Consider the following 72089-nt stretch of genomic DNA (forward strand, 5'->3'; position numbering starts at 1 on the left):
CGATCATCTTGAGCACTTGTTGCTTATTCCGTTTCGGAAGTACAATCTCCTTGATGGCTACAGCTGACCCAGCCCAATGACCAAGATAAACTGTTCCGAAAGTCCCCTTTCCTAGCGGAATTGACCGCTCGATATTGAGGTCCTTCACTTCGACTTGTGGCACAGCAAAACTGTCGGAAGGTGCATGGTCGCGGTCCGAGATGTCGGGGATAGTGGGGACAGCACACCTGTCAGCTGATGTACTAGTAGAACTTGAATCATCACGAACGTTAGATGTTGCAGGCGATAAACCGGTATCATGAGTGTTAGGTCCGGGTACAGCAACACTGTTATCTATTGCATGATCAATTTTGATTCCACGCGAAATTTCTGTGTCATTTCCGTCGGTAACTTGACAATGATAAACACCGGGATCCTTTACTATAAGTAGACAATACTTCTCTCCGCTACGAATCACGACACCATCCTTACACCAATCGAACCTGGTCCTCTCTTTGTCATGGTAACTGGTGACAACACCGATAAGGAAATCCCGACCGTCGTACCCATAAATTTCATCTGGATGATGAAGGATGAAGCCCGATGTATTCTCGAGACCAGACGGAAATTTGAACGTTGCTTTCTCATCCTTTCCTTTGAACTCAACGTCCAAAAATTATTACCGCAAATAAAGACAAACCAAAGCAAAGACACTTGTGTAGCATATCAAGGACACGTAGATTGATACTCCTGGGCGGTTATTACCGCAAATAAAGACAAACCAAAGCAAAGACACCTGTGTAGCATATCAAGGACACGTAGATTGATACTCCTATGTGTGCCACATCAAAGACATCTGGACCATACACCACATCAAAGATAACGATGCGAAGTCAACAGGCGGCGCCACCGTCTTGGGACAAGTAAAAACGATTTCGACAACTATAGGTTTTTGTTGATATAAGCGACTATTTTTATTTTTATAAGCATTTTTTTCTCGCAGTGAAATTTTTATTAATTGATTCAACTTCAATAAGTTAAATGAGAAGAAAAATAAATATCTCGACTTGAAAAAAAAATTTAATGTCAAATTTTTTTTCTTGACTTGAAAAAAAATATCTTGACTAGAAAAAAATCATTTCGACTAGAAAAAAAATCATTTCGACTTTTTGAAGCAAACGGCTTGCCATAGGAGAGAGGTGGCAAATAACAACAACGTCAACAGGCAGCGTACGGCCGCCAGCAATCTACAGTGGCGCCGCCTGTTGACTTCGCATCGTTATCTTTGACGTGGTGTATGGTCCAGATGTCTTTGATGTGGCACACATAGGAGTATCAATCTACGTGTCCTTGATATGCTACACAAGTGTCTTTGCTTTGGTTTGTCTTTATTTGCGGTAATAACCGCCCAGGAGTATCAATCTACGTGTCCTTGATATGCTACACAAGTGTCTTTGCTTTGGTTTGTCTTTATTTGCGGTAATAACCGCCCATAATGCCTCAGGGAACGGCTGCCCTGAAAATGTAAAGATGATCATTTTTGAGATTGCTGTTGCTTTTATTTTTGTGTCGCCACCACCGTACCGACGACCGTATGAGCAGATGAGGCACCTACAATAGAACCAAGCACCATGGCATAATGACACCTGGCACTGGCACACTGGCACTGGCACTGGCACTGGCCCAAGGATGCATCCCAAAATGGTCTGCATGCAGTCCACTGCAATTCATATGAAGTCAGACTGCTTGAAGGCAATTTGTTCGTATGTATTAGGCCTAGCCCCATTCACTTCAAACTTGTGTACCATCAAAAAATAAGTTTTCTCCACTAATGATGATTTTACCTGTTTTCCTCATCAATAGTGTTCATGATGTGTGCTATCATGATATGGGCCTTGCATTGTCTATTGTTTAGTATTATGTAGCCATCCTATGCCTTGACCCACTTACTGCATACTGCAGCCTAATGTGGAGGCATGTAGGCATGTAGTTGACATGATCGAATATAAGTTAGTGCAGCAGACAAGACTGACCAGCACTAGGTGTAGGCTGCAGCCCACTGGCTGTGGTGAGACTGTATTATATATTTTTCTATGTTTTGTTTTTTAAACTATGAATTGATTTAACTTAATGCTGACCATCAGATGTACTCTTGAACAAGAGGCCCAAGGGCCTGGCGCTCAGCTGAGTTAATATCATTAATATCTTCCCGGTGTTTAGTTCATTATGCATGAAAATGGCATGCTCCATGGTATTTGATATCCTTTTGCGTTCACTACGGTACCAATGTTTTTGGTTGACATAATTATGCCACTGTTCATTCCTCAATCCTGACCATAATTCGGGTGAAATCATCGTATGAAAATATTTACCGAAACATGAAGTTTATGCCATGAATGAGGATACTCATTGTCATAGCCTCGTTTACAAGTACGAAGTATTTTCCCGCGAATATTCAAAACTGCTTGGCTCCTTGCCAGTTAAATAACATGTGACTATACACAAAATAGAAAACTTTGATGGAAATTGTAAATCATTTTTTTATCTATCAGGGGAAACAAGCTGATGATGATCAAATAAATCATTCATGAGAAATCGTTTTGTTGCTGAAGCTTGCATGACGAAGTTAATGCTAAACCTTTTCTTGTGCTCTACTGTGCCACCGTAGTTTTCTATTTAGACCAGCGATGACGTCATTTCTGGTGATTCCCTACGTTGTCCAATGAGCGCTTTTTAAAATGTGCCATTTGGTATTGTACAGTATGCAATGTATTTTTTCAGCGCTGCCAGTTGCCGAACAGAATGCCGTAGCTCCCTCAATTTCCAATCAATTTTTATGGGAGTGACATTATTGTATTGCTTAGAATGTCTACTTTTTACTCATGAAAGAATCGTAGAACTAAAACTTAATAGGCGAACAGAATCATGCCGATTCTCCACTTCAAAATACATCGGCGATGTCATCGCGAACAGAGCATGCACTTCCGATATCGTTTTCACAAAAATGTGGCCAAATTTTCAAGAACTAATTTCTGAAAGTAGTCCCTAAAGACCTTATGACTACCACTGAAACGAACTAGTGATAATATCGCCTACCAGACTACTTTTTAGGCAGAAAATTGGGTACTTGAGTGTGATTGAGCTCCAAGATTATTGCACATAGCGTAAATATGGCATGTTTTTTGTAGCAAAATTCGATTTGAGCAACATTGCAATTAAAATATGATTTTTGTGCCTATCTATTCGATTTTAATCAACTTTGTTCGATTCTTCCCTCAATCATTTGATTTTTTTGCATATTCATTCGATTTTTTTCAAACATTTATCAACAAAAAATACTGTTCTTGTTGTATATCAAATCAAAGACTATAAATTCATAATCGAATATAACTTAGAAAAAATCAAAAGGTGAAAGAAATAGATCAAAATCAGATTCAAATATATCGCATTAACTGGTCAAAAAACGAAGCATTTTCGATTTTAATTACACCAAATCTTTCAATTTAATCAAAGTATATTCAATTTCAGAATCAAATAAGAAGTATATACGATTTTGAAATCGAATACTCATTCGATTTAAATCGAATAGGTCATTCGATTTAAAATCGAATAGACCATTCGATTTAAAATTGAATATGTCATTCGATTTTTGTAGATTTCTATTCGATTTTGATTGGTCAATCGTAGTCACGTGACAAACTAGCAACCAATTAGAATCGAATGGAATAGGAGCAGAATCGAATAGACCATTCGATTTAAAATTGAATATGTCATTCGATTTTTGTAGATTTCTATTCGATTTTGATTGGTCAATCATAGTCACGTGACAAACTAGCAACCAATTAGAATCGAATGGAATAGGAGCAGAATCGAATGAGACCATTTGATTTAGAAATCGAATACTCATTCGATTTAAATCGAATAGGTCATTCGATTTAAATCAAATAGACCATTTGATTTTTAAATCGAATATTGCTTTTCATTTGATATGGAATCGAATGAACATTCATTCTTAAAATCAAATTATCATTCAATTTTTTGTAAGAACTATTTGATTATATCGAAATGTACTTTAATCTATATGACGAATTATGCGATTAATATTGAATAGGTGATTTGTAAGAATCGAATGAGATTGTTTGATCTCGGTCTTGATATTTTAAACTCTTTCCCATACATTTTTGATAAAACAACCTATCATTCGATTCGATTGACAATTTATTTGATTTATTTTTCACTAAAGAAACTATTCATTCGATTTCTGACTGAAATATTGAATGAATCAGTGAATCGCATAGTGCTACACATAACAGGCCATACGTAAACAACATGCCGCCATTTTGTCTCCGCTTCGGTATTTCGTAGGCCGCTTATAATGCACCTTCTCAATTAAAACCAACATAATAAGGCCTTACATCGTTGATTGAATAGGAACACCACACAAAACACAATAAAGTGGGGGTACAATCGATTACGAAGCTGAAGTGAACAGTGATTTATTCCTGGAGCTACTGCTTTTGTTGTGTAGCTGCCATGTTTTGAGAACTGGCAAATAGGAGACTTCATTGATGGCTGACGTCATCGGGCGGGAATTTGAATCGGCAGAAATAATTAAAAGGCAGGTAGCGCCCTCTCCGGTTAAAATTTTGAACTTTTTCTCAATAAAATAGATTTTCAAGAATTTTATCTTAATATTAGAGCATATTTCGACTAATTCTGCTGCTCCTAGGCCGATATAGGCCAGTTTCCTTCATGCACTCTCGCTCGCAGGAAGTAGGTCGAATGGCGACAAATTTTGTTTTGAAAGTAGAGTTTGACCAGAAGTATCCAGAAATGCAAAATTGAAGTCTCTAGGTCTTACGGTTACAAAATGCCCAATTTTGTCCACAGAGGATGGACAGACACCAAACGAATAGCTATTAGAAAAGCTCTGCTGACTTTGTCAGCTGAGCTAAAAATTTATTCATGTTCCTGAAACACTTTATTTGCATTTTCTGGCAAAAATATATGTCCGTACGAGTGCCAGTGCCAGTGCCAGTGCCAGTGCCAGCGTGCCAGGTATTGAACCAACCCAAGTTATTGAGCAACTTGGCAATGTATTTAGCCAAACAACAATAGAACCTCTGGTGACATAAACTGATCTTGTGAATTTGCCAGTGAGTGTTTTCTATACTTTTAAGGACTCTTTAGAAATGGCTTTCTTTTATCTCCTAATTATGAGATAACTCTTTTTTCTTTAACCACAATCTAGAGTTCGGTCTTGTGTATCCATCAATATATACTTGCGCTCTAGAATAACTATAAATACCCTAAATAAATTTTAGTAATCAAGAGCCTCTGAACACAAAGCCTTTCAGTAACTATAGGCTTTTTCAGAATTAAATGACACTGACCTTTTGGGTTGCTGTGGAAAAACTACTGGACCTATTTCTTCAAAGATAGGTTTTTCTTAAATCTAATTTTGGGACCCAACAAAATTTCCAGGTTAGAGATTTGCAAATCAAGCAAATAAAAGTCTCTTCATTGGAGCCCTTTGACGATTTGGGGTGGGGGGGGGGGGGGGGGGGCTGGGCAGGTGCCGATTTTTCTAATGTGGATATTTTTGAATAAAAGTTGGCACATTTGAAGATATACATGAAAAAAAAAACCTGACGATTTCATCAAAATTCGTCAAGAAATGAGCAGTACAGAGCAGAAAATGGCGAATATCAATGCACTACGCCAATGTATACGGATTCATACAAAAAAATTATTTCGTAACCATGGTTACTGAAATGTAAAAATCCTGTTGGGTCCCAAAATTAGATTTAAGAAAAACCAAACTTTGAAGAAATCGGCCAAGTAGTTTTCGCACAGTGGCCCATAATGATGGTGTCTTTTACTTCTGAAAAGGACTATAGGCACGGCCAACCGGTTCATTGCAACCCATGCCAAAGGCTTAGTGATTATCAGCACTATCACAGCACTTCTACTACGTTCTTCATGTACGACCTATTTTTTAGTATGCGAAAGTCAGGTAACACCTTGGACTGCTGGATGAGGAGAACACATCATACACTACAAACTACAGTTAACAGTAGGCCTACACAGTACAAGTGGAATTGGTGCACCCCAGGTCGACTCAATCACATCATGTATCTAAGTATAGCATTACGTGTACTTGACGGGCCTATTTTTGAGTCCCGGTGTAATGTTTTTGAGTGTTTCTGTTTTTGAGTGTTTCCCCTCATTGTTTGGGAACGCTCAAAAATAGATTGACAAGTTTTCTGTGTATCCCCCCTATTGAAAAGTCGTGGTCTCTCTAGCTGCCTATTGTTTGGAAACACTGACACATGGGAAACAACCACAGATGTTACACCGGCATATAATGTAAAACTTACGTAATTGGTCCAAGGAAAACTGTCCGTTTTGGACGAAAAATACAAAAGATCGCCCGTTGTCATCTTCAACTCTAACATGTCCAACTTTGTTCGCCATGTTGGTCATATTTGTGACAGCACGATGCTACGCCCGATTTAATTGGCTAATGCGTCGACGTCTACTAACGTCGCCGCTGATTGGATATTTCAGATATCGGATCTCGGATTTCGGATTTCGGATTTCAGATCTCGGATGATCCTTCTCGGCTTTCGTAATTTCCCTATGTCCAAACCTGAGGTAGTTTATTTCGATCAAACAAAACGTAAACGAATGTTACAGCGACAGACTACCTCAAATTTCGTAACTTTGACTTGAGGATTTCCCATGGATTTCCATTTTACCTTAACGACCGACATTGAGGCAATCAGCCTGTAAATAAATGCGCATAAAAGCAAGTATCGAAATTGGGGTCTACATGTCACATGTGTAAGGGGCGTGCAACTACACACACGTAGGTCACTCCACTTCATAACTATACGAAGGCTAATGTCACAGCCGCAAGTTACCTCTGATTTGGTTTTGGTGGCGACTTTAGGATATTCGATTACCTTGATAATGGCCGTTTGATTTTAAGATCATTGATTGCCTATTTGACCTTTTTTATAAGCGCTTCATTGAACTTGAAACTAGTAAGATAAAGGCATTGGTGCCGGCAGACTCGGGTGTGACTACAATCTTGGATATTCTATCTGTGACTGAACGGTTTCGAAGAAGTAACCAGGCCAGTCCTGGTTTTTAAAGAGAGCCACTTCAAACAGCATTGCCATCACGTTTTCAAGCAGTAGTCTGATGTAGCAGTTGCACACCAATTGGTAAAGAAAATAAATACACACCCTTTTAGGACACCGGTTTCATGAAGAATACATTAAGACTGGTCTTATTCACATTCTTTTAGTCTGGGCTTTAGAATGGCTTCTCCCCAAGCAAGTAAAAATTGTACAAGTTGGCTATAGAAACTACTAACTGTCGATAACAGTTTATATTTAATTCCGGATTATCTATGATATGAGACATTTGTCGGGATATAAACCAATATGCAAGCCCTTAAAGGCCTAATGTATCAATTTGGAATAAGTGTTGGAGTTTATTGCTTTGAATATACTTTTCGAATAAAATCTGAAGGGGTTTGATATTTCCCGAGGTGCCTGGCCTTTAAATGCGTCGGTGCCATATCTGGAATGGTTGATATAGATTACATGTATGACTTATAGAGAGAGGTTTTTTGGCACGACACTTAGTGACATGTCTTGTCACATGAACGCGCACTATCTGGTAATATCATAGACTGCGATAGCGAGATAAGTGTCTCGTTATGTAACCCCAAGGTTTTGCTCTTTGACTTTGTACTGACCACTTTCTCCAAAACTCCCACCATGACGAAGTTCTGTATGTTCGTTTTAGCGGCGTGCCTGGCTTACGTAAACGCCCAGATTCCAAAGCCGTGTGGTGATCTATTGATTCCTGTTTTAGTGTAATAGTTAGAACCCATACCGAGTAGTTCCTCCACCAGAAACCAATCTACGTTGAGGAAGCGAACCTTGGGGGTTGCCTTTATCGGCTGACATTGTGGTGATTGCATTCAATCTAGGATAACTTACTAAATTCTACAAAGAATGAGGGTAAACGTGAATCTACCCCCCCCCCCCCCACCCCACACGCACATACACGCGCGCATACAACTTTTCCCTAAGTTCTTATAATTCACTGCATAATACACTCGCTTGTATTTCATTTGCAGCTACTCCAAAGGAATGGGAAGCACGGATAGCAGAGGTACGTATTTGATGCATTGTAGCTGTCGAATCCCTCCCATCCGGTCGTGATGTTTGATTATGTTTCCGCAATTCCCCCATGCTTTTCTATTACGTAAATTGACTGATATATGAAATCCCGACCTCCCAGACCATCCCATGGACTCCATAATGGAAACATGGCGACAACGTAAATGATTATCAAAAGCCCTAACACGAGGGAAAGAGTATAAGGGCATTAGACCATGAGACACAGGATGGGATACATTGTTAGAATAATTTCAAGCCAATTCGATCGGGTGGGGTCGTACGGCTTCTTCAGACGACCAAAAACTGGTAAAACTAGCATAATGAAATAAGATTATATAATGCACATGGAAAACCCAATAGAACATGATATGCTTACATCTTTCACTTCAACTTTCTTTGCATTCTTCTTCCATAATTCCATTTGCAGTACGACCCAGCAAAAAAATTTGACCGCCATGGAAAAGTGTCGTACGATTATGCTAATCTTCGCGTGAGGCTTATTGAAGACGAGACCGTTGAAGGCAAGGAGCAATTTGAAGATGTCCTTTACCTTCATGATGCAGTAAGTTTTATCTCGGGGCCTACAGTTATCCACATTCTGTTAGCAGGGAGAAACACAGCTTTTCTAGTGGGGAATTGGGACTAGAATGAGGAACTTGCACAACAAAACCTGCCAATAGGGGGCCTTGCAGGCAAGTGGACCATCACTATTATAATTGACGAGTTGCACTTAGCGTTGAACACCTTAATAAGCCTGGTTTTTACCTCTACTGTCATCCATTATCAACTGACATGATGTAGTTTTACACAAGGGAGGTTAATAGGTATGTTTGAGTACTTTGAATAAAGTCATTGCGACAATATCATGCATTTTGTAGTCCAGTTTTCATGATCACATCATGTACAGTAGTTGGTAGTTGCAGTAGTTGTTTGTTGTTGTTGTTAGAAGTATAAGTAAGTAGGGGATTCCAGTAAGGCCGCATCATAGTTTACTGTTAGCAACAACAACAACACTGGAGACATTTTACACAGAAAAACAGTGGAAATTTTATGACTCTGAGTAACATATCATCTATCAATATCAATATACCACTGTCGCCATTGACGTAAATATAGATAAAGCCCGGAGATTTTACTCACAAACCAGCACCCCATTTACACCAAACCCACAACATACCAGCACCCACACAATCCGATTTTTATACCTCGAACAGCCCGCGCCACGGGTATATGCTAGTGGTTGTAATGAGAAAGGCATTTCCTTGGTCATTGATTATTGAATATGTCATCCCTTAATTACTCTACATGGGGAAATAGTACCAAAAATGTTGTTTTATTGGTCCTTAATTCTATTTTGATGGGTTTTAGGGAGAGAATCAACAAAACTTAATTTAAATGGATAATGCACTGAAAGTGTAAATTTTAGTATTGGTGCTGCCATCTGAATATTTAGTTCTGCCGGTTCCTCATTGTGTGTGACAAAGGTGTGTTTTGAGTTCACATTGAGAAATCATATTTGAGAATAACACAAAATGCATTTCTTTGCAGGGTGTTGAATACAGGCTTGACATAAAGACCAGAAAATGTGAAAGGAGGCCCATTTCGCGGCCATTCCCCGCCCTGCATGTGCCAAGCAATGCTACATGGTATGGCGAGTACTACATCGGAACGTCTTCCAATCACGGAGCTGGTGTCCTCGTGGATGTCTGGGGTGGTCACTTCGAAGATGGAAGTAAGTAGTCCGTGCAACGGTAATCATATTGAAGCTTAAGGTCCGTCCTTCACGTCACAATTTGACAAACTTCAGGCAGGTTGGCAACTCATCTGTTATTCATTTTCAAACATTGCGGCTCATCTCCGTGCATACGCGTTGTCAAAATCGAAATATATCCAACTGCATGCTATTTTCATGCAGCTTTGCATGCTATTTTCATGCAGGATTTCGAATCCAAATCGACTAGTATATCATCAAAACAAAATGTAAAGTCGTGTGGAAGAAATTCTGCTTTAGATTACTCATCATTTTGAACCACAACAGATTGAGATGATGGCGTAGATTGTCACACGTCTCTCATTGCGCGCCCCACGGCAAGAGGTTGATACCGTTTCTTGACGAGACCTCCGTATATGTACCCAGGCCTTGAGTGTTGATGATTTAGGTGGCGGTGATTGAAATCCCAGGCTCTCATGATACATTTACAAGCACGTTATTGCCAAGCAAGTCATGTATCAAACGCTCTTATTCCAGGCAGGGCGAATGGAGAATGGACCCAGAGGGACTGCCTACCAATCTCCTTCACAAGTTACAAACCTAATGAAGGATATTTCATCTGGAAGTACGTTGAATTACTTACTTGATTATGTTTGGACATACATCAGTATTCACTTTTGTTGCTAGGTGGTCGTCAGATTGCGGCTGAATTCATCAAGCGGGGCAATTTGGAGCTGTCTTTCAATTCTACATAATTAAACCATTTGCATTTTTTGATATGATTGAAATGTGATCATAATCATGATATGGGTCTAGACCTCGAAAAATTTCCTGGGGAAATGATAAACCCCTGATGGTTTTTGACCTTCTGGCTGAAAAAAATAACTTTAAAAGTGCATCGTGTAGACTGCTTAAAAACTCAAGAACCTTTATTTTTGAGATTGTATAATAGAACACTATGCTTCTTTCAGGCACTACGACTACACCCTCGGAATCTCAGATCCCATGGTGTTCATCCCTCCAAAGGAATGTCTGTCGCTGTGATCACATTAAGGGTGGAATATAGAAAATGGAAAATGCCAACTGGTGATGCTATTTATAGGATAGAAATACATTTGTCTGGTGTCTTCGAAACTGCTCATATTTGTGGCTGAGCTTTTTAAAAAGCTCACGAGTCATTGAAAGTTCGTTGTCGATACAGCTCCCAACAGTACAAAGTGTTTTTCATATCGATCTGGCCAAAGTTTGAATGTACTCAGTTGAACTCAGGAATGTGATCAGAATTTCCCAAAATAATCAAGTAACACTATTACAGTCAAGTGACAAGCAGCTAAATACCTACCAAGACCAGATCTATCTGAAAAACTCCTTGAAATAGATATGCCACCCGATTATGCACGAAGAACATTTCATAATCTACCAGATTAGAATACTATCACTCGTTTATCGTCCTGTTATTATATCAAACCTATTGAAGAACATGATACGTCTACCGATCAGTCAATGTCAGTGCAACCAAGGAGAAAGCATTCTTCTCCTTGGTGGAGCCGAGGGCCTTGGCACCTCTCGCTTGAAACACAGGTTATAACTTCAAACAAACCACTATTACTACATACAATACTCACATATACTGTAATTTCTTTCCTCAGATTAACAGTCCGGAATAAGGCCGCCAAGAATATTTTTGACCAGTAATGCCCAATGATCGTTATTTCCATTGAATAGGCCCGTCTTTGATATCACATGGTGTGGTTTGGAGTCGGGTCAGTTCTGAATGTGTTTCAAACGTAATTATGATGTCATCCCATAGGCTTTGAGTTATGAGTGGAAATGAGCACGGAAATTGATGATGTATATGGGGTATGTGTGACCCCTCCTACATACATGAATAGATAATAATCCTGATGTACGAACTGTTAATTTCAGGAAAGAAAGAACAGTATATTTGATGATAGCAGCAATGTTAATGCTTAATCGTTTAAAGCTACCTTCCAAAATATGCTAATAACATCAGTAAAAAGGTCACAGAGCATGCTCCGCACAAAACTGTCTCCATTTTCCACTTACACAGTAGACAGTTCACATTTGGCCAGATGCTTTCGCCGTCTATTATCCGCTTCTTGAACTAACTATGAGTGGGCCCATACGTGAGACGAAAAGTTACCAGATTGTGACTCGTGGCTGGGAATGATGGGACCCCGACCCCTGATCACTGCCAAACTTTATATGTGAGACAAAAAGTTACCTGATTGTGACTTACAGCTGGGAATGATGGGACCCCGACCCATGCCCAACTGCCAAACTTCATACGTGAGACAAAAAGTTAACAGATTGTGACTCGTGGCTGGGAATGATAGGACCCCGAAAGTTACCAGATTGTGTCTCGTGGCTGTGAATGATAGGACCCCGACCCATGATCACTGCCAAACTTCATACGTGAGACAAAAAGTTACCAGATTGTGACTCGTGGCTGGGAATGATAGGACCCCGACCCATGAGCATCGCCAAAATTCATACTTGAGACAAAAATTTACCAGACTGTGACTGGCAGCTGGGAATGAGAGGACCTAACCGCCCCAACCCCTCATACTCCTGGCACATAGGGGAAAAAGGTCTCTTATTGTGACATGTAGCCGCCCATCCTCACTGCTAAAATGAAATAAAAGAGTCAAAATTTCAAATTCAAATTGATTTATTGATTTATTATATATTCGGCTACAGTCAAAAACTATATATATAGCACAAATTAAAAACACGTGGTCATTCATCAATATTCCAGAATATTCAATGGTATTCTTCGTTGCGCAGAGAATGTGCGCAAAAGCAAACACACAGTAGAATGTTCACTGTTTAATGCGATATCGACGACAGTGAAATGCTCTACTGTGGTATAGTAGAGAGTACGTTGCAGGTCAAGAGGATGTTGCAGATGTAACATTTTTAAGTGTCCCGAAGTAGAATGCCCTGGTGACAAATCTTTCTATTATGTATCTATAATATCGGAAGTACTGAATCTTTGAGTCTTTGAGGATCCATAACTTAATCGTCACCATGCAATTGGGATTTCTTATGTTGAAACAGTCGCCAATATTTTGCACTTAAACTCTTCAATCTCTGACTCAGATATAGCGCCATCTAGTATCGTCAGGCCAGCCAGCTTTCCTTTGAATGGCGAGAACGAATGGTCTGATCCTCTGTTCCCTATAAGAAAATGGATAACGATAGTAATGTGAATAAAAGAAGAAGTTAGTTTACCATTCTAAAATACCTTGGTACCGTAAAGTCAACTTTTAAATGGAAAATGCATAAGCCTCGTTCTGAGAGCGGAGTGTTTTGGACACGCAACCAAGATGCTCTACCAAAGTTCCCTCGGGTTGCACTAAAATGTGGAAACCATGCACACGTCAGGTCAATGGAATTTCAGCTCACTTCAGAAGTTTGAGGCTCTCAAAACACTGCTTCAAACACAAATCAGTCAAGGAAGCATCAGACACCCTAAGTTTTTTAATGAGCACTACACATATTTGCCGAGAAAAACCCTCCAAATAGCCCATTTGCGCGGATTTTAGCATCACTTGAGCGAGCCGATGCGGACTTCCTATGCGCGCTGTACAAAATGTACATGTCTCATTTTCTGTAACGTTGCCGTAACATAATGTAAACAACGGCGCTACCGGCGCTCCGGCCGGGCCGGCGATGGATGGAATTTGCCAAATTCGCACATATTGGCTCACTGTCTATAGTGACTAATATTATCAGTGCAGTGCCCTAGTAAGCGCGCAGCGCCTTTAGCTTTAGGTTGGGGGGAAACCCCCCAAACCCCCTGGTTGGGACCCTGCTATAGTTCCTTCCGCCAATTTTTTGTTTTGATACATATTTTTCTCCGTGTATCGCATTAGCAGTAACTCAACTCCATCGTCATAATAGCCGGCAAAGAAATGGAAAATGTCCCCCCCCCGAAAGGTGTCCAGTCTGGGACTCTGGCAGATTCTAATGTAAAGTGCAAGCTCTATTGAACTCGCGCAACTGTCGCCATGGAGAGCCCCTCCCCCCCAACCCCCGTCCTTCTGACATGTTTTAGCCAGTGCATTGGGGGGAAGGCCCCTCAAACCCGCTATTGGCCTCTCAATAAGTCCTTTCGAGCTGCTTACCCTGGGACGCTCGAGTGGAACCCCCAAACATTCATGATGGTGCAGTCCTTTGACACGTTTAACCCAGAGCGAGGAAGAGGTACTCCTTTGATGGTACCCTAACTGCAACCCTCAACCATCATTACCCTTCCTTTTCACTGACATGATATTGGCAAGACTCCCAAGAGGTCGTACTGGTGGCTTCCTTGAGACAATTGCTTGTGGTCGTACCTGGGCAACCAATTCAAGGGGTCAGGGATCAGGTTTTTCCCCCACCAACATGTTGCCGAATGGTTAATGCATAAAAAATTGGTTGGAAAGGGTTTTTGCAGGCCAAGAGACTGGAAGACACTTGATTCTTGAGGAACACCAGACTGATGAACAAAGAACCTGAAGAACATAGAACCCGCTTCATACCTGGGAGCATAAAAAGCCTGCTAGCGAATATTGATTATTCTTTAGAAAAAACCAGAAGATCTGCAAAACCAATGGTACCCCATAAAAACATACATTCCTCCTTAAGATGTCTTCGGATTCCACCACGGCCCATGTGGAATTCGTTCAAAAGGTTTATTGAAATCTCAAAATAATTTTTTTTTTCTCGAACGCCTGCCCGTCTTTTGCTTCATTATTTCGGGATTATATCCATTTTAAGCATCTTTTTGATATTATCACTAAAGTATCAAAAATCAAAACACATATGTCGGGGGGCAAAACCCCCAGAAATTGAAGTTTGATTAAAAAACAGTGAGAATAATCGTGTGGTTCTCTCTCGGAGCTCAGAATAGTCGAGTTGCTTCATTCGCGCGTTTATCTATTCTGGCGGCCATTTTAAGTCAAATTTAAGCCATTTGAAACGAATCCATGGACTTGAGAAACATTGTTTACATTGGATACGTCGTATGCACGTTAACCATAGTAGCGCTTCGCAGAAAAGCCTTCGGCTTCGGCAGAAGGACGGGGGTTGGGGGGGGGGGGGGGGCTCTCCATGGCGACAGTTGCGCGAGTTCTATAGAACCATAGTAGCGCTTCGCAGAAAAGCCTTCGGCTTTTCTGCTGCGCGCTTTTTAAAGTTGCATGGGTTTTTTAACCTCATTTTGCGATAACCTCGTTTGTCCATTAGGGCTGACCGATTTGGGCGCAATCGGCATCATTGGCTGTGTTTGGCATCATAGGTGTGTCTCGTGAAGTGATTTTGGACAACAAACCATCGTATATATCTGTTTTTTTTCGTTTTTCCATGTAATTTTGCCACGCCCCTTTTCCAGGGTGTTATTCATAAGCGCGCAGCAGAAGCGCTACTATGGTTAACGTGCATACGACGTATCCAATGTAAACAATGTTTCTCAAGTCCATGGATTCGTTTCAAATGGCTTAAATTTGACTTAAAATGGCCGCCAGAAGAGATAAACGCGCGAATGAAGCAACTCGACTATTCTGAGCTCCAAGAGAGAACCACATGAATATTCACACTGTTTTTTAATCAAACTTCAATTTCAGGGGGGTTTGGGGGTTTACCCCCCCCCCCCCCCGACATATGTGTTTTGATTTTTAAGACTATAGTAATAATATCCAAAAGATGCTTAAAATGGATATAATCCCGAATTAATGAAGCAAAAGACGGGCAGGCGTTTCGAGAAAAAAAATTTTTATTTTGAGATTTCAATAAACCTTTTGAACGAATTCCACATGGGCCGTGGTGGGATCCGAAGACACCTTAAGGAGGAATGTATGTTTTTATGGGGTACCATTGGTTTTGCAGATCTTCTGTTTTTTTCTAAAGAATAATCAATATTCGCTAGCAGGCTTTTTATGCTCCCAGGTATGAAGAGGGTTCTATGTTCCTCAGGTTCTTTGTTCATCAGTCTGGTGTTCCTCAAGAGTCAAGTGTCTTCAAGTCTCTTGGCCTGCAAAAACCCTTTCCAACCAATTTTTTATGCATTTACCATTCGGCAACATGTTGGTGGGGGAAAAACCTGATCCCTGACCCCTTGAATTGGTTGCCCAGGTACGACCACACGCAATTGTCTCAAGGAAGCCACCAGTACGACCTCTTGGTAGTCTTGCCAATATCATGCCAGTGAAAAGGAAGGGTAATGATGGTTGAGGGTTGGAGTTAGGGTACCATCAAAGGAGTACCTCTTCCTCGCTCTGGGTTAAACGTGTCAAAGGACTGCACCATCATGAAGGTTTGGGGGTTTCACTCGAGCGCCCCAGGGTAAGCAGCTCGGAAGGACTTATTGAGAGGCCAATAGGGGGTTGGAGGGGCCTTCCCCCCAATGCACTGGCTAAAACATGTCAGAAGGACGGGGGTTGGGGGGGGGGGGGGGGCTCTCCATGGCGACAGTTGCGCGAGTTCTATAGAGCTTGCACTTTACATTAGAATCTGCCAGAGTCCCAGACTACGATAGTCCGGACACCTTTCGGGGGGGGGGGACATTTTCCATTTCTTTGCCGGCTATTATGATGATGGAGTTGAGTTACTGCTAAAGCGATACACGGAGAAAACTGTCTATCAAAACAAAAAATTGGCATAAAGGAACTATAGTAGGTTCCCAACCAGGGGGTTTGGGGGGTTTCCACCCCAACCTAAAGGCGCTGCGCGCTTACTAGGGCACTGAACTGATAATATTATTGATTTATTATGGTCATATGTACGTACATTCGTACAAGGGGACGAGCTTACTATGTTCCAACAAATCGAGTACATTCGCAAAATGTTGATTTTTTGGAAGCGTGTGAGTAGTGCAAATCGGCCACAAACAATTTATTCCATTTGATTCCATTTGATTCCATTTGATTCCATTGACAAATATTTAAATAAAAGAACGAATATCGTGCCAGTTCGATAGTTTCAGGTTTGATTAGTAAGGTTTGATCCGGGGGTGTGATAATGATATGCTACATTAGCCGATAATCAACCTGGGATCGATGAAGTATTGCAGGTGTATGACTGTATGCAACTAAGCTTATGGTGAGCATTCGGAACGAGGTAATCACCGTAATTACCGTCATCCATTAATGATTACATCGTTCACTGCTTGCTTTCCGTACAAAATCAGTAAGTTTTCAGATGTCGAGGTGATGGAAATACTCATCGAAGTGTCAATTAGTTGTCTGTGAATCGCTGGCAGCATTGGTATGACCTGGTTTGGGTGACACTGACTGACAGAGTTGCACTTGCAGCCTGATGCGGATGGCCGGTGAATTCTGAAGTCAACGTATACGTATAGGCCGGACATCCTAAACAACGTCCACCAGCGTCCACCAGCGTCCACCAGGTTTCAAAGTTATCAAAATTATATTTTCTTGACATAAATCAATAATATTATCAGTGCAGTGCCCTAGTAAGCGCGCAGCGCCTTTAGGTTGGGGGGAAACCCCAAAAACCCCCTGGTTGGGAACCTGCTATAGTTCCTTCCGCCAATTTTTTGGTTTTGATAGACAGTTTTCTCGGTGTATCTCTTTAGCAGTAACTCAACTCCATCATCATTAATAGCCGGCAAAGAAATGGAAAATGTCCCCCCCCCCGAAAGGTGTCCGGACTAGATAGTCTGGCACTCTGGCAGATTCTAATGTAAAGTGCAAGCTCTATTCAACTCACACAACTGTCGACATGGAGAGCCCCCAAACCCCCCCCCCCCCACCCCCGTCCTTCTGACATGTTTTAGCTAGTGCATTGGGGGGAAGGCCCCTCAACCCCCCTATTGGCCTCTCAATATGTCCTTCTGAGCTGCTTATATACCCTGGGGCGCTTGAGTGGATGGAACCTCCAAACCTTCATGATGGTGCAGTCCTTTGACACGTTTACCCCAGAGCGAGGAAGAGGTACTCCTTCGATGGTACCCTAACTGCAACCCTCAACCATCATTACCCTTCCTTTTCACTGGCATGATATTGGCAAGACTACCAAGAGGTCGTACTGGTGGCTTCCTTGAGACAATTGCTTGTGGACGTACCTGGGCAACCAATCCAAGGGGTCAGGGATCAGGTTTTTCCCCCACCAACATGTTGCCGAATGGTAAATGCATAAAAAATTGGTTGGAAAGGGTTTTTGCAGGCCAAGAGACTGGAAGACACTTGACTCTTGAGAAACACCAGACTGATGAACAAAGAACCTGAGGAACATAGAACCCTCTTCATACCTGGGAGCATAAAAAGCCTGCTAGCGAATATTGATTATTCTTTAGAAAAAACCAGAAGATCTGCAAAACCAATGGTACCCCATAAAAACATACATTCCTCCTTAAGGTGTCTTCGGATCCCACCACGGCCCATGTGGAATTCGTTCAAAAGGTTTATTGAAATCTCAAAATAAATTTTTTTTTCTCGAACGCCTGCCCGTCTTTTGCTTCATTATTTCGGGATTATATCCATTTTAAGCATCTTTTGAATATTATTACTAAAGTATCAAAAATCAAAACACATATGTCGGGGGGTAAACCCCCAGAAATTGAAGTTTGATTAAAAAACAGTGAGAATAATCGTGTGGTTCTCTCTCGGAGCTCAGAATAGTCGAGTTGCTTCATTCGCGCGTTTATCTCTTCTGGCGGCCATTTTAAGTCAAATTTAAGCCATTTGAAACGAATCCATGGACTTGAGAAACATTGTTTACATTGGATACGTCGTATGCACGTTAACCATTGTAGCGCTTCGCAGAAAAACCTTCGGCAGAAAGCCTTCGGCTTTTCTGCTGCGCGCTTAAAATAGGTTATTTAAAGCATATTTTGCAAGTTTTATTGCAATATATTGAAAAATAAGTGAATTATCTGTGCTAGAAGGCTGTAGGAAAAACCCGGAGGAAAGACTGGCGGTATGTTTCTTCTGGATTAGGCCTACCCACAAGTATGTCTGTGAATAATTTAACAATCTGTAATGAAAAAGGTGAATTCACTGATGACGGCTCATCCAAGGCAACCAATTTGGCCCCAGGCTTTGGCCAGGCTTATTTGCCTTCTCTTCCCAACAGCGATGGATATGAAAACTCCCTGCACTCCTTCGTGTACGTGGTGAAGTCTTTTCAATGTATTTCACTATTTTTAAACAAAGATTAGATTGCTTATGTAAACTCATTCTTATCATGTACATGTATTTTGCAATTAACGTAGCGAGAAGTCACCACTATAACAGATAAAACTTACATCAATACGCCTGCATATTTCACTGGTGGAGTAACCTGGCCCACTAGCACTGGCTCCACCATGTCCACTTGCACTGGAACGACTACAACAATCGTTCGTGCCAACCAACAAAAAAATGTCCGAAAACGAAGACCATCTAATCCGCCGACATTTTTCTAACAAGCCGGCAGTTTCATAACCCTGGTATGCAAAAGTTATATGGCTCTTCAACGAACTCCCCAACGCCTCATTATCCACGTACTTCAAAATTGATGCGGAAAAAATTGCAGTACGCTTCTCATTCTCCGACACTCCCGCCATTTTGGTTTTTTTCTTCCATAACCTCGGCGGACTAATTCCACATCGCCCGCGGAATGCCGAAGACATTAAAACCTGCACACCAAACGTCGTCGGCTAACTGTACACATTACGACTTTGCCTCCAGACGTAATATTATAGTAGGAGGAGTACACAGCTTCACACCACAAGTTTGTTGTGGCAATCTACATCATGTCTTTAGTGGCCGCATCAGGGACACCATGCTAAGTCACATAAAGTGTGTCGTGGAGGTGTGTCCGCCAGACTACCGCGTGATTGGTTGACCTAGTTGATATCTGTGTCAATTCGTTGTTTTTGCGACGACCAATAATGACGAATCATCAGCAAGAGTATTGACTTGTCGTAGTGGCCGGTAAGGGCGATGGGACGAGGCCTTATCACTAAGTCCGTAGTGTAACTAGTTGTAACAACCCTTCTTGGTTTATGCACATTTTGCAGTATTTATACCCTTAAAGAAGCAAATGCTTTCAACACATATAATCTGTGCCTCTTAATGATTCAGCGATATCTAGAAATCATCACTTGCGTGTTTCCAGGGAATGTGAAGATTTTTTTTCATATTTTTGCATTTTTCTCCAAATATCGGGTTTAAAATGTGCCTTAGCCTGATTATACTTCTAAGCTCTTCAATTAGTACTCGCATTTTAGTCTGGTGGTCCGCCATCTTGGATTCAGTTAGTGAACCAATTGGTCCAGTCCCTGTACACATTGACAACATTATAGCAATCATTTCTCACAGTGAGCCATTATCGCCGAAGGGCTTGTTCAAGTTATTTTCGTGGCCTATCTTTTTAAGTTTGAGGTATTTTAGAATAGAAATTGAACCCAAGGCGGAGGACCTTGGTTGAGTTACCAAGACACTCGAGGGTGGAGCTAAAATACAGTCCAAACCCGAGCCGACAGGCGAGGGTTTGGACGAAATTTTAGCTGCACCCGATTCAATTCCTTATTTAGAACCTTTCTATGACAAACGTCGGGGTCCTTACATGTACTGTGGGGATTTCTTGTTTACGGAGGTCACATGCGAGGAAAATCACCGAATATCGGACGAAATGATAATTGCCATCACTACCACTAGCGGACATCAGTGTTAGCCACGAGACATTGAATTAGGTTCATTCATAAAACTCTCTTAATATTACAGTAGGAAAACATCAGCTTCCCTTCTCTTTCATATCCTACCTATAAAGACATCTCCACTGCACTTGGCACGCCTGCCTGGTCCAAAATCCCTGACGTTCGTCGTATTGTCTTTCCACATCAATTGCCTCCCCGACCTGTGGCTATAACTCGCCCCGATGAAGTGCCAGCTATCCGTAGGCACGGCCTCGCGGAAGTGAGAGCTTGTTGCGCCAAGATTTACGAAAGGAACATGAAACCAGATCCAGAAATGGGCCCCATATCGCGCATTATCTGGCCCCCTCCATTCCAGGATTGCACCATTTGTGATCTAAAACAAACACATGGATAACTGTTATGAGAAAGCAACCGCTAAAGCAATATTCTCAGTCAAGAAAATGTTTCATTTATGATATACCAGCCGCAGGTTGCAGTGATATAAAACGCTCGTTTGCGGGGCGCTAAAAAAGGGGAGGGTTATGCCATGTTTGGATTGCTTCCATAATACGCGCACGAGCCTTTGTTGTTTGTGTAAAGACAGCCACTGGATACCCGAGCATTAGCACATTTTTGAAGATAAGCCAAAGTTACCTAACCACGGCTTTTACAAAATAGCCACCAACCTGGTGCTGATAGATGAAGGTTCCTATCGTGAAGTCCACTAGGTCTAAATGGCCTCTGTTAGTTACCCTGACGTATGATCTGGAATTTCCCTTAAAGTTCCATGCGGCGATTCCGTTTGGTCCATCCCTAGATGTGTCTACCCCAACGACGTCGAGTGAAAGGCCGTTTAGGTGCGTATTGATTTTATTTTGGCCTAGAATATTCCACCAGTTAAACCCGAAGTATGTGCCTGCAATGTGCATATATATCGTAAATTTCATTTGACTGCAACAACAAAGGCGAAAAGTACGGAAAATGGATTATTTCACACTTTTTGCATAAAACCAAAAGCTTAATAGCGTTGCCATAACAACAATGTGCTTGATACGTGAGAAAATGTGCATCTGACTCTCTTGGAAGGAAAATACTGACAAGGCCGGTTAGGTGTTGCTAGATATATAATTCCTTTAGTACGGGAGTCACTTGTATTGTTTTATATGAGTGTTTAGAAAGTCAATTTAAGTTATGGCTAATAGCATGCAATCTTAGAATTAAAGGTTTTGAGTTTTTGAAAAACATTTAAAGGTTGTTCGGCCAACACAAATATGATATTTTACGGAGAAATGAAAGTGGTTTTCGAGATACTCAAAACCTTCAAGGGTTTTTTTCCCTGAAAACCTCAAAACTAATGTGCGTATTGGCCTTCATTTCTATGAGTGTGGGCATGTCGGCATTGATATTCATTGAAGAAATACGGAATCTTAATCGTATTGTCTCACTCAATGACTTTTTACTTGTGATCGCTTACTCAAACTCTGGAAGCCATTGCATGTGTACGTTTTGTGATTAGCCTGCTGCGTTGAGACAGTTGGGTCTGGTTCAAGTTGGCATCTCTCAAAGCTTTTGTCAGCAGCTGGGTCCCATGCTATCGGATATGACCCTGCAATATAATACTTTATACATTAAGAAGACCGTCTTCAACTGCAATAATGTCGGTTTTGTGCAGCCTCACCTTGATGTTGTTTATAAGATTCCAACTACGGTAAGGTTATTTCGTCACAATACCTTTGTTTCGGTCATGTTGAAGTGATCTGCGTAAACTCAAGTGGATGAGTCCTTGGGCACAACTGTTTGCTTTGCTGTCACCACGATAACCAAGCCAGAACATAAAGTCGCCGTTTTGATTCCATAAATAATGACAGACACAACTATTTGTTTCTGATACTGGATGGACACACAATGACCAACTCATCAAGAGGAATATATCTGTTTACCTTTTGAAGCCAATGCAACAATAAGACACTTAAACAGCTTTATTTCAGACGCGTTAATGGCACCGTTCAGTACTGTCAGTCCAGCTAGACTGCCCTTGAATGGTTCAAACCACCTTGCCGAACCACGGTTACCAATGTAGATATTGCCACGGGAGTCCGGGGTACGTCTACCGACATTCTGCTGGAAGACATTACCATTGACCTAGAAACAAACAAGTAGAAGTAGAGGTAGAGAAGTTCAATTGCCAGCAAAGTTGAATAAACTTGAAGATTGTTCTGGATGGCCAACAACAGACGTAGGGGAAAACCATAGGGTTACCGGGACTGATACCAAAACTCCCTTATTTGGGTGCCTTTGTTTATCACACGTCAGCCTCGTTAATGTTGACCCAAAGTCTCTAACATCGCAACTCTCGGATGCTTATTCGAAGGATTGTGAAAGATCAGCCACAGTTTTAAAAAGATTAACTTTTTAGCCCGACGGTGTTCTGTACTGTTGTGAGGACAAATATAAATATTGCCAGAAGTAATGACCCTCCCAAGATTTCTTACCCACATGGTTAGACTTCCTGTATCATGATCGAAGGTGGCGCCGACGAAGCTCCACTTCCTGGGTTCCACTGCAGTATGGAAGTGCTCGCTCCTGCCACCGAATCGAGGTGCCAGATTCAAGAAAAGGGTCCTGTGCCAGATCCACAAATGGGTTCCCCATCCATTCCGTTTGCCTCGCCATTCTAGGATGGGTCCATTTTTTGTCTCATTTTGATAGATAAAAGTCCCGACTGTAAAGCTCATATCGAAATTTAAATGTCCATTGTGTGGGTTGTTGATTTTTATGTATGATTGTATTGTGCCTTTGAACTCCCATGGTGTGAGTCCGAAAGGACCAGAACCAGTTGTCGTAACGCCGTGGACTTGTAATTGGAGGCCGTTCAGTGTTTGACTCTGTTCATCTTGTCCTAAAATGATCCACCAGTCGTTGCCAAGAAGTCGAGATTGGGGAACGGCTAAAAAATGGACATCATGATCATTAAGTTAAAAAGTATTTGGATATATAATGTGAAGACTACAATAATAAGCATACTTGGTAACAATGTAGATTCTGTTATTAAGCAACAGAGTCCGAAAACAACTAAAAATTAATGAGTTATCATAGCACTACGTTTACAAATTAAAAATACGATTAGTTGAAGTGCTCTATCATTTGTAAATATACATGTTGATAATTCATCTTGGACAATATTTCGTTACCTGGTGTTCTACTTGGCGCTGGGATACCTAAAGCGACATTCAACAATATCTTGCACTTAAAGTCGTCAATCTGGTCTAGTTCAATGTCTCCATTAAGTACGGTCATTCCGGCTAGTTTTCCTTTAAACGGGACAAAATTGTGATTCGATCCACGGTTCCCAATGTACACATCACCGAATGCAGAAGCAGATCCACTAACGTATTGCCCATAAGAATTCGAAGCGTCATCGATCCACATTATGAAGTGACTCCTCTCTCGGCTGAAGCTCATTCCTGAATATAAAAGTAACCCTTTTTCAGACTTTTTTTGCAAGTTGAAATTACAGCGTAGCCAGGTCAACGGTCATGTGAACACCCAGTCGCACTAGAGCAAAATGCCCTTAGGATCGGTGCAGTACGTTTCATCTCTTGACACCACCATACGACAATTCTATATCGTTAGCCAACCAGCCAACACAACTCCAGTGTCAATTGTATATATACATGTATTATCTACATACACAAGCTGAAATAATGCCATCGGCAGCCGCAACTGCGCATTCAATGCAAGTTTCTAAAATATATTTCTTACCTATGAAATGCCAGCTATTGATTTGCACTGCATTGAAGCGATGTTGACCAATTCCAACCAGATTCACGAAAAGCGCGTGACCCCAAATCCAAAAGTGGGTAGCAAAACCCTGCCTTGATCGTTCCTTCCCTCGCCACTCCCAGATTGCACCATTCCTCAACTCTGACTGGTATATAAATGTGCCGATGGTAAAGCTATCTCGCATGTCAAGGTGGCCTCCTATTGGATTGGGTATTCGGATGTAAGAGTTGGGCGAACCCAAGAAGTTCCAGCACGGGATACCATTGGGGCCGTCCATGGTTGTATCCACTCCTTCAACCTCCAATTGAAGACCATTTAGATTTGGATTGTTTTCGTCTTGACCCAATACGTTCCACCAGCTGGTTGCAAAGAACTGATCTGCAAACAAACATTGGTTTCCTAGATAAAGTGAAGGAAGAGCTCAGAATGTTAATATCCAAAGGACACGGTCTGGACAATATGCTTCAATTTAAGATTTCGTTTCAATATTGTAAAATACATTTGTTTTAATAATTCGTATTATTCCGATCTTACGAAGATACTAATGCTAATTTTGACCGAGTACTCACGAGGGTTCGTCGCTTTGCTACTACACGCATACGTCTTGGGATTCGCCGCTGGTAATCCTTGCAGTTTGAGAGGAATGTCGTCAGGCTCAAAGTAGCAGCTGGTGAAGAAATTATCTGTGTGCGGGATCCAATCGAGGAAGGACACCTCAGGCGATTCTAACAAAAATTAAGTGACAAAATAAAGGTTTCGAACTTTCTTTTTTGATTATGTGATTGGCGAGACATCAACTAGAGACCCCCCCCCCCCCGCTCATGCATTCAAAAATATTCAATTGACAGTTAGATATGCTCATCTTCTTCTTCTCGTTCTCGTTCTCGTTATTGATCGAAATTCTGTTGTTTTTGAGCTTTCGACGAATCTCAGGTTGTTCTTCATTTCTCGGAAAGTTTAATTGCATATTGGTTTTAGAGAAAGGCCGTTAGTAATTTATTTTCAAAAACTTAACACTTGTATTTCTTAAAGTGCGCCTAAATGCATTGGCTACACCAAGTGAACTTACCATTTGCCACGAATGCCACAATGTTGCACTTAAATTCCTTAATCTGCTCTTTGTCAATCGCGCCATCAATGATGGTTAGTCCAGCAAGTTTTGTCTTCGTTTGATTGACACTCTTCTTATGAGGACTCTTTCCCACATACACATCTCCGATACAAGTTGACGTTTGCAGCCCGATGTGAGTAACATGAGCGTAGTCGATGGTATCTATCCACATGGTCAGATTGCCCTCCAAATGGTTGTAACTTGCGCCTATAAAATGCCAGCCGCCGGGTGAAACTTCACTGTGCCAATTTTGGCCGAAAGCATCTCCCCAAGTGGGGCCCAAGTTGATGAAAAGCAACTGTTCCCATATCCAGAAATGTGTCCCGAAGGGGTCACCACTGCGACCCCTCCATTCGACGATGGGGACGTTCTTAATGTAATCTTGATAAAAATATGTACCGATTGTAAAACTTTTGTCAAATTCTAACGGACCATTTGAAGGATTTTCAACTCTGACATACGAATTTTGGGTTCCTTTAAATTCCCATGCCGTCATATCCTTTGGGCCGTCATCACTGGTTTCGACGTCGTTAAAATGTACCGTTAGGCCGTTCAGGGTATTGCTGTCTTCCGTCTGTCCGAGAATTATCCACCAATCATAGCCAAAGAATGCGATGGGATCTGAAAGTTCGATATTAGTAACTTTATGAGGCAAGTTTACATTCGATACACAGAGAGACGGATAGCGAGCTGGTAGCTGGTTCTGGAACACGTATGCATACTGTCGGGCAAGAATAACTGTTCTTCTTTCCTGAAAGCTGTAACAGCAGTTTCAGAATTCATATAATAATAATAATAGCTTTATTCACATAAACTAATAGTTTGTAGTGATTACAGAGGAAATTTCAACACAAAAATTACAAGAACTTACAAGATGACAGACGGTATAAAGACAGCTGGGGGTAGAGGAAGGTTGACAAGAAAATGGTGAAATACGAACGATAAAGTAAAGAAAGACAGAACTAGCAGTGCATGTTGCATGCAAAACGGATACGTTCTGCCTCCCGTACGTATTTGACAAGATTAGAGGTTTGACTTTTGCTTGAGCAATTTAAAAGACATGACAATTTATACATTGGCCTAGAGCTCATCCTGGCTTTGGCATTTCGACTGCGGCAGGTTAGGTGTGAGGTGATACGAAACCCTGCCGGCAAAACTCACTAACTCATTGGATACAAGAATGGAACGAGGCAAAGGACAATCTCAACCTGCTGCGACTGGTTCATAGGATACAGGGTCATTCTTCGGCTTAAGGTATAGCCTTGTAACGCAAATGATATGTAGATCAAATTGACACCAACAGATGCTAACTATAATTATTGAAGTTTTGTATCATATTTGATTATAGTTTACCTCGTCGCTGTCCTGATATAATAACTGCTGCAATGCCTGCAAAAGAGAGCAAACGAAGCGTGCAAGAAGGATTGCCTGTACTTTCCGGAAAGTTCGAAAGTTGGAATCTGGAAAGAAACCACCTGGAATATAACTAGGTCTTCCTGCAATGTGGCGCTTGTCATCCACTTGTGTCAGTTAAGGGGATCTTTGGCTGGATGTATGATGTAACAAGGTACTCGCTAGGTGGCGCTTGACATAACAGGGTACTTCCCGCTAGGTGGCGCTTGTCATCCACCTGTGTCAGCTAAAGGGATCTTTGGCTGGAAGGATGATGTAACAGGCTCTTTGGCTTAATGGGTACTTCCTGCTAGGTGGCGCTTGGTATCCAGCTCTGTCATTTGAAGGGCTCTTTGGCTAGATGGATGATGAAACCGGGCACTTGGCGCTTGACATCTAGCAGTGTCATTTATTAAGGGATGTTTGGCTGGATTAATTTTAAGTTGTCCTCCCATGAAAAGTCCTAATAATTGGACATGTATGGCAAGCCATTTGACGTCATCAACACTTGATCGAGCGGTCACCACGTGACAACTGCAGACTGCAGACTACTCTTATTTACTTTACAAAAATGTTATATATACATTTGTAATTATAATTATGAACCCCCTGCTGTAGGTGTCACTGGGCCACTAGCCACGTGCTGTATCATCTGATGGTATGTCCACTAGAAATTGCTGGCTCATCAGAATGATGAGGGCATCCACATGTTAGGTTTTAGAATAGCTCCTCGATAGTCCATCTTGGCCGCAATGTTTATTGGACCATGAAGTTCAGAATGAGATAGCCTGCGGCTAAAGTAAATAAGGTGAGGATATGGGTCATGAGTAATTGTGATGATGTAATTCCCATGGAAGTTTAATCCCTTCTACGGTAATACCAAGGATACAGCTGAGCCAGCCAGTATTCAGTGGTAAATGATAGGCTCCCTGATATGCCTGATTGCAGTGGCTGGGTTCTGGAATGGCTTGACGAAATTTTGACACGTGGTGTATCAGAAAAAAAAAAGATCATTGACTTAATCATGCCCCCGCTCAAATTATATTCTTCGCTACAAAATAATATCCTGTTGTGTTGGGCGTCATAAATTTAAAAGTAAATACAGTGGAACCCCGGTCGGCGACCACCTCAGTAACGCGACCACCCTGCAAACAGGACCAAAATTCTCTTGTCCCGGGAATTCATGATTTTTTGATAAAAATACATAATACTGTACATTCTCATAACTATTTGATCAAAATCAGCTGTAAAACTCATGTCATAGTAAAGAACAATGTAGCTATAGGTATTCTTTCTATTACGAAGCCAGTTACTGACTAAGACAAAAGAAAGAGAATCCACAATATAAAATGCAGGCCTAAGAAACCTTTTTCTTACTATTTTATTTCTTGCCTTTTAAAATAAGCTAAAACATAAGCCGATGTAAGCTATGTATAATTTTCCAAAGTTATTCCGAATGATACTGAAATAATTGACATGTCGTTAAATCCATTATTTCAGACTTTATTCTTAATGATAGCCTTTAACACTATAGTAAGGGACGGTTCATATTCCTACGTCTGTGGGGAGGTTAGCAATACATTTGAATAGGCGAAACAGGAATAGGCGAAACAGGAATTAGGCGAAACAGGAATAGGCGAAACAGAAATTAGGCGAAACAGGAAGTGGGCGAATCAGGAATAGGCGAATAAGGAATTAGGCGAAACAGGAATAGGCGGAACAGGAATAGGCGAGACAGGAATACACCAATCAACCATGACCGCATCGTATCAATTGGCACCTTCTCGCAAATCCGTGTTGATAATTAGCACCTCGAACACAATGACCATGGGAATCCATATGAAAATAAATGATGTGTAAGTAAGTGAGTTTGATCAAATGTAAGCGCAAATAAAATGAAGAATAACCTTTCTTTTCGACTCACGGTTTGTTTTTCATCATTAAGTATTAAATGATGTCAAGAGGCATGCACACGTAGTTTTAGGACAAATAAATTATGTTGATAAAGAGTACCGATACTCAAAGTAAAGAATGCTTAATACGTCGTAATGTTGATAAAATACGTTTTTAAAAAGATGATTTAATCAGTACCAGTTCAAATTGGCTGAAGTTAAAGCAGGAAGACATCAGGCAGAATTCTCAACATCTTCTCACATCACCTCTCTCAATGTTAGCGGGAATATTAGCTTGACATCAAGAAGGGCAGCTGCCGATGGTGTGAATTACATGCTTGCTCTAATTAGCATGCTCAAGTTTTAATGTAATGTTTGGTCTAATTAGCTCTCGTCAGTTTATTTACTCATTTACATAAGTTGCAAATTAAACGCAAAAAACTCAAGAAAAATATTTTTTATCCGTACTATACACACAAAATTATCGAATCACCCGGTGGCGTGGCGTGGTCATTAATGCATGGCAATGTACACACAGCATATCTGTTAGGACGATATTTTGGCGGGAAAACCTACTTATGATTCTTAAATTCACTAACGCGACCACCCCGGTAACACGACCACTTCGGCTTAGTCCCTTGGGTTGTCGTGTTACCGGGGTTCCACTCTACATACTCTAATTAAATGTTCCTGATCTGATTGCCTTGTAATGTGTACTCCCATCACAGTCCCCTCACTTAGTTGACCCCCCCCCCCCCGTGGATACTCATGGAGAGTGTTATGGGTACAACCAACACAATCCCCACACTTGCAACACCACGCACGCATACGTCACCGGCGGGTAAAAAACGCAGGGCGCAGGACGTATTGCAGCGTCCTGCAGGACGAGGCCCATCTCAACAGATGCAGGAAATGAAATGAGGAATTTTAGGGACTATCTGTGATCTGATTTTTCATGGTTGTTCATGAGGGAGCTGTAGTGTACCTAAAAGGTTGTCTCTGGATTTGGTTTTACATCAAAGGGAGGTTGAGTTGAGGGGAGGAGTCATGTTCGAATTCAGGGGTTTGGTGTATGAATGGGTGATTTGTTGAGGGAAGTTACGTTTAAAGGGGGTTGTGTTAGGTGTTTGGTACTTAAAGAGGAGTTGTGTTTAGTGGTTTGATAGAGGAGCTGATTTGAAGGGTTAGGTTTCTAAATCGGGACTTCTGTTGAGGGTGTTGTTTTCAACTTCAACCCAACTCCCCTTTAAAACCCAACCCCTCAGCAAACCCCTGCACACTGGGCCTACTCGCATTAACCAGCAATCCCCTCAACACAACTCCCCTTTAAACAGATTCCTTTATGTACACAACTCCCCGATGAACAACCAAAAATCTGTCTGTAAAAATCAGATCACACGGCAGAGATGGTTCCCGTTATTCATTGCTTCATTTTCTGAATATGTCGAGATCACACTACTGAGATGATTCCTAAAATTCCTCATTTCTTTTCAACATCTGTTGAGATGGGCCCCGTCCTGCAGGACGCTGCAGGACGTCCTGCGTCCTGCGTTTTGTACCCGCCGCATACGTCACATCGATCTGCCCCCTTGCCCATGGTTTCTAATCGCAACAAGCCGTCCCGGTGTAAAAGAAGAAAATGTCCCCCTGGAAAAAGTGTCCGGCCCTATTGTATTCCGCTATCGGGTTCTATAGAGGCCATGACCGCCAATAGCTCAGAGATTAAAGCGCATAATATAATCCATTGTTTCCCGGACATTCTATCCCAGGACATTTTAAACTTCTACATCGGCCCAAAACCATGTGACCTTAAAGGTGCCCTTTTACTTAGATTTACCCCCATCCTGAACCTCACGGTCTTATACTGCCTTTGAACATAGCCAGGCAGTAATAAATCTTGAACGGCTAAGGTGAAAACCTAAGGCGGGAATAAAGCTTCCTTTGTTCCTTTGTTAAATATTAGGAGTAGCTGCTAGGTAGTCGATGATGTGAGCTGTGCATTTGGCTAACATTGCATAACGTTGCATAGCATTACTGACTCCAGTCAATGAACTGCATAAGAGGTAATCTCAAATTTAGTTAGTTTTACTACGTTCAGCCAGGCGAAAATAAAGACTTGAGTCACGACAAGATGGGTTTACCCTGGCATTCAGCACTTGTGCTTGAGTAATGCATCCTGAACTCAGGCCAACACTCGGCACTAACGACCGTTACAACTGTACTTCGCCCCTGCCCCCATTAAACATAAGTAGCTTTGTGCACAATGCCGTAGTGCAGTTATTATGCGTATGCGTTTGCTGAAACTTGGTATTTATGGTGTTTGTAGATCAGTCTACACAACGGTAATGCTGAAGTTGAAATTCAGTGTCTATTATCGCAATTGGACTTTTCCAATATGAAACGTACTTTTTAACGAACGGCATATGTCTTTAATTAGTAGGTGTCTTTGAAAAAGAAAATTTGAGATATAATAAAACTGTGTGTAGGAACAAGGTGACAAACAATAACAATATTGAAAAAAAAGTTAACAAAAAGCAACTGCTGAGATGGTCCCTTAATTCCAGACCTTGGCCTTTATTGACTCTTGAGAAAACCCCAGCTCTGCGGACTGCCTGCAATATGCATTTTCTTTTTACCCGCCGCTTGCCCAACACCATACTCAAGTATTAGTAACCATCTGGGTCTTGCTAATAAATGACCCATACAATTATCTCCGTGATCCATCAGCAAAGTGTCTTGCCAAAGGACCACATCTTTATCAACTATCATTACATAACATAAACTCTCCCCTCTGGGAGTTCTGTTCCTACACATATATGGATAGACATACATACACAGTGATGATTGAGATGGTCCCCCAGCACTTGGCACGTGGGAAGTACCTGGTTACATCATCCATCCAGCCAAAGATCTCTTTAACCTACACAGGTTATTGACAAGCGCCATCTAGCAGGAAGTACCCTGTTATGTCAAGTGCCACCTAGCAGGTATCCTGATACCTCTTCCATCAAGCCAAAGATTCCTTTAAATGTTACAGCTGGATGGCAAGCGCCACCTAGCAGGAAGTACCCTGTTACATCTTCCATCCAGCCAAAGATCCCTTTGACTGACAGAGCTGGATGACAAGCGCCACCTAGCGGGTACTGTTACATCATCCATCCAGCCAGGGAGCCCTTTAAATGATACAGCTGGATGACAAGCGCCACCTAGCAGGAAGACCTAGTTCACATTCCAGGTTTCCAACTTTCCAGGTTTCCAGGTTTCCAACTTTCCGGAAAGTACAGGCAACCTGCAAGAAGTTATTCGAAGTGAACTGGTCAGATCGTCAGTCCATACATTCGGATAGAGTCGACGCTGATTTGCCAAGGATCCGGACTTGAAATGAAATCACCAGTGCCTCTCCATTATTTTCCCTTGAAATTCTTCACTGATTATAGTTGTTTATTTTCTGAAATGATGCTAAGAAGTCGACGGATATTCGGCGCCACATGTATACAGACATACGCTCCGAACTCGACACTACTAGTAATTCGACAGCAAATTAGTCGTGGCCAAAAACCAGGGGCGTACAGCGTGTACAGGACAGTGACCGCTGCATAAAGAAACACCCCGGAGAAGCTTACCTTGACAGAATACCGCCGCGATAAGAATTTCTCGGAGAATCATGATGGCGGGCGCATCCCATCTAGATCGATGTTTCACTGTTCAAGATATTTTAATTAGATCGCATGGACCGGATTGAGCGATTGAACTTATATAATATATGTAAGCGGAATTGCAGTAATCAGAAATATGTAGGCTAATTGGACACTCTAAGTTATCATGTGGCTCGGCGTATTTGATCTTTGCATTCCGTTTTTCATGTGTTATACCGGTGTGCTTGCTACCAACATTGTGAAATACATGTAACTGTTGAAGAGTTGCCGAAATTGGACAACCTACACGGAGCACCACTGGAGCATGATCTGACATTGAAATCATGTGTGATGTGTCTCAGATGTTATAAGATAATCATGAGTATTGCTCGACTGTGATATGTATGGGCTCCGCGAAATACTAATGGGGGAGGTCTGGTAAAAAGCCATAGGGGTGACACCTTTGTTAACAGCAGAAGATGTATTTTTAATATCATTGTTTATTACAAATATATCTATATACAGCAAACTTTTGACATAATCAATGTACTACTTATCATAATTATTGTTGTCGTAGCTGATATAATTGACGATAATTTGCTCCGATTTGTTGTTAAATAGGTCACCTAGGTCAACTATGAAGCGCTCATAGAGATATTTCTATAAAGTCAATGACAAACTTTTACGAAGTGTTCCATCACTTTCACATCACTTATGGGCGAATAAATTTGTTTGAGGTGTACCAGGTTCAGCTTTGGATACTGACAACTGACAAAGGATAATCACTGAGGACTAAACCAGGGATAATGCCAATGTAGCACGTGGTGTGCGGGAGAATTTTAGCAGACCTTATAGAAGTGAAAGTAGTTCACCGAATATGACGACGTGCTTGATGTTCATTTAACGCTCATATGACGCCCAAACGCCATTAGAAGATGTCGATTTTACCCGTCTTCCTCCTCCTTTTTGGATGTTGCTTTTACAACATCGAGCTGTCTGCAGCAGACTGTGAAGATGAATCTTGTAAGTATATTTTTCTCCTTAGGGCGCAAAGATCTGGAGCTGTTTTCCATCTCACGAAAACATGGCCCAAGGATTTGTTTGAATTTCATACAGAAAATACAGCAGTTGATTGAAATTCATATATATTATCTGAAACTTCTAAAACAGCGCTAAGTGTCCAAATACACTTTCTTCGGACTAGACATCACCAAGAACGAGCCGACAACAGCGAAATGCTGACAAATTTGCCAGCCTTTTCAGTCTTTTTCCTGTGCAGTGCTATTTCTCGTGATATTGAGAACAGGTGAAATAAGATTATCTGAAAATCAACCTTAGTCAAAACATAGAAATTCTCAGACCGAAGTAACCAAAACGAACTTGAGAATCTTAGCTAATCCAGGCCCTTCGATGCGACAATGAAATATTCTTGCCCCATCATGTAAGACCGTTTCGTGGACCTTTTCCTCTGTCATCAGAGCCCAATTCTCTTCCCTTTAGACGAGGGTCTCAGATTGCCCAGGACTTTGGTCGTCACCGGTTCATCCTCGAGGAACGGAATAATCTATGAGGTATTCATTAATGTATACCATCGAAAACCGAGAGGGGAAAACGTCACTAAGTATGAGGTAAGGAACGTATAGGGTTATCTCTACAGCAGCGTTTCAAGCCACGTGTCACGCTTAAGCTTTCTTCTTTCGCCCTGGCATTGCGCACGAACAGTTGACTTCATATTGATTGTATTTGTGGGGAATTAGTTCAATTAGTTCATTGAATAAATTTATTCGTTTGGTTAAATTCAACAATAAATAAACTTTCTTAGCAACAGAAAAAAGTTGACGTGTGTGCATAGACGACGATTCGATGTCCATGCCCATGCATACGTGAGTCTTCCTAACTAAACGTATGCATACCATGAAGCGTTTTGCCATCTGTCATTTACAGGTTAGATACTCCAAGAAGAGTATTCCAGTCTTAGAATTTCGCACACAGACTACTCTCCGGCAGTCAAGGTATACTGACCTACCCCTCTCTTTTGACTACGACTTCCAAGTGAGGGCTTACAACGAGAAAGGAGTTGGTCCCTGGTCTGAATCGGAAGGCTTCATTGCTGAAAAAGGAAGTACGTAAGTGCTCATCCTTGTCGTAAATTATTCGCTACTTTTTACAATTTTTCAATAAAAGTGATTGACTCTGCCGCGGCCATCTGAATATACGCAAATATCGACAGAAGCTCTCAGATATGGATGGTGCAAATATGTCTTTGTGATTTTTTTGGCCATTGAAGAGATGATCAAAACAAGGTTTTTCTCAAAATGGCAAGCAACAGCTATTGTGCAGAAGGGCCAAATGGATGCCCAGTGACAGGCAATAATTTGTGAAGTACTTCCAGCTCAAGCTCTACGTCGATGCGTATATTTACTGCTAATAACAAACTAAAAGCGACGGCAGCGCTCCTATGGCGAAGATTGCTGTCCCAGGTCAACTTTTCCTCTCTAAAGTCGCCCCCCCCCCCCCGACACACGCCCACACACGCGCGCACCTCTCGCCTCTCTCTGTTAAAAATGACCGTATTCTTAATTTTACAATCCCGTGTGCTAAAAACATGTATGTATATACATGTACGTCTTTTTTCAGGACTTAGACCACCGAGAAACATTCGTGTCGAGAGACTGACACCAAAGCGATACTCTGTGACGTTTGACCCTCCTATTCAATCAAGCTGGCGTCCCATCACGATCCACAGTTACCGCATCTTCCACAGCTACCACGCAAGTGGGGCCATGACCGCGTGGAACCAGACAGAGGTCCTTGCCGGAACGACGGCTGAATTTACCGTGTCGGACCCGGCGAAAACGTACGTTGTAAAGGTCCAGGCACGGGAAGTGGACGGTAGATATGGTAACCTGTCCACTATCTACGTCCCAACTTATTACCCAATCGGTAGGTCTTTGTAACTTATTTGCAGTCATTACTACACGGTGTCCGATCAAAGACAAAAACCATTTTATTCGTACGCGATATCGCTCGTAAATAACTAATGTTGGTTGTCGTATTCGCAGTTTATCTGGCAAATGGAATGAGTGACGGATGATTACATTATACGCTGTTACCCCAGCTGCATGCGTGAATAACTACAAAAGTAATCACCACGATAATTTATGCACGAGCGAGCGTACGGATCAATTAATTTTAGTCTTGGTGGGACACCGTGGTCTACAAATTTATAAAGATGGTGATAAAACCTGAATAAATAAATGACACGAAAAGAAATGAAATGTCGAAATTAAATTAAATTGGACTGTTCCCCGTAGATGACCTAAAAGAAGGCCTACATTCTATTAATTTGGTCATTAATGTTTAAGCATAACGCACTGTTTAACCTCAAATGGTTCACTGATATCAACAATTCGTTGTTGTCGTGAGTTTAATTGTGTCTCCAGAATAGTATTGTATTTCGTGATATTTTTGGTCGAAAGCCGCACCTTCCTATATTACAATTTGTTCTCTTTCAGTGACACCGGGAAAACCTCGTAATTTGCGCGTGGTCTCGAAAAGTTCTACATTTGTGTGGCTACGTTGGGACCATCCAAACGATTGGCAAACTGGTAGTCTAACGAGTTATCTGGTAAGTTAAATAAGTGCTTCACTCATCGTGGCAATTTCAGAATGCTACCAGTGTTAAAGTAAGAGTATAATCATAATATTGCGTTCAATAAAGAAGTCTGTAGCTGTAGCCCAGGCCTACCACTGAAAAACATGGGGACAGCCACCCATGCCAAAACACCACATGTGGCTGAGGGTGTTGAGGTGGTTTTCGGTGGCACCCTGTATAAGTTCTCCTCTTGCAGAAATTCAGTCTCATTAATCTTTTTATTCTTCTACAGCTCGAGTACCAAAAAAGTACCCGGCCGCATGGAGGTTCATATGGCGTATTTCTGCCATCGACAAGGACAGAGTACAAAGCTGACGGACTCATCTCAGGGACTTCTTATACCTTCAACCTTACTGCCAAGTACCTAGGGGAACCTGTTCGTGAAGGGCCGGCTATCATCCGTGAAGAAACATCTACTTAGTCGCAAATCTGACAGCTTTTAATGGAGACCATTATCAGCTGTTAACTTTTTCACAGAGTATGCGCTAAAAGCGTTCTACCATGCCATCTGAATAGGGGCAAAGTAGATCTCGTCGATTCGTGCTAACAACATTCATCTTTGCTTCAGGTCAGATACGGGTATGCCTCAAGAATACATAAATGTGACCCGCTCTACCAAAATTAGGCGCTTGTCGCATCTGAACTTGACAGGTTGATACGGACTTGTTGTTCATTTCCCTATTGTAGACCTTTTGTGTAATGTGACCAAATCAGTTTGTAATAGATTTCACAAAAGGTCTACAATAGGGAAATGAACAACAAGTCCGTATCAACCTGTCGAGTTCAGATGCGACAAGCGCCTAGTTTTGGTAGAGCGAGTCACAATGTGAACTATGCATTGGTTTACCTATTTCAGTCCCACGTCATTGATTTGGTTCGTTCTTCCCGCCGGCAAGCCCTGTTGCTCAACGAAATAGAAACGAAATATTTTGCCAAGAGTGTACATGTACAATAAAGATATCAATTTTATATTTTCATTCCTGTTTCCGCAAGAACTCGGTACTATCCAGCCTATATTTAAAGAAGAAATATTTAGCTAATCTTTGGCGTAGAAATGAGACATTCATTAACATACAGCAACATACATACTTATAAGTGTAGCTATATAACTATATTTTGTATATGTGAACATGCGTATGGGGTCTGATTCTATTCTGCGATATCGATTTTGAAGCAATGGATGTCAAAATATAAAGGTCATGCTTTGTTTTCTTTGATGATTCAATTTAATCAAATACAATTATTGACGCTGGTTGCGTTGTTATTCATTAAACGTTGTCTTGTTAAAGCTACAGTTATCGTGTCATCAGGATCTATTGCATCGATTGTGTCCGTCGCAGCAGAACTAGGAGGTGACTAAGCATGCTGTTTCCGGTCTTTTTCCTGATCAGTGCCTGTAGCGGAGCCAGTCTGTAGTTGTGGGGAAAAATATTTCTTTCCTTCATCATGTCGGCTGTTTCCCGCGACGACAGAGCCACAATAGCAGAGCTCCTGCACTATAGAGGCGCTGATCAGGAATTAAAGAGGCTAATTGTGGTTCGGAATTGTATCCGAGGCTTAGGGTCTATATTGAGATACCAACCCCCTTTAGTTTGTTGCTAAAATTCCGTCGAAACCCGCGTCGGTTTTCAATTCTAAAATACCCTTTTTTCAGTATCTAAAATTTGTGAGATCAAGATTTTCTTCCGGCGATTTTCCATCTCGCTCCGCTTACCGGGAAAACTGCACAACGGCGTTCAGTAGACGCGGACGTCATCAGTTACTTCGAAATTGATTTACTTTTGGCAAACTATTGGCCAAACGAAGCCAGATATGCCAAATTATTCTTTTCGCATGGTAAATGTGTGCTTTTACCTTTGATATATGTTGTTATGAATCACGTGTACGCTCTTCAGGCTGGCCCAGAATTATTTTCCTTTGGACAAAAGAATTCTATTGTGTATCCATTGTGTGAAGGAAATAATTCTGGTGGACCTTGTATAAAACGTCCTTGGTTTCAGCAGATGTGTCTGGCATTTGACCGACGAATGTTTGGGGTCACCGCTGACTGCAGTCTTAAAGTATGTAATTTGTACACAAATGCATTTGAGATATTCATGTACACTCGTGCCATGCAAAGTTCTGCATTTTAACATAACCCAGGAGGCGCTTGTTTGAGTTTCAAAAAACTCTCAGTTCCGCAAACAGAAAGAGGCTAACTATGATTTGTGATACCAATGAATTTCAGAATGTCACTTCGACAATCAAATCGTCATTGATCTATTGCCGAAATATGCTTGTCTTAACAGAACATTTCGCGTTCAGGAGGTTTTCACAAATTTCACGAGAAGGTCATGATCGCGAAAACATTATTTTACTTTTTAGCAAGAATTCCATGTCATTGTTGCCATAATTGCATTGCATCCAGCTACAGGCCCTATTTCGATCGAGGTGTTTAAAGAGATTGCGTATCCACTGTACCCTTCGCAATTAGCACGTATCGTAATGACTCTTAAAAACCACAAATTCCACACGTCTTGAATAGTGCCCAACAATCGTTCGTCCTGGGTGCACCTTAAGTGCACCCAGGACTAATCTTGGTGTACCTTAACTTCACTTAAATATCCTTATGTGCACCCAGTGTGAAATTCGCGCCGATTAAAAACCTGTGTCCATGGTTAAAAATGGTATGTTTGTCTTGTAGTAAATCACAAAATCTTGTGTCGAACATTTGCTCTATTTTCCGCTTAAAAAGTGTATGAATATACATGTATGACAGATGGTGGTAAGAAATAAAGAAAAAGTATTTTTAAAAACATAATACAATTTACTATGTAATCAAGTATGCTGTATGAGATGATTCCCCCATCCATACATACATCCGTTCATAGCATACGTGTGCGCAATGACCCCCCTAGATCCCGCCACTGATGCCGAACTGACATTTTGACGCCTCGTTTACAGTTAAATCACGGATGTAGAGCAAAAGCACGCGTACCCCACATCGGACACTGGTTTTTAATCGGCGCGTATTTCAATCTGGTTGCACATAAAGATCCTTTTAAGCAGCACCCAGGAGCATCCTGGGTGAGGTGCTGTTAAGGTACGCTCAGGTTGGTCCTTGGTACACCTAAGTTGCACCCATGACGACATTTGCCCTTTCAACGCCACTGACTGTATTACATGTATTAGGTCGACTGAGATATTGTGAAGGATAGACAACTACATGTAGATATAGGTGACACTAGTTAATTTGTTTTAGCTACATCGTGTATTCAAGAATGCTAAGAAACAATCACATGCAAATATTTTTCTGAAGGAAATCTGTTGAGAAACCCATTACCTTTCTCTAGGAAAAGAAACGTAAATACAAAATCGTCATAGCAATTTCTTTTTAGAATTTTATTCTAAACGGATTTTAATAGGTGCTATATAGGTTTTTCATGTATGATTTAAAAATTTATTTTAGTTATATAGGGTTCTATGTTTATAAAATACATCGACTATATATTATATACTATATAGAATTGTTTTCACATGGGATCTTATAGTTTATAGGTTGTACTTTGCACACCCAATACAGGTGCTATACCGGTATAGATTTTATATAGCCTTCTGGGCCATTTTCTTTAAAGATTTGCTCCGGAGGATTTTGTCTGTGGCATTAATTTGCAATGACACCATCAATATCTCGAGAAAGCAGGTAATCCAATCAAGAATTCTATTGCGTGTAAATGCTATATGGAAGTTATTGCTGGTCCTGACCAACATGGACAGAGCTTCAACAAGTTTAGTGTTTTCCTCATTTCAATTCATGACAATGGACATTAACGGAACTGATAGCAATTTAACGCTCGCCACCTTACGAGTTCAGTCAATTCTTCGATGTGGTATGGCATGCTCGAATATTCCCATGTGCGATGCCTTTTTCACGACCCACCAGCACGGCCATGACGGCTATGATGTTACGGAAACCTGTCATCTTCACAAGGATGCTGCTAACAAGGACTGGACTTGCAGAGACGGGAAAAAAGGGCATCGGCTTTGGAAAAAGCAGGTAGCCAATATTTCGGTTTTTATATTTGCAACCTATTTTGCAATAAAGACATAATTTGGTGTTGTTGTTGCGTGCGCAACCGGTTAGACACTAGGACGGCGTTGCTCGCCCTACTGACAAGCTCGCACTGGACTGCTTGATATCGGAATTTCGTTAGTCCTAGACTGGTTGCCTACCAGGGCTAAAGAAGCCATATTTAGTATATTTAGTGTGTTGGGTTTAATTACAGCTAATATGAATGACTCCATCTATGGAACGATCTCCATCATCCGCGCATTGCGCCCATAGTTGTTAGAACTCAAATCATCTTCGGCGACGTTGACCGGAGCGCCCGAGACTGGAATATGCAACATTATGCAGCTGTTGAAAAAAAACCTAATTCTAGTGCGAATGCATGGCGTACAGTCAACTGAGGAATAAGGTGTACACCTACACTTCAACTTTGAGGGTGAATTACAGTCGTCTGATGATAACTTCAATTCAACTGAACTGGTGAACGTTTCTCACAAATATATGATAAATTGAGTGAAACTGCACAATACTACTTTGAAGTCCAGACCGACCTGTGCCTTAGGCGTACATGTCTATAATTAGGTCGTATTTCAAGTCGTGGACTGCAATTTGGATAACTAATCTTCATAAGTAATGCACACATCTTGATTAAATAAACCCATTATTAACGTTTAGGCGGATACCGCCTTTTTGGTATACCCTGTACATATTATAGAGGTTGGCAACAATGAGCTCCACTCTGTATCTCAACCTGACGGCCAGTGCAAAAAAGCGGAATCTACAATTAAAATTGCGTAAGCTGGGGAAACTATGCGGAAACACTCTAAGACAGTGCACATGAAAAGATCGATGTTGAATATGTATATAAGGATAATTTGTAAAAATTGCTAACGTTTTTCCCTTCTCCCCACCACGGCCGATGTCGATTTTTACAGTAATGTTTTTAACATCAAATTGGATCGGTGCATGAGATGGCTACAACAAATTGTCTAATGAACAGAGAGAGACAGCCTTCCATCGCCCACAATGTAATGTATAAAAACCTACTTTGAACATATTCATCCTATAAAACCCGAACACTTCATTTAAAGATGTCATATCTTAACTTTTAACCTAAACGCCGAACTAGCAGAGGGGCACCTATCGGTCGTACCGTGATGTAAGGATCTATGGCCAGTTCCCACCGTGGGCGGCATCGGTATTTTACCACACAGGGCTAAGTGTCATAGTCACAGTGGCTCGTTTTCATTACTCCTTGAGTCCTTATCGTAACGTCTACGTCTACAGCCAAGATGATATAAGCGGAGATTTTAAACTGATATATCACTTTCACTTTAGCTCGCTCGCTTTCATTGCTGGCGAATATGGCAATGATGTCATAGGTGTAAGAACTCCTCGTGGACGGAAATGTCCCTATGAAAAATTCCGAGCATATCAAGTCAATTTGAAGGGAAATAGCAATTCCCGAGAGTTGATTCTACCGTATGGTGAACTTAAGAAACGCCTCGGCCCAAAGAATTCGAGGTTCAAATATTTCAAAATGGTTTCATGTGGTGAGAATGTTTTCTTGGAGTTGACCTTTCGATGCAAATTTCAGAAGCACAAGAACAGGGGAAAAGCCCTGTCTGTGTCTTGGTTAAATTGGTATAAAATAGTAAACGTAGGGTTCATTCTTAAACTTCGGTATGTTGAAAGCCTAAAAGAGATGCGCTACGATCTTATGCCCGAAGTCGAAAATGTTTTATCATTTGATATGAAGAACATTATGTTAGAGGATATCCGATGTGATTTAAATGGTTATCTCTATAAATCATCAGCCAGAACGCACTCCATCACCATCTTAGAAAAACCGTACGAATATAATAAATCCACGTCGATCATCTTTTGTGATGATTTGTTCAGAAAATTGGGAGACTCCGCAGTTGTGTCTTTGCTCGGATCATATAATGTCGTCGTTGAGGTTCATCGGTCGAATTTAGTCACCACTGTGAATTTAATACATGCTCCTAAGGAGAACTTTAGGCTGAATCCTAAGAATCACGCTCTATTTCTGTTTAGGTTGCAATTGGGGCCATGCCTGGATGAATCCAAGGTGGAAGCTAAGAATACGTTATTGATGACCTTCCGTGACCCCTTTGTCTCAAATCATTGGTTAATTGTTGGTTTGAATGAAAGATTATTTGCCTGGCCCAAATTCGGTACTGGTAAGCAAATGACCGCAAAGGTATTTACTCTGTAACAAAGTGCTCGTGTGGACTTATATTGTTTATAAAGCTGAGCTGCACGAACAAATCTCAAAGTAGCTGATTAAGAAACTAAGATGATACCGATACGGCACAACTGTGGATGCAATATTACAGACTGCTACTATGTCAAAAAATTCATTAGTAACGTTCATTTTTCGGAACTTGCACACGAGAATCTTTGTTTATTATCTTTATATCTACACAAGATCGAAACAGACATCGTAGCGTTCTACTCTCCACCGTAAGGCATTGCCGTGTTGCATAAATAAATTTATTGATATTCCGGGAGATATGATTGTCGCAATAAGTATTGTGAGGGAAATTACTCATGCAGTGAAGTGTTTTGCGGATCATTTTAGATCGGGCCATATTTATGTGGCTCTTCTCTTGTCACTATATTGTAATAGTATGATCACTAAGATTATAGTAATGTTACACAGCCTTAGGCAGTCGGCGTCATCTAGCTGACCGGGTTTAGTTGACACCCTAAAGGAGCATTGGTTAGGCCAACCTCAAGGATGTTTAGTAAGCTAGTTTTGTGCAACACCACTATCTTTTAATAAATGTGATGCTGTCACATTCCGGAGTTAAACAAAGTGCCCTTGGCCAGAACGATATCAAAACACTATGAGCAAGTCGGGGACTCTCATTTGAATGACGGTCGCCGTATTTGAGAGATCACCTTTTAAATAAGAGTCTGGAAAAAGCCAGTTCGACCACGAAACTGTCATTGCAATACAACGCAATAGTTTGAAATTGAAAGTGAAAGAAAGCGTTTTTCGGAGGTTTCAGCTTGCATCTTCTTTTATTGACAGTCATGGCCTCTATGGACCATATAATACAATCTATCAGAATACAATACGGCCGGAGACTTTTTCCAGGGGGACATTTTCCACTTCTACACTGGATTGTGTGACCCAGTTCACTTTTGCCATTGAACCATTGAGTTCACCATTGAGTTCACGTTGCAAAGATATCTGGTAGATTATCTTCATCGATCTCTGGTCGCCGTCGTCACCGAGTCGGAGTTCAAGTCCGTGTTTCAACGATCGCTGGTCGAGTGAAGTCACTGAGTCGGAGCTTACGAACACGTTTCAACGATCTCAGGTTGATTATCGTCACCGAGTCGGAGTTCATGCAAATCTTTTGATCGTTGTGTTTGTATTTTTATGTCTATTTTAGACTACTTCGCAATGCTGGCTAGATACATGATTGGCTGTAATGTTGTCATTAATCCTGTGGTTCTGGTCATCATTCAGACACAAGGCTTTCAAGCCTCCTGGGATCACTTGATTAGCATGATTAATTGGTGAGATAGAAGACACTTGCCAGTGAGTTGAAGTGTTATTGAGATTCGATCGAAACCCTAAAATCAGGAATGGAGAAATAACATGCTGGCCGTTTCTTATTTTTGAGGGTCATAGTTTCGGCTGCAATTTTTCTTTGTGCCTTGTTCTCCCCGACGTACGCGTTCAAGTATGTGTGGTCAGGTGAGCTAGCGTCTGTTATCTAATGTTATTACTCCATTCCCATGCGGGCAAGATCGAACAGATCGAGTATGAACTGAGGCGATATAGGTCGAACATTGTTGGTGTGGCTGAGGCAAGGCTCACTGGTACATGGGGTGAGATGACAACAGCCGATGGACACAGACTCTTCTTGAGTGGTCAACATTCCATGCGTGGGCATGGGACATCAGTCTGGGTTCATAAGGACACGGCACCAGCAGTTCTGAAAGCAACCTATTGGTAGTCCCTATTGCACCAACTGTTAAATTAGTAAAATTAACCAATAATTAGATGTTCCAACTAAAATTGTTAGTAAAACTACCATTAAAATGTTGATAGTTAAAATAACTAATTTCAGAGTCAGTGTAATAGCAAGTACATGTACCAGAGTAGAAAACATAACTATAATTAGTTACTTTTACTATTTAATTTTTAAAGAGTACTGACCAGTCTCCAACCGATGACTGTGAGGATCAGCGCAAAACCATTCAACCTGTCAGTTGTCCAGATCTACGCTCAAACAAGCGATGGATCCGAAGACAGGATGAATGGCTTTTACGAAGGCTTCATGGCTACTATGCAGTCTCTCCCAAAGCAGGACATTATTCTGGTAGTAGGGGGCTGCAGCGCAAAAATCGGTACCGATGCCAAGGACCAATTGAAAGGCATCGTCGGGAAATTTTGCTCAGGAGTCACAAACAAGAGGGGCCTCCGGCTACTTGAATTTGCTAGATTCCACGAACTCGCCAGAGCCAACACCTTCCAGCCTCAAAAACTCAGTCGAAAGGAACTTTGCATTATCCTAGTGGTAACACACACAGCATGATCGACTATATTATGGTTACGAATGTGTTCGTGAGCAGCATCAACATGGCTAAGACCAGGACCTATCCAGGAGAAGATGTTGGAGGTAACCATGACCCTGTGCTCATGGCAAGCTACATTCCACGCGCGAGTTGTCCCTTTTAGATGGTAGGTAAAGCTTGGAGACAGAGAAACCTTGGAACCAGTGATAAACCTTGGAATGGTCAGTACTAAACCCTGGAATCACTGTGCAAGTACCGCATGAAACCCACGATTTATACCCTTCCAACCGCCAATCTCGTCCCAGCTGACTTTATTGATAGCAATTTGCCAGTAGTTCCAGAAACTACCTTTTTATGGAAGATGACGTCATCATTAAATGCATTTAAAATGCGTTGTTGTTGTTAAAAAATAAACCTATATTCATGACGGGCCGCAATTGCAAATATCTAATGATTTCTTTTCAATGAAAGCAAAAGAAAGGTTTTGTGATTGTTTTGTATTCCATATACTAAAATAAAACGTTTTTATTAGAAGAATCATTTTGTGCATATGATGCTCTGATTAAGCTTGGTAGATAGGACAAACATGCACACTGGAATCACCAAAAAATGTGTCCGCTTAGAACTGGTGACATCACGAAAATATCTCACATTTTTCATCTCCAAACCCGGCTAAAACCTTCAGTAATAAATCTTCTTATACGGTTCTTGTCATGTTTAAGATGATGTACGGATAAGTGTCAGCCGGTACTGCATGATGTAGTCAATCGTCTCTGAATCACCCTGTATGATCACACCGCTCCGTAGTTCAAATAGGCCCCGTGTGGTGGCGTAGTAAGCGGAGCGCTGATTGGTCCATACTATGGGTGTGTGGTGTGCATGCCGTCACGTGCATGCCCATATTTGGGAGATCAGTACTGTACACTGGAGGCGAGGTACGACTGCATGGGTTGTTCCAAAATAAACAGTATTGAATCGGATATGCGACTGATTTCTAAACTACCGTCTAATTCCGATCTGATAATGCAAAAATAAGCTCCAAATACTGATTCGTAACAACCTTAGGTTCCAATGGCATTATTTCATGTTTTTATGCATTTTAAGGACTGTTTCCAAGGTTTATCACTGGTTCCAAGGTTTCACTGTTTCCAAGCTTTATCACCTACCCTTTTGGATACTCATGTATTATGCTAAATGACCTTGAATGACCTTGAATGACGTTTGACAGTGAGATTGGTCGCGGTTTGACTGATATTTCTGCTCCTATGGCGGAATTTCAAATTTAATTGCATAAGGAATGGGCGGCTTTTTATTGCAGTATGTTTGTTCTTCCTCTGGCTCATCATGACTAAACTATTTTTCTAAACGTGTTTGATGCTTTTCCAATTTTGTTTCAGCTCTTAGATAGTAGAAAAACGCGTTATTCGTTATTTCTAGTACGCACAAGTCTTGGCGCGAAAGACCTTTCCCGCCACGTGAGTGCACGCTGAGATCCGAGTTCACGTCACCCCGCTATTAAGACGCAACGTCATTTCTATTTATCGTCGCAGTTGCGGGGTAATCATGCGCCAATAAAGTGACGTCGGAAAAATCGATATAAGAACCTAGCCTGGTACCACTGGCCACCGTCAGACGACGCTGTATTGACGGGACGGACGGAGGCCAGGTTCCAGCCACCGTCTATAAATAGATAATGACGTCATTGCGGGGAAGCCTGTCAACAAATCCGAAAGCGAAACTTATATTCAGTACTACGGCGAACATTCACCCTTCCTAAAGCAAGTTTGGATTTCAATGAGAAATCCAGTACTTCTTTGTACTTTTCCATTGGTTAAATAAAGGCAGATTTTATCGAAATGATGCTAGAAAATGGATGCGGAAATGAATTGTTGACAAAATGAAGCTTTAAGCGTCTATTGATAATGAGCCGTCGGTTCACAATTATACGTCCAACCCGTAATCTCACAAAGTATTCTACGAAAAAAACTTTTGTGAACATGATTACACTTAATACACAATATTTGAGTATTTCAAGCAAGCACTACTAACTCATGTTTATTAAACACGATTTCAATATAATATATATATAAATATAATATAAAAAGACGTTGGAAATCAACGACTTTCGTGACTCGGAATTCCGAGTCGTGCAAAGATTGGGTGGAACCTGGCCTCCGTCTGTTACGCTCCAACTCTATAATAGTGCCAACTCTGATGGACATGATTCCAACTTCAATATGCCAGCTCTGATGGCGATAGATAAGTACTCAGCCGCAAGATGTCTCTACCCGGTGAACGGTTTGTTCCAACTCTTGAAAGCGGAACTGTGTATACAGTTTCGATACACGTGCGAGTCAAGATATTGCGATACTTTCTTCGGTTATCTTTTGTCATTGTGAATTGGGGTTGGCCGGTTCCGATACGGTACGTACATGCATTGGTTCACTGATTAATCTCATGCGTCTGTTCTAAGAAGTTCGTTGACTACTGAGTTGCTGATGATACCCTCAATGGCCACATTGATATGCTTGGGTCTGTGCTCGTGCAAGGTGGCACAAAATACACGCTTTTTCATAGCAGATAGGGCCGAAGGTAAATGCTCTATCCCATGCTAGGCTGGATAGGCAGTGTTGGAACAGTCCAAGCCCCGGCCTAGGCCTACTGCTAGAGGTTGATGTTAATAAATGGACGTTCGGCCTCCTGGAAAAAAAGATAGACATCTTCAAACACTTGTCATGGGAAAGGGTACATAGGCCTACATGTATTTTCAAAAATTCTATCAAAGAACTCGGCCTGGAAGGGGGAGGGCTGAAATTCACCTGAAAAAATTCGTCGGTTTACCCGATCGATGATGACGTTTATAAGGAGTTGTATCGTTTTCTGTCGGAAGACGTACGATGGCGGGAACTTTCAACGCCTGCGGAAATGAAAGCAGACCAGAAGAAGATTTCTGGCAGGTACCGAATCATGAGAAAAACCAATCCGCTAAATGGGAACGACGAGGAAAGAATTGTGGAAGTCGGTGGACATAGGATATTTCCGAGGATATCAGAAATTGAGCCTATAGTCATGTATTTCTTTGGCAAGTATAAAGGACTCGCTGCCAAGAAACTATCCGCCGTTATATCCAGGCAATACTGTGCGATGGGAGAAAAGCTTGTGCGTCGATATCTTGCAAAAATGAAAGAGAGTCAGAGCCGAAAACCTCTTTTCTCCAACAAAGCTTCGGCCTGTTCTGGCAAAATCTGTGATGGCCCGGATCCAAATGGACCTTGTGAACTTCTCAAACATGCCCGTAGAAATAGAGGACATGAAGTACTGTTACGTTCTTTCAGTGCTCGACATCTTCTCAAGATATCTTTGGCTGAGGCCACTTTGCGACAAAGGGTCGCCTAGGGTGGCTGAAAAGATTGAACACGGCTGACCCAAAATAATCCATTGCGATAACGGCGGAGAACTCAAGAAGATGGTTAGCAGACCAGCAGAGAGGTTAAACGTAAAAATCATCAAGGGTCGGCCGTATCATCCCCAGACCCAAGGAAAGGTTAGTTTCAATGCGCTTAAATGTTTAAAAAATGCAAGTTCATTAGGACAGATTAGAATTTGTTTCAATGAATCTGAGCAAGGACCCCCCCCCGGGAAAATGAATTTAACTCAGGGTCTTGGAGACATATGTAGTTCCACTGGTAGGTCCGACTGTCAGTGAATAAATTTATATCCAAATCGTCACTTTACATTTATCGCCTGTTGTTACTGCAACCCATGAACTCCTCCATGAAATTATAGGTCCCGCAGATATGAAATTCGTGCTTGTGAATAAATCTTAACGGACAATAATAATCCTGTTCTTTGTTTTCATGTTGAAAGGGTACAAAGAACGTGAAAAGAGAAACTCGCGTTTGACATTTCACAATTTGTGCAAACGGGCAAGGCTCATTATTGGGTTGAAGGATTGCCGTCCTACGCAAGACTGTATAACAACTCTCCGCACGAAGCTTTTAAGAGTAAGTACACACCTAAAGGTTTTTATGATCCGAGGAGACTTCAGTACTTGGAGATCTCCAGGAGATCGCCATCAAATTTTGCCCCCTCCTGATACCCCCCTCTGAATTAATACCCCTAGGAATTCCTAGTAGGACATGAAAGTTTTCGTCTGTGATCAGAGGGACAGAAAATATTTTGGGGAAGACAGAAGTCAGGTACATGTTCCACAAAGCAATGGAAAATTGCCCGACGACTTTTCATGTGTACCTTTTTTCAGATAAATATTGTCCGTTTGAGTCGTTCTTCGCCCGAGTGCCTTGGTTGCCTGGCAGTAAAGAAAAGAATAAGAAAGACGATGGAACAACAACCGAGGACGAAGACGAACATGAGGAGGAGGACGAAAAATAAATGGGGGTGATTATCCTTTATAGATAATTCCTAGATGCGGGATGCAGTCATCCTTCGTCCAGCGGGTTTATTTTTGCTTGCTCCTTTTTCATGTGACAAATCAGTAAATAGATTCTGGCTTAAATTTCTGTGTTGAGCTTCCAAGATAGTTGAACACCTGAGCGAGAAATCACGACTTAATGCTCCGAAAAAAACGAAGGTGGTAGGTTCGAATATTCCTCGTCCTCATGTGATATTTTCTTCGATGGGCCCTATGTGTGCTGAAGATGAGCCAAATTGGAAGGGGGGGGGGAGGTGTTGTTTTGGCATGGAATGACCCACATGGAAAGTAAAATCTCTCCCGTTGTTTGCCTCATACTCTCAATGTTTCTACGTCTTTTTCAGGTGGATACAAAAGAGAACAGTGCAACCCTGGATGATGTTTAAGCTTTCAAAGCAGCTGCCGATGAAATTAGAGAAGAGGTCAGAAAGACTTCGAAGAAATACGCACAGAAGATGGTTAACAAAAAGCTAGGCAAATCACCTCCAAGTGTATACGCAGTTGGGGATAAAGTGTTGGTGCGGATTCAAGGTACAGAACAGCGGAAAAGTGGAAAGAAGGTGAAGGCACCAAAGGCAGTCGAGGGGGTCGTTACAAAGGCTCGGAAACAAAAGTACTTTTACAGGGTAAAATACATCTTAGATGATGCCGAAAATGAAGGATGGTTTTCGGTGAGCGATATCACGTCTATGACGCGTAAAGAAGAAGCGAAACGCCGACCGAGAACTGCAAAGACAACAGAGGAATATCTATTCGAGGAGTATTTAACGAATACAGCGTCTTTCTCATCTGTGGAGGCAATGTTGGAATTCATTGAACTCAACCAAGCAATTGAATGCTCAAGATTGGAACACCAGTCAAGAAATAGCATGCAAGAGCGATTCTTCGCAACCATCACCAACCATGGTCTCCAGGTTAGACGAAAAATTGAAGGCGATGGGAACCGCATGTTCGCAACTCTCGTCGACCAGTTGGAACGCGTCGGCATAAACGATTTTAACCCGAGAACGCTAAGACTAAACATCGTAGAGTTTTTACGACGCAACCCAAGGATGTCAGATGGCACCGAATTATTCTCGTTTGTGAGTGGTGACAACAGTTGGGAGGAGTACCTGAGTCGAATGAGCCGCCAAGGTACATGGGGAGACCACTTAGTTCTGCGCGCTGCTTCAGAGATGTTGAAAATGCAAATTGTGGTAATTTCGAGCGTATCTGATCGTCCTGTTACCATCCACCCTTCTGCTGAAACCACTCAGTGCCCAAGACTCCTACTAGGACACCCCTTTGAACTACATTACACGACCCTTGAAGAAGCCCAGAATCAGGCAGACAGTCCCAGTATCGGTGCTGCACACTTGGACCCAAATGATGCATTTACAAACGAAAGTGTTCTTGAGAGTACCGAGAATACCTCAGATGATGTGCGTGGTTCCGTAGACTTGCAGTCCCAAACAGTGTCGATGGGAAAACCCCATGAAGGACCCGATGACCCATCAGATACTTTACCTCTGGATGCTGAATGGCCTTTGGATGATGATGAAATAAGACAGGCTGTAAGAGCGGAAAGGGGTGAAAATTTAACGGAATGGGATGCTGTCCCAGAAAATCACTGGCTCTTTGGCATAACGAATGCGAGCGTGCTGTGGGCCAGAGATGCACAGACGAGAGGAATCACACTGGAAAAGGTGAATGGGCATTACGTTTTGAATGAAGAACTGATGGACGATTTTGACGCATTCCAGGGGAAAATGACAGCAGAGGATTCTCGAAAACGCTTCAAAGACAAGCTTCTTAAAATTTGGCTTGCCAAATTTCGACCTTCAACAGCTTTTCCGGAAGACGGTGATTTTTTTTCCTAATGAACTCAACATCAGCTAGAGAATTTGATGAGTGGAAGTGCTCCTATCTGATATAGTTAATAACAACCGTAACATGTGTAGCTTCACTTTACTTTACCGTGAACAAAGGTCTAGTTTTGTTTAGTAAATAGTCAACTAAAAATATACTTGAATATGACATGAACCATGATTATACACTTTATGATAATTTGGATGAGAACCTTTAATTTCGTTCAAAGGCTATCATTCCAGATATTTTTCAGAGAAAAATATATCGTAGTCAGTAATTGTACTATCTGTATCTATTAGAAAATACATAGTAAGTGATCTTGATCTTAACGTTTTTATACTTGGTTTTCTTGCTTTTTAATGTATTTGTACAGATTCATTTTACGTCAGTCAAAGCACCAAAAGAGGCGAATTTTGCATTTCTAGACACTTTAGGCAATAGCTTTGTTCGAAAAAGACTAATAAGGGTCTAATTTGTTAGCCAACTCCTTGAGACACAAAAGGATGTCGTGTCTTTTTCACAAGCTAGCTTGCCAAATTAAAGTGCAATTAGACCTCCCCACGACTCGATCATCTGACTAGTCACGGGTAGCTGGACCTAAGATCATTGGATCTCAATGCCAATTGTCAACTGAGATATCCTTCATCTACGACTGTTTTATCCTTACTAATATATGTCACAATAACCTATGTCTAAAGATGATGAGCAAATGTCAATAGACATGAATAAGCAGGGACAAGTCCTGATGCAGGGCGGTCAAACAATCTTTGGAGGACACCATGTACTTTTTCTACACTGAAAAAATCAACATGAAAAATCAACATGAAAATCACACAGCCGACGTAGAGGCATGTCAAATGCCTGTGCCGTCATTTTACAACCCGCATTCATTAAACACCAAAATACCAATGGCTACAATCAAATTGTTGCTCTTTTTGTGCCCAATATCTTCAGGATGTTCAGGAAGTCAGCTGAATGGACCATGGGAGATCTTTGCGTCCTTGCGGATAAGAAGACGAACGATCATCCTGCCTTACTTAGGCGTTTTTAAATCATTCAGACTGATTGCAAACTCTCGTATAGTTGGCATATTAGAGTTGGAACAAACCGTTCACCCGGTAGAGACATCTTGCGGCTGAATACTTATCTATCTCCATTGGAGTTGGCATATTTAAGTTGGAATCATGTCCATCAGAGTTGGCACTATTATGGAGTTGGAGCGTAACACCGTCCGTCCCGTCAATACAGCGTCGTCTGACGGTGGCCAGTGGTACCAGGCTATATAAGAACCAAGACGACACAGGATAGATCCATGTGTCCAGGAAACGCCTTACCTTACTCGTGCACCGATCTACGTGGAAGGTTCGACGAGAGCTAACTTGGGTCAAATCGGAGTCAACATCGGAAAAGGGTGATAATTCAGTCAGATTTTGAATATTTCATTTTTATGCAATTTGTTGATTGAGACTGCTTAGTATATAGAACAGGAGGTGACTGGGTAGCCGACCGCTGGGTAATATTGTCCTTAATAATGCCAATGGTCCTTTAATGCCAACCCGCTTTAAAATATTTTTTAAATTTAATCATAATTATCATGTCACTGAACAACTTGATTGGACATCTCATAAAACTAGCCCATGCTGGAATGGAAACAGGATTTTAAAAGTAGGAAACAGAGGTTTAGAACTTTATGCTATGCTCGATTAAACAACTGATAAGACGATAGAGATAATATATTTGGCTTCATTTGATAAGAGCTAGACTGTACATTCGTAAGAATATTCTTGCAAAATTCTTAGTACAGTTAAGATCTTAACTAAGAAATCTTGCCACGAAATGCACATGCACTCGTTCACAAAACTTAATAAGATCTTAAAAATCTTATACAAATCTTATCTGGATTTGGCCCGGGAGAGCCACGATAATCAATTCCTGTCGCATGCAGTTACCTGCGATGACCACCGTAAACATAGTGAACGAGGGATTTTTGTCGCATGCAATCATGATCACAGGTCGCAGGGACAAAAAAGCATAAGTCTGCTTGTAGATTCAATGATCTGCATCGCAATAGCTACGTAACTGCATTTGGTATATCTGAAGATGCGTATTGTGTCGAATTCTATTCCGCGATATCGATTTTCAAAGCAATCGATGACAAAATTAGGTCATGCGTGATTGTTTTCTTTGAATCAATTTTACCAAATATAATTATTGACGCTGGTTGTGTTGTAAGTGATTAAACGTTGTCTTGTCAAAGCTACAGTAATCGTGGCATCAAGATATATTGCATCGGTTGTGTCTGTCGCAGCAGAAATAGGAACGCCAGATCAGAGAGGTGACTAAACATGCTCTTTTCGTAATTCACCTTTATCCTAATCAGCGACTCTTGTAGCGGAGCGCTGATGTTGTGATGAAAAATGTTTGATTCCCACATCATGTCAGCTGTTTTCCCCGACAACAGAGCCACAACAGGAGAGCTCAGGCCCTAGAGGCGATGATCAGGAATTAAGGCATCCTGGCACCAGTGGTTTTCAATATACTCCGGTGATTTATTTTGGCGAACTATTGACCAAACGAAACCGGATGTACCTAATTACTCTTTTCGCATGTTCAATGTGTGCTTTTACCTTTGATGTATGTTGTTGTGAATTAAAAACGTCCTTGGTTTCTTCAGTTGACGTGTCTAGCATTTCACCAACGAATGTTTGGCTTCACCGCGCTGACTGCAGTCTAAGCGTATGTAATTTGTGCACAAATGCATTTGAGATATACATGTACGCTCGTGCCATACAACATTCTGCATTTTAACATAACCCAGGAGGCTCTTGGTTGAGTTTCCAAGGCTTACTATGATTTGTGATACCAAAGTACTTTAGAATGTCACTTCGACAATCAAATCGTCATTGATCCATTCCCGAAATATGTTTTTCTTCACAGATGTTTTCACATATTTCGCGAGTAGGTCATGATCGCGGAAGCATTCTGCCACGAAAATCTTTTGCTTTTCAGCAAGAATTCCATGTCATTGTTGCCATAATGGCATTGCATCCAGCTACAGGCCCTATTTCGATCGAGGTGATTAAAGAGACTGCGTGTACAGTGTACTCTTCGCAATTAGCACGTATCGTAATGACTCCTAAAAACCACAAATTCCACATGTCTTGAATAGTGCCCAACAATCGTTGATCCTGGGTGCACCTTAAGTGCACCCGGACCAATTTGGGTGTCCTTAACTGCAATAAGGTTCCTTATGTACACCCAGTTTGAAATTCGCACCGATTAAAAACCGGTTGAAAATGGTATGTTTGTCTCGAATTGAAGCAAATCTGAACATTTGCTCTATTCCCCCTTAAAATCTTACGAGTTCAGTCAATTCTTCGATATGGAGAGGCATGCTCGACGATATTCGGATGTGCGTTGCCTCCGATGTGCACCGAGTGTGAAATTCGCGCCAATTAAAAACCTGTGTCCAAGGTTGAAAATAGTATGTTTGTCTTGTAGCAAATCACAAAATCTCGTGTCGAACATTTGGTTTTTCGCTTAAAAAGTGTATAAATATACATAATACTATTTACTATGTAATGAAGTATGCTGTATGAGATGATTCCCCATCCATACAGACATCCGTTCATAGCACACGTGTGCGCAATGACCCCTAGATCCTGCCACTGATGCCGAACTGACATTTTGACACCTCGTTTACAGTTTGTGTTCAGCTGAATCACGGAGCAAAAGCACGCGTACCCCACATCGGACACAGCCGGGTTTTTAATCGGCGCGTATTTCAATCTGGTTGCACATAAAGACGATCCTTTGAAGCAGCACCCAGGAGCATCCTGGGTGCGGTGCTGTTAAGGTACACCCAGCTTGGTCCTTGGTACACCTAAGGTGCACCCATGACGAGATTTGCCCTTTCAACGACACTGACTGTATTACATGTATCAGCTCGACTGAAATATTGTGAAGGATAGACAACTACATGTAGATGTAGGTGACACTAGTTAATTTGTTTTAGCTATATCGTGTATTCAAAAATGCTGAGAAACAATCACATGCAAATATTTTTCTGAAGAAAATCTGTTGAGAAACCCATTACCTTTACATTATTCTAAACGGATTTTAATAGGTGCTATATAGGTTTTTCATGTATGATTTAAAAAGTTATTTTAGTTATATAGAGTTTCTATGTTTATATAATACATAGACTATATACTACTGTATATATTATACAGTATTATCTAAATGGCGGTGGACAAGTTTATGCTATGTTGCTTGACGCGTCCCAAGCTTTTGACAGGGTAGAATACACCAGGCTCTTTCGACTGCTAATCAAGAAAAATATCTGTTCTGTGTTGGCGAGGATAATAGCTGTAATATATACAAGACAGAGAATGCGAGTTCGATGGGGAGACTACGACTCGAACTATTTTGCTGTTTCCAATGGAGTAAAACAGGGTGGAATATTGTCGCCTGCTCTCTTTTCTGTTTATATAGCTGTACTGCTTAAGCAACTAAGAGATTCAAAACACGGTTGTTATGTTGGTCATGTATTTGCAGGGGCTTTTGGTTATGCTGATGATATAATCATCCTGTGCCCAACAAAGACGACACTGAAAACTCAACTAGGTGTTGCTTCGACTTACAGTGAGGAGTACCTTATTTTATTCAATGCTTCCAAATGTCATTTGTTGTACTTTCAATCGGGTGGCCGGGATTGGCGCGCTAATCCTCCATCCATTGTATTCCAAGGCTCACTCATTGTGGCCGAGGATTCTGCGCTTCACCTGGGTCACCTGATTGGAGTTACAGCCAGAGCTGATAGCATTGTGCGTGTGGTTGGAGATTTTAATCGGAGAGTTAATGTTCTTATGTCCAGATTTCACTATTGTAATATTGATACAAGGCTTCGGTTATTCCAAAGTTACTGTATGTCACTCTACGGAACTTCACTGTGGGATTTAAGCAACGGGCAAGCAAATGGGCTTTATACCGCTTGGAGAAAGGCTGCAAGGAGACTGCTGGGTTTGCATCCTTGGACTCATGGCAATCTCTTACCTCTCATTATGGACTCCTCACCTATAGACATCACTCTAAAAAAACGCTTTGTCAGTTACTATAGTAGGGTCATGAACCATTCAAACATTCTTATCAAACTCTCAGGAAACCTCGCGCTCAGAGGCAGCGGTTCTTCAGTTTCAAATAATATTACCTTTTTATCTCAAGCTCTCAATATACCCAGGGACACACTTCATCTCAATCCTTGTGCCATTCATAATATATACATGCCTGACGAAGACCTTCGTCGGCGGGCGCGTGCCATACGTGAGTTCGCCGAGTACAGGGATGCCAACCCAGCAGAAAGAGAACAAGTCAATAATATACTTCACTTCTTGTGTTTATTATAATATCATTATTTCTCACCTGATTTCTCCTGTGTGCGGTATAGGTTTTTATGTTGTGTGTTTTATTGTTTTTTGTTTGCACCATTCTTTGCTTATGTTCACACCAATTATAATTGTCCTGTGTATTTATCTGTGACATGTCACGAATAAAGTATCTATCAATACAGATTTTTTTCACATGGGATCTAGTTTATAGGTTGTCCTTTACAAACCCTATACAGGTGCTATACCGGTATAGATTTTATATAGCCTTTTTTGGCCATTTTCTTTAAAGATTTGCTCCGGAGGATTTTGTCTATGGTATAAGATTGAAATGACACCATCAGTATCTCGAGAAAGCAGGTAATCCAATCAAGAATTCTATTGCGTGTAAATGCAATTCATGACTATATGGGAGTTATTGCTGGTCCTGACCAACATGGACAGAGCTTCAGCAAGTTTAGTCTTTTTCTCATTTCAATTCATGACAATGGACATTAACGGAACTGATAGCAATTTAACTTTCGCAATCTTACGAGTTCAGTCAATTCTTCGATGTGGTATGGCATGCTCGAATATTAAGATGTGCGTTGCCTTTTTCACGACCCACCAGCACGGCCATGACGGCTATGATGTTACGGAAACCTGTCATCTTCACAAGGATGCTGCTACCAAGGACTGGACTTGCAGAGACGGGAAAACAGGGCATCGGCTTTGGAAAAAGCAGGTAGCAAATATTTCGGTTTTCATATTCGTAACCTATTTTGCAATAAAAACATAATTTGGTGTTGTTGCGTGCGCAACCGGTTAGACACTAGGACGGCGTTGCTTGCCCTACTGACAAGCTCGCACTGGACTGCTTGATATCGGAATTTCGTTAGTCCTAGACTGGTTGCCTACCAGGGCTAAAGAAGCCATATTAGTATACATGTATTTAGTGTGTTGGGTTTTTTTACAGCTGGTATGAATGATCTCCATCACCCGCGCATTGCGCCCATAATTGTTAGAACTCAAATTTTCTTCGGCGACGTTCTCTGATGACCGGATCGGGAGCGCCCGAGACTGGAATATGCAACTTTATGCAGCTGTTGAAACAGAAACCTAATTCTCGCGCGAATGCATGGCGTACAGTCAACTGGTGTACACCTACACTTCAACTTTGAGGGTAAATTATCGTCGTCTGATGATAACTTCGATTCAGCTGAACTGGTAAACATGATAAGTTACGTGAAACTGCACAATATACTACTCTGAAGTCCAGACTACATGTATATAATACAGTCGTATTTCAAGTCGTGGACTGCAATTTGGATAACCATTTCGTTGTAGCCATCTCATGCACCGATCCAATTTGATGTTAAAAACATTACTGTAAAAATCCAGATGGAATGGCACTATGAAAACTGTCGTCAATTAAATGAATATTCGATAACCATACACAATACAACCGGAATCTGCAATAAATATTTGAAATATTCCATAAGTATCAAATTGTTCAAACCTCTATTATTTATCGACTTAGGGAAAAAAAGCAACATGCAGGACAAAATGATCTGCATTCTTCTCGGACCAATTCCACATCGGCCGTGGTTGGGAGAAGGGGAAAACGTTAGCAGTTTTTACAAATTATTATTGTATACATATTCAATATTGATCTTTTCATGTGCACTGTTTTGGGGTGTTCCGCCCAGTTTCCCTAGCTTACGCAATTTTCGTAGATTCCGCTTTTTTCCACTGGCCGTCAGGATGAGATATAGAGTGGAGCTCATTGTTGCCAACCTCTATAATATATACAGGGTATACCAAAAAGGCGGTATCCGCCTAAACGTTAATAATGGGTTTATTTAATCAAGATGCGTGCATTACTTATGAAGATTGTCTAATCAACAAAGAGCGAGAGCCTGCCATCGCCCACAATGTAATGTATAAAACCTAATTTGAACATATTCATCCACTTCATTTAAAGATGTCATATCTTAAATTTTAACCTAATTGCCGAACTAGCAGAGGGGCACCTATCGGTCGTACCGTGATGTAAGGATCTATGGCCAGTTCCCACCGTGGGCGGAATCGGTATTTTACCACACAGGGCTAAGTGTCATAGTCACAGTAGCTCGTTTTCGTTACTCCTTGAGTCCTTATCGTAACGTCTACGTCTACAGCCATGATGATATAAGCGGAGATTTTAAACTGATATATCACTTTCACTTTAACGAGCTCGCATTCATTGCTGGCGAATATGGCAATGATGTCATAGGTGTAAGCACTCATCATGGACGCAAATATCCCTATGAAAAGTTCCGAGCATATCAAGTCAATTTGAAGGGAAATGGCAATTCCCGAGAGTTGATTCTACCGTATGGTGAACTTAAGAAACGCCTAGGTCCAAGAAATTCGAGGTTCAAATATTTCAAAATGGTTTCATGTGGTGAGAATGTTTTCTTGGAGTTGACCTTTCGATGCAAATTTCAGAAGCACAAGAACAGGGGAAAAGCCCTGTCTGTGTCTTGGTTAAATTGGTATAAAATAGTAAACGTAGGGTTCATTCTTAAACTTCGGTATGTTAAAAGCCTAAAAGAGATGCGCTATGATCTTATGCCTGAAGTCGGAAGTGTTTTATCATTTGATATGAAGAACATTATGTTAGAGGATATCCGATGTGATTTAAATGGTTATCTCTATAAATCATCAGCCAGAACACACTCCATCACCATCTTAGAAAAACCGTACGAGTATAATAAATCCACGTCGATCATATTTTGTGATGATTTGTTCAGAAAATTGGGAGACTCTGCAGTTGTGTCTTTGCTCGGATCATATAATGTCGTCGTTGAGGTTCATCGGTCGAATTTAGTTACCAGCGTGAATTTAATACATGCTCCTAAGGAGAACTTCAAGCTGAATCCTAAGAATCACGCTCTATATCTGTTTAGGTTGCAATTGGGGCCATGCCTGGATGAATCCGAGGTGGAAGCTAAGAATACGTTATTGATGACCTTCCGTGACCCATTTGTCTCAAATCATTGGTTAATTGTTGATGCTAATGAAAGATTATTTGCCTGGCCCAAATGCGGTACTGGTAAGCAAATGACCGCAAAGGTATTTACTCTGTAGCAAAGTACTTGGGTGGACCTATATAAAGCTGAACTGCACGAACATGTACAAATCTCACAGTGGCTGATTCAGAAATTAAGTAGAGACGGATACGGCACAGCTGTGGATGCAAACTTTCAGACTGCTACTATGTCTAATAATTCATTTTCGGAACTTGTAAACCAGAATCTTTGTTTAAATCCATATATCTATGCAAGACCGAATCAGATATCGTAGCATTCCACTCTCCACCGTAAGGTATCGCCGTGTCGCATGAATAAATTAATTGATATTCCGGGAGATATGATTGTCGCAATAAGTATTGTGAGGGAAATTACACATGCAGTAAAGCGTTTTTCGGATCATTCAGATCTGGCCATATTTACGTTGCTCTTCTCTTGTCATTAAACTGTAATAGTGTGATCACCAAAATTATAGTTATGTTTACACCGACTTGGGCAGCCGGTGTCATAAAGTTGACTGGGTTTAATTGACACCATAAAGGAGCATTGGTGAGGCCAGGGTCATTCATATCAAAATTTGAAAGACTCTCAGACTGGCTGAAAGACTCTGGTTAGGCCAATCCCAACGATACTAAGTAATTTAGTCTTGTGAAACACCACTTCTTTTGGTAAACGAGATGTTGTCTCATTCCGGAGTTCAACTAAGTGTCCTCGACGAGGCGATATGAAAAAGCTATGATCAAGTTGATGACTGTTATTTGAATGACGGTCGCTGTATTTTAGAGATCATCTTTTAAATAAGAGTCTGGAAAGAGTCAGTTCGACCACTAAACTATTATGGCAATACAACGCAATAGTTGTAAATTGAAAGTGTAAGAAAGCGTTATTCGGAGGTTTCAGCTTGCATCTTCTTTTATTGACGGTCATGGCCTCTATGGACCATATAATACAATCCATCAGAATACAATACGGCCGGATACTTTTTCCAGGGGGACATTTTCCACTTCTACACTGGATTGTGTGACCCAGTTCGATTTTGTCATCGATCAATTGAATTCACCATCGCGTTGCAAAGATATCTGGTCAATCATCTTCATCGAATCGGAGTTTACGTCCTCATTTCAAAGATGTTTGGTCGCCGTCGTCACCGAGTTGGAGTTCATGCTCACGTTCGTGTTTCAACGATCGCTGGTCGAGTGTAGTCACCGAGTCGGAGCTCACGACCACGTTTCAACGATCTCAGGTTGATTATTTTCACCATGTCGGAGTTCATGCAAATCTTTGATCGTTGTGTTTGTATTTTTTAAGTCTATTTTTGACTACTTCTCAATGTTGTCTAGATGCATGATTTGCTTTAATGTTATCATTATCTTTAATGTTATCTAACGCCAGATGGCAAGACGAGCCCAGATCATAAGATTTCGAAGGTTGACGGAGATGTTGATGAGAAGGAAAATGTTGATAAGGACGTACAAGGCGATGAACTCAATGAGTGCAGTACGGGTGAATACAGTGAATCCGACAGGCAGACGGTGTGTGATCCGCTACTGGCGTATGTTGCATTCGCGATCAACTCGGGGACTTATGACGCGGTAAAAAAGGCGGTATCAACGTTCTTCTCTGGAAATATCATCCTACACGCAAAAAACAAGCTGTGGGAGATTGGTGACTCAAATATATTAGGCAAAAAGGAGAACAGGAAAGCCTCTGTTAATAGAACAGAAGAGGCAGCAAATGCGGCTGATATTGTGATGGCTATTCGTAAGCTAGACGCCGCTGACAAATTACCTAACTTCGTGATTGCAGCGAGCGATCTAGGAAAGATACCCAGAGCTCATCCAGAGGAGCTAAATAACATCTCGTTGGTCGACAGACTGGCCAAGCTTGAGCATAGAATAACTGAAGTTCAGTGTGTTGTGGAGAAGAACTCTCTCGAGATATTGAACTTGGCGACTCGTGGCGAAGATGAAAACAAGGAGACTGTAGAGGAGGAAGCAATGGATACGCTGACGGCAGACAGAGGGGATTCCTCGCAGAGTGTGGTCACGGGATCGAGTGGGCCTCCAACTTCATTCCAGTCAATATACGCATCGACATCGCGCAATACTTCCCCTGTAACGAGGGGGCATAACGGTCGGAGGGGAGGTGCCCGTGGAATGTCCAGGAGTACCACGTCCAACAGATCGGAGGGAACGCTAGATAAAGATATACCTTCGTACGCGGAAGTTACTGAGCAGCCCGCGAAATACAACTCTTTCCTTTCTAAGGAACATCACTCATCAAGAGGAAGGAGGCCACCGGGCCCCCTAATGTCTATTCATAGAAGTGTGTCACGCCTTAAGGGTGCTGATAGCATGCAGTCGCTAGCATCGGACTATGTGGGTTGTGACAGTGACGGTTTCGAACCAGGCATACATGAATTACTGAAAAGAAAGAAACGCGAGGCCAAAAGGCGCAAGGCCATTACTGGCAGCGGAAAATCGCACGACAAATTAAAGGCTGGTCCGGAACCAGCAAGGGACGCTTTCGTCTATAGGATAAACAAGGGAACTCTCGAAGCGGACATAGAGGATTACGTGTCGGAGCAGAATATCAAAGTGCGCGCGGTTAAAATGCTCTCGCACTGTGACGCAGCTTTTTGCTCGTTTAGAGTGACGGTGGGGAAGTCGGACTTTCCAAAGCTAATGAGTGAGGGCACGTGGCCTGAAGGAGTAATGGTAAGAAAATATATCGTCCCGTCTCGGGATCGCGCCACAAAAGAATCCGTTATATGAACAAGAGCCCTCTAACGTATTACTTCATTTTTACTTGTATCCTATTCCCAATCATGGCACAGTCGTTCGGCAATAGACTTCCACTTTCCATCACCAGTTACAACGCTCAGGGACTTGGTACTTGGAGAGTTGAATACCTGACAATCCTTTCGGACAAATACGATTTTATATTTGTGCAAGAACACTGGCTTCACGAGTGCGAACTTTTTGATGTGTTGACCAGTAGATTTCCCGAATGCAATGCCCACGCGGTATCTGGGATGGAGCCTGGCGTTATAACGAGGGGCAGGCCTTATGGTGGCACTGCCATCCTCTGGAAGACTAGTATCAGGCATGTAATCTCGCCAGTTACTTTCAAAACGAACCGGTTTTGCGCCATTGTTGTAGAATTAACTGACTCGGTAAAAATACTTATGTGCAATGTATATATGCCAGGCGTCGATAACCCCACCGAGTACGAAGACACTTTACAAGAATTGAATGCTCTGTTTGCTCAACAAGATATTGACCGAATAATTCTGGGAGGAGATTTTAATGTAGATTGGGTCAGAACGCATCTGAACACGACTCAACAACTTGAGATATTCCTGCAGTCAGAGTCACTGAAGACTATCAGCGATTTTGGTGAGATTGATTTTACATTCGAGAGTAAGATAAACAACAGCAGGTCAGTGTTAGACCATTTCTATATCACAGAGAATCTTCTGGGGGACATATCTGACCATAGAGTGACTCACGATGTTGATAACTTTTCAGATCACTCGCCACTTTCTGTCGAGTTTAACATGCAGATTGAACATGTTTATAATGAAGGGCAGTCAGCCGGTGCCCGAGGAAATGTGCCTAAATGGGACTCACTCGCCCCAGAAGACATTGTGCAATATAAGTTTAATCTAGACAGGGAGGTGAACGCCATTGAAAAACGGCACGCGACTATTGTAATATATTCAAATGTAATGACCACAAGGAAGGGATCGAGGCTTTACACAATGATATCATTAGTGCATGTTTAACTGCAGGGGAAGAATGTTTTCCTAGTCAGGTCAATGCTCAGGTAAAAGGTCGGAAACCTTTTCCAGGGTGGAACGAAAACATTGGAGAGCTTAGAGAAAGGGCGCTGCTTTGGCACAACATCTGGAAGGCCGGGGGGTCGCAAAGGCAAGGGGTCGTATTCGAGATCCGTAAAACGACTATATATAGGGCGAGATACCACCATGCCGTCAAACTCTCCAAAAAGGAGAATAAGGTAGCTGAGAGTAATAGAATAGCAATGGCATACCTGGAAAAGAATGACAGCGACTTCTGGAAGTTGATCAATAGGGGAAAAAAGAAGAAACAGACCTACGCGGTGAGAATTGATGATGCTATGGATGATAGATCCATCGCGGATAGGTTTGCTGTTAAATATGAGGCTTTATATTCATCGGTTGGTTACGACGAGGATCAGATGAGTGATATAATTAAAGACTTGGACAACGACATAGACTCTAGATGTGAAACTAACAGATGTGGGTGCATAAGCCACACTATCTCAGCAGTTGAAGTTCGATCTGCAATTTTCAAACTGAACAAAGGAAAACATGATGGTGGGAAGACTCTATTTAGTGACCATTTGATACATGGTACAGAGGTACTCGACAAGAAGCTAGCGGAGCTTTTCACGCTCATGTTGTCCCATTCTTACATACCAGAGGCGTTCAAAAGGTCGATTATTGATTATTATCTCTCGCATGGAAGTAATGTTTACGTGACGTTATTAGATGCCAGTCGTGCATTCGATAGGATTGAATACACCAGGCTGTTCAACTTGATAGTAAAAAAGAAATGTTGTCCACTGATTATGAAATTTCTGGCAACGCTGTACACGTGTCAATATGTCCAAGTAAAATGGAAGGACACTCTAAGTAGGGTAATTAATGTAAAAAATGGTATAAAGCAGGGTGGAGTAATGTCCCCTATTTTATTCTGCATTTACTCGGATGAAATGCTACTGGACTTGAAACAGTCGAGTTACGGATGTTATATTGGCCAACAATTTGTAGGGGCATTGGCGTACGCCAATGATGTAGTTCTATTGTGCCCCACCAGACATGGCATGCAGGAAATGCTTAAGATTTGTGATAGATATTCCGAGGAGTATAGATTATTGTTCAATGTCATTAAAACACACTTCCTATTGTTTGGAAAAGAAGCAGCCGATACTTTTTTAAGGTGGCAAAACAACAGACTTGAGGTAGAAGATATAGCAAATCACCTGGGCCATATCATAGGCCCCCACGCCGAGCAGACACTTATTGATCAAGCTATTGGAAACATGATTGCCCGAACTAATGCACTTGTCTCTGCATTTGGTCATTGCGACATTGATGTAAAATATCGCCTGTTCAAAACATATGTCATGTGTTTATACGGCAGCGTACTGTGGGATTTTTCTTCTAGGCACATGGATAGACTGCTTACGACCTGGAGGAAATGTATAAGGAAACTATTCAAATTACCGTATCGGACAAATTTGTTGCCTACTATATGCCGGGATATCAATCCGGAATTTCAGATGCACAGCAGGTTTTTAAAAATTTTTAAGACTGCTCTGAGAAGTAATAATGAACTGGTTGAACTGTCTGCGAAATTAGTCATTTACGGAAGTAGTTCCTCCGTCGGGGGAAACATCAATGTACTATGTGAGAAGATAGGGACCGATAGGGACAACCTTATTAGAAGGGGTAACAAAGTTGGTGATATCGAAACGAATGACATAGGCAGTGTGATCAGGGATCTTATACTGATGAGAGACAGGGGTGACTATCACCTCTTTGATAGAGATGAGCTGTCAGATGCTATTACGCATCTAGCATGCGAATGGTAAGTTGACCTTTGCCCCCCCCCCGCGGCAGAGGATCCATGAGAATTTTTCTTTCATAAATAGACTTTGATACATGTACTTTGTTTTTACGTTCTCGTCTTGTTCAATGCACCTTTTCTTGTAAGCGCACAATGCACAATACTGTAAAATGTACAAGAGTACGATAAATAAACTATATATATATATATAATCCTGTGGTTCTGGTCATCATTTAATCGCGAGGCTTTCAAGCTTCCTGGGATCACTTGATGAGCATGAATAATTGGTGAGATAGAAGACATTTGCAAGTAAGTTGAAGTGTGATTTAGATTCGATCGAAACGTTCCGACGTCCGCGATCATTCATGTATATACTATGGTCAGGTCAGCTAGCGTGTGCTATCTCATGTTATTACTCCATTCCCGATTGAGGGTCCCATGGAATCGCAACGTTTAGCTCAACTCTGCTCATTGTACTTTTAAAAATTGTATGGTTTGCGATTCTGTCAGGTCCGGCCAATGGAGACCAGTTTGCCACTGGCAAACCTGTAGACCAGTGCAACCTGCTCAGGGTCGGACAATCGGCGACTAAACCTGTATCCCAACCAGAGTCTTTGACTTTGGTGTGGAGGGTGGCCAGACACCCAGATGGACCTAAAACCAATATCCATCTCAATAGATGATGAGCTCATTGTTGAGCCCTTGGCCATCTATCGACTCCCGAAGTGGAGATGGGCTCTGCAAGGAGTTACCCAGCCCGTGAATCAACATGGCAAGGAAAACAACGAAATCCATACCGGATCGGATGCGTCCCGGGTTAAGAACGTTCGCGCCTACCACAAGGCAGGGTGGAGCTGATAAATGTGCAACTGGCACCCAGACACCCATAATCTGACTTTGGCGACAGAACATCGTTATCGGAAAATGGCATGTGCGAACCCTGAATGCTGCGGACGAGGTCGAACAGTTCGAGTATGAACTTCAGCGGTACAGGTGGAACATTGTTGGTCTGGCTGTGGCCAGGCTCACTGGTACAGGTGAGATGACAAAAGCTGATGGACACAGACTCTTCTTGATTGGTCAACATTCCTAGCGTGGGCATGGAACAGCAGGCTTGGTTCATAAGGACACGGCTCCAGCAGTTCTAAAAGCAACTAATTGGCAGCTCCTATTGCACCAAATGTGAAATTACTAAAAACTAACCAATAATTAGTTGTTCCAACTAAAAAGGGTATAGTAAAACTACCATTAAAATGGTTAAGAATTACCAGAGTTAAAACAACTAATTTCGCAGTCAGTGTAATAGCAACTACACGTACCAGAGTAGTAATTAAAACGTAACTATAATTAGTTACTTTTACTATTTAATTTTAAAAAGAGTACTAACCAGTCTCCAACCGTATGATGACTGTGAGGATCAGCGCAAAACCATTCAACCTGTCAGTTGTCCAGATCTACGCGCCAACAAGCTATGGATCCGAGGACAAGATCAATGGCTTTTACGACGATTTCATGGCTACTATGCAGTCTCTCTCAATGCAGGACATTATTCTGGTAGTCGGGGGCTGTAACGCAAAAATCGGCACTGACGCCTCAGACGTCGGGAGATTTTACTCAGCAGTAACAAACCAGAGAGGCCTCCGGCTAACTGAATTTGCTAGATTCCACGAACTCGCCATAGCCAACTCCTTCCAGGCTCAAAAACTCAATCGAAAGACTACCTGGCATTCTCCTAGTGGTAACACACACAACATGATCGACTATATTATGGTTACGAAAAGGTTCACGAGCAGCATCAACATGGCTAAGACTAGGACCTATCCTGGAGCAGATGTTGGATTTGACCATGAGCCTGTCCTAAACTCAATGGCGCTTTTACTATCCTCATGGCAAGCCACAATCCATGTCCGAGTTGTCCCTTTGAGACACTGCATTATGCTAAATGACCTTGAATGACGTTTGACAGTGAGAGACTGATATATCTGCTCCTATGGCGGAATTTCAAATGTTAATTGCTTAAAAGAATTGGCGGCTTTTTATTGCAGTATGTTTGTTCTTCCTCTGGTTCATCATGAGTAAACTATTTTTCTGAACGAGTTTGATGTTTTTCCAATTTTTATTTTATCTCTCAGATAGTAAAAAACGCGTTATTCGTTATTTCTAGGACGCACACGTCTTGGCGCAAAAGACCTTTCCCGCCACGTGAGTGCACACTGATATCCGAGTTCACATATAAACCCCGCTATCAAGACGCAACGTCATATCCATTTATCTTCGCATTTGCGGGGTAACCAAGCGCCATCAGCGAGACGACGGAAAATTCGAGATCAGCACCAAGAGGTCACAGGGTAGATCCATGGCTCCAGGAAACGCCTTACTAGTGCATCGATCCACGTGGAAATGGTCAACGCATGTAGAGCTAACTCGGTTCAAATCGGAGTCAACATCGAAATTCAGTCAGATTTTGAATTTTTCCTCTCTTTGTGCAATTTGTTGATGGAAACTACTTATTATATAGATTATGAGGTGACTGGGTAGGCGACAGCTGAATAATATTTCCCTTAATAATGCCAATGGTCTTTTAATGCCAACCCGCTTTAAAGTCTTAATTGGGCATCTCATAAAACATAACCCATGCTGGAATGCAAACAGGATTTTAAAAGTAGGAAGCAGATGTTTAGACGTTTATGCTATACCCGATTAAACGACTGATAAGACGATAGAGATAATATATACTTGTTTACAAAACTGAATAAGATCTTAATAATCTCATACAAAACTTATCTCAATTTTGGCCCGGGAGAGCCTCTATAATTGATTCTTGTCGCATGCAGTTACCTGCGATGACCACCGTAAACATGGTAAATGAGTGAGTTTTGTCATATGCAATCATGATCACCGGTCGTAATGACAAAAAGCACTAGTCTGCTTTAGGTTCAATGATCTGGATAACAAATAGCTACGTAACTACATTTTGTATATATTAGTATCAACATGCGCATGGGGTCTGATTCTAATCTGCGATATCGATTATCAAAGCACTCGACGTCAAAATATAAAGGTTTTCTTTGATGATTCAATTTAATCAAATGCAATTATTGACGCTGGTTGTGTTGTTATTCATTAAACGTTGTCTTGTTAAAGCTACAGTTATTGTGTCATCAGGATCTATTGCATCGATAGTGTCTGTTGCAGCAGAACTAGGAGGTGACCAAGAATGCTATTTCCCCCTTTTTCCTGATCAGTGTTGTAGCGGAGCCAGTCTGATGTTGTGGGGAAAAATATTTCTTTCCGTCATCATGTCAACAGATTTCCCCGACAAAAGAGCCACAACAGCAGCGGCTCTATAGAGCCGCTGATCAGGAATTAAAGAGGCTAATTGTGCTTTGGATTGGATCCGAGGCTTAGGGTCTATTTGATACCAATACCATTTACCTTGTTGCTAAAATTTCGTTGAAACCCGCGCTGATTTTCAAATGTAAAATACCTTTCTTTCAGTATTCAAAATTTGTGAGATCAAGATATTTTGGAATTGATTTACTTTTGGCAAGCTATTGACCCAACAAAGCCGGACATGCCAAATTATTCTTTTCGCATGGTAAATGTGTGCTTTTACCTTTGATATATGTTGTTATGAATCACGTGTACGCTCTACAGGCTGGCCCTGAATTATTTTCCTTTGGACAATAGAATTCTATTGTGTATCCATTGTGTGAAGGAAAATAATTTTGGGCCAACCTGTATAAAACGTCCTTGGTTTCAGCAGATGTGCCTGGAATTTTACCGACGAATGTTTGGGGTCACCGCTAACTGCAGTCTTAGCTTATTTGATGTGTGCACAAAAAGGCCAAATATGATTTGTGACACTTATGTATTTTTGAATGCCACTTCGACAATCAAATCGCATTGATCCATTCCCGAAATATGCTTCTTTTAACAGAAAATTTCGCGTTCAGAAAGTTTACACAAATTTCGCGAGTAGGTCATGATCGCGAAAACATTCAGCCGCAAAAATCCTTTTCTTTTCAGCAAGAATTCCATGTCATTGTTGCCATAATGGCATTGCATCCAGGGACAGGCCCTATGTCGATCGAGGTGATTAAAGAGACTGCATATACAGTATACCCTTCGCAATTAGCATGTATCGTAATGACTCCTAAAAACCTCTAATTCCACACGTCTTGAATAGTGCCCAAGAATCTTTGGTCCCGGTTGCACCTTAAGTGCACCCGGACCAATTTGGGTGTCCTTAACTGCAATAAGGTTCCTTATGTACACCCAGTTTGAAATTCGCACCGATTAAAAACCGGTTGAAAATGGTATGTTTGTCTCGAATTGAAGCAAATCTGAACATTTGCTCTATTCCCCCCTTAAAATCTTACGAGTTCAGTCAATTCTTCGATATGGAGAGGCATGCTCGACGATATTCAGATGTGCGTTGCCTCTTTCACCACATAAAATACACTAAAAGCCTTCATAGAATTTGTTCATCTTATAGTATATAGGTTGTCCTTTACAAACCCTATACAGATGCTATATCGTTATAGATTCTATATAGCCTATGGACCATTTTCTTTAAAGATTTGCAACAGAGAGTTTTGTCTGTGGCATTAATTTGCGATAACACCATCAATATCTCGAGAAAGAAGGTCGTCAAATCAAGAATTCTAAATTTTGAGTTCGTAAACCCTGTAAATGCAATTCATGACTAGGGAGTTATTGCACGTTCTGATCAACATGGCCAGAGCTTCAGCAAGTTTAGTGTTTTCCTCATTTCAATTCATGACAATGCACATTAACGGAACTGATAACAATCTCACTTTCGCAACCTTACCAGTTCAGTCAATTCTTCGATGTGGTATGGCATGCTCGAATATTCAGATGTGCGATACCTTTTTCACCTATCCCCAGAACGACCATGACGGCCATGATCAAACGGGAACCTGTCATCTTCACAGGGATTCTGCTACCAATGACAGGACTTGCAGAGACGGGAAAACAGGACATTGGCTCTGGAAAAAGCAGGTAGCTAATGGGTGATATGAATAAAGACTAGCAAATGCTTTTGCTTCAGTTTTGTACAAAGCCTAGTGAAAATCTATATGGAGATTTAGAAAAAATCATTTGCCAGTCTTTGTTCATAATCACTCATTATGTCGGTTTTTATATTCGCAACCTATTTTGCAATAAAGACATGATTTGCTATCTGTTGTTGCGTACGCAACCGGTTAGACGCCAGGACGGCGGTACTTTCCGTCTTCGGTCAGGTTTTGTTCTCTTCTCTGTGTTGTTGCCCTACTGATAAGCCCGCACTGCCCTGTTTGATATAGGAATTTAGTTAGTCCTGGACTGGTTGGTTGCCTACCAGGGCTAATAAGGCCAGTCCCCCAAATTTTTAGTATATTTAGTATGTTATGTTTAATTACAGCTTGTACGAATGACTCGTTCTATGGAACGAACATTATCATTCGCGCAATGCGCCACTGGATGTTGGAATTTTGTCCAATTTGACTCGTACATTTTGTCGATAACATGCCTATGAAATACACACACTGGCATGGAACTAGCAACACTATGTGCGAAGTTCGAATTTATAAAATTATCAACGGTATATTTCATTGGAGTATTTCATTCGACTGGGCGAAAACCGGCTAAACTTGAACCCTGAAAATGGACTACACATATGTACATATGATATTTATAGAGCGAAATATCCAGGCAGTCTGTCCGCTCAAAGTGGAATACATTTATGAACTGAAGGCCCTCCTAAAAAGATTGGTTTTGATAAGGGCCTTGAAGATATTGAGGTCAGTGCAAGATGTCAGTCCCATTGGTAGCTCATTAACTCTGGACCGGCCACCGAATACCCGGCCACCATAGATCAGTGTAATTCAGTAGGTGTACGTAATTCTACCTCCGAGTTGGACTCGGAACGAGCCATGACTCCAATTTAGTGGAATCTGCAATCAATATTTTAATGTTTAGTAAGTATAAAATTGTTCAAACCTCTCTATTTTTCGACTGAGGAATAAACCCAACATGCATGACAAAAGTGATCTGCATTATTTTTCTCGGACCATTTCCACATCGGCCGTGGCGGTGAGGAGGAAAAACGTTGCAATCTTTACAAATAAATATTATGTATTAAAAATGTGTTTTAATGTGTTTGCGCCAATTTTTCCCAGATTCCGCAGTTTTCGTAAATTCCACTTAATTCTCATGGCAGTCGGGATGAGATGTGGAGTGGAGCACAACCTCTCTATTATACATACACAGGGTATCCTAAAGAGGCATTATACACCTTTACGTTAATAAGTGGTTTATATAATCAAGATGCGTGCATTACTTATGACGATTGTTTTATCAAGAGAGAGCGACAGCCTCCCATCTCCCACATGTATTAACTTTATAATTTGAACATACTGAACCAAAACGTCGAACTAGCAGAGGGGCACCTATCGGTCGTACCGTGATGTAAGGATCTATGGGCAGTTCCCACCGTGGGCGGCATCGGTATTTTACCACACAGAGCTAAGTGTCATAGTCGCAGTGGCTCGTTTTCATTACTCCTTGAGTCCTTATCGTAACGTCTACGTCTACAGCCAAGATGATATAAGCGGATATTTTAAACTGATGTATCATTTTCATTTTCACGAGCTCACATACATTGCTGGCGAATATGGCAATGATGTCATAGGTGTTAGCACTCATCATGGACGGAAATCTGTCTCTGAAAAGTTTCGAGCATTTCAATTCGATTTGATTGGAAGTGGCAATTTCCGAGAGTTTATTCTACCGTATGGTGAACTTGAGAAAAGCGTCGGTCCAAAGAATTCGACGTTCGAATATTTCAAAATGGTGTCATGTGGTGAGAATGTTTTCTTGGAGTTGACCTTTCGATGCAAATATCAGAAGCACAAAAGCAGGGGAAAAGACCTGTTTATGTCTTGGTTAAATTGGTATAAAATAGTAAACGTAGGGTTCGTTCTTAAACTTCGGTATGTTAAAAGCCTAACAGAGATAAACTACTCTCCTGTGCCTGAAGTCGAAAGTGCTTTATTATCTGATATGGATGACATCATGTTAGAGGATATCCGATGTGATTTGAATGGTTATCTCTATAAATCATCAGCTCGAACACACTC

The 72089-nt window shown here is 41.5% G+C and overlaps 2 protein-coding genes and 1 long non-coding RNA gene across 3 annotated transcripts; 2 read left to right on the top strand and 1 right to left on the bottom strand.

Moving 5' to 3' along the window:
• The first annotated feature begins 9833 nt into the window (after window positions 1-9833).
• LOC135489244 (uncharacterized) lies at window positions 9834-10926 on the top strand. Its single transcript, XR_010447112.1, has 3 exons — window positions 9834-9912; window positions 10429-10516; window positions 10863-10926. It is a non-coding gene; the product is annotated as an uncharacterized LOC135489244 (long non-coding RNA).
• Window positions 10927-12565: 1639 nt separating this feature from the next.
• Window positions 12566-32407, bottom strand: LOC135489107 (uncharacterized). The gene is made up of 12 exons (XM_064774287.1): window positions 32338-32407; window positions 26784-26819; window positions 25389-26051; window positions 24889-25044; window positions 24299-24697; window positions 23728-24000; window positions 23029-23483; window positions 22477-22678; window positions 22011-22142; window positions 21223-21452; window positions 20663-20930; window positions 12566-13092 (listed from the first exon to the last, which is right to left on the bottom strand). Exons 1-12 carry the CDS (start codon window positions 32378-32380, stop codon window positions 12959-12961), a joined length of 2991 nt encoding a protein of 996 aa, XP_064630357.1. The 5' UTR covers window positions 32381-32407; the 3' UTR covers window positions 12566-12958.
• Window positions 32408-33034: 627 nt separating this feature from the next.
• Window positions 33035-36701, top strand: LOC135489415 (tyrosine-protein phosphatase Lar-like). The gene is made up of 6 exons (XM_064774765.1): window positions 33035-33372; window positions 33850-33977; window positions 34294-34471; window positions 34987-35292; window positions 35865-35977; window positions 36237-36701. Exons 1-6 carry the CDS (start codon window positions 33285-33287, stop codon window positions 36423-36425), a joined length of 1002 nt encoding a protein of 333 aa, XP_064630835.1. The 5' UTR covers window positions 33035-33284; the 3' UTR covers window positions 36426-36701.
• Window positions 36702-72089: the final 35388 nt, after the last annotated feature.

The sequence above is a fragment of the Lineus longissimus genome, chromosome 6, assembly GCF_910592395.1.
Source record: "Lineus longissimus chromosome 6, tnLinLong1.2, whole genome shotgun sequence".
NCBI classification, from domain to species: Eukaryota; Metazoa; Nemertea; class Pilidiophora; order Heteronemertea; family Lineidae; genus Lineus; species Lineus longissimus.

Excerpts from the sequence above, each read along its gene's own strand:
- LOC135489107 (XM_064774287.1), bottom strand. The coding sequence starts at position 32,380 with ATGATTCTCCGAGAAATTCTTATCGCGGCGGTATTCTGTCAAG. Across the intron at positions 25,045-25,388 it reads TGTGGCATTCGTGGCAAATG|AATCGCCTGAGGTGTCCTTC; the intron begins GTAAGTTCACTT and ends AATTTTTGTTAG. Across the intron at positions 20,931-21,222 it reads CCTTCATCTATCAGCACCAG|ATCACAAATGGTGCAATCCT; the intron begins GTTGGTGGCTAT and ends TGTTTGTTTTAG.
- LOC135489415 (XM_064774765.1), top strand. The coding sequence starts at position 33,285 with ATGTCGATTTTACCCGTCTTCCTCCTCCTTTTTGGATGTTGCTTTTAC. Across the intron at positions 34,472-34,986 it reads CTTCATTGCTGAAAAAGGAA|GACTTAGACCACCGAGAAAC; the intron begins GTACGTAAGTGC and ends GTCTTTTTTCAG. Across the intron at positions 35,978-36,236 it reads GTAGTCTAACGAGTTATCTG|CTCGAGTACCAAAAAAGTAC; the intron begins GTAAGTTAAATA and ends ATTCTTCTACAG.